Source organism: Malaclemys terrapin, chromosome 7 (assembly GCF_027887155.1).
Source record: "Malaclemys terrapin pileata isolate rMalTer1 chromosome 7, rMalTer1.hap1, whole genome shotgun sequence".
In the NCBI taxonomy this organism is placed as follows: domain Eukaryota; kingdom Metazoa; phylum Chordata; order Testudines; family Emydidae; genus Malaclemys; species Malaclemys terrapin.
In genome coordinates, this window is record NC_071511.1 from 73,573,090 (window position 1) to 73,645,178 (window position 72,089).

General features: G+C 41.4%; 1 protein-coding gene and 1 long non-coding RNA gene across 4 annotated transcripts in view; both read left to right on the forward strand.

Annotated features, from left to right (window-relative positions):
- Nucleotides 1-22,424: 22,424 nt before the first annotated feature.
- On the forward strand, nucleotides 22,425-48,235 carry GHITM (growth hormone inducible transmembrane protein). 3 transcript variants are annotated; one of them, XM_054033809.1, is made up of 9 exons: nucleotides 22,425-22,524; nucleotides 25,264-25,428; nucleotides 29,477-29,576; nucleotides 31,515-31,626; nucleotides 33,245-33,386; nucleotides 37,585-37,693; nucleotides 41,025-41,213; nucleotides 45,173-45,350; nucleotides 46,629-48,235. In XM_054033809.1, exons 2-9 carry the CDS (start codon nucleotides 25,297-25,299, stop codon nucleotides 46,714-46,716), a joined length of 1,050 nt encoding a protein of 349 aa, XP_053889784.1. In that variant the 5' UTR covers nucleotides 22,425-22,524; nucleotides 25,264-25,296; the 3' UTR covers nucleotides 46,717-48,235. The 3 variants fall into 3 exon arrangements, with proteins under 3 accessions (XP_053889784.1, XP_053889785.1, XP_053889786.1); XM_054033810.1 differs by having other exon boundaries at nucleotides 22,432-22,500; XM_054033811.1 differs by lacking the exon at nucleotides 22,425-22,524 and adding an exon at nucleotides 22,578-22,666.
- A 21,432-nt stretch (nucleotides 48,236-69,667) lies between these two features.
- LOC128840828 (uncharacterized) overlaps nucleotides 69,668-72,089 on the forward strand; it is an 8,544-nt gene continuing 6,122 nt past the window's right edge. Inside the window, exons 1-2 of the long non-coding RNA XR_008445715.1 lie at nucleotides 69,668-69,771; nucleotides 70,954-71,004. This is a non-coding gene — a long non-coding RNA (uncharacterized LOC128840828). The remainder of the gene's footprint in view (nucleotides 69,772-70,953; nucleotides 71,005-72,089) is intronic.

The window sequence follows — 72,089 nt, forward strand, 5'->3', positions numbered from 1 at the left end:
GAAAAGAAAACGTACCTGGCTCAGGCAACTGTTAAAGGCATACCCCCCACCTTTGCCTGGTACATAAAAACAACCCCCAGAGGAACCTCTACTTTGTGTATTAGGGTCAATCAAACATTGGGAACCACTCCAGTGGGAACCACCCAAAGTTGCCAATATATATTAGATTATAGAGGAAATAGAACCTTCGAGTTGATTGGTTCCCCATCCACCAAAACCTGGTTTAAAAACCTTAATTGTTGTTCTTATTCAATCCAATTGAATGGCTCGACCTTACAGCTATTTGACAACGGGTGGATTCTTAGGCCAAATTCTTCCCTTTGTCATGCTAATACCACCTTTCTATTGGATGAACCCCCAGCCTCCACCCTATGGGCCAGTCTGGTATGCAGAAATGCTTCTAATAATGGATCTAATATCTGGAAGAGCACCTGTAAGTCCAGAGGGGAAGGTGCCCTATACGCTGCCATCTATCAAAAGGGTGTGTACTGGCTTTGCGGGAAAAAGGCTTATAAGATCTTGCCCTTTGATTGGACTGGCACCTACAGCCTAGGGTTGGTCGGCTCTGGTGGGTCTATCCATAAAACCATCCCGGGACACCAAGTAAGAAACAACCGTAGCATCTCCAGCAGCAAACACTTCTGGGGCATAGCCATCTCACAATATGGGGTCAGTGAGGCCTTTAATGAACTCAAAGCCCTATCAGAGGCTTTGGAGACCTTAGGCAACACAACCGCCAGTGCCCTCCGCTCCTTAAGCGGCGAATTAAGTCAAGTCCGTAAGGTGTCCCTTCAAAACCGAATGGCTTTAGATTTTCTGTTATCCTCAAAGGGGGGGTGTGTGCACTAATTGGGGAAGAATGCTGTGCATACATCAATGATACCTCTCAAATCATAGAGCGAGATGCTTCAGCCATTGAGGAAGCAGTAAGAAAGGCTAGACAGCCAGAAACCTGGGAAGATCCCTGGTCTTGGCTTACCAACATATTTTCTTCATGGTCCCTTCGTTTAAAACAAGTATTTTTTGGGATTATTGCTATATTATTGTGTGTTGTTGCCATATATTTAGTGTGTAGATTGGGTTGTTGTCTTTGTAATTGCTTGCCTAGTTTATCGGTAAAATTTCCTAAGCCCCCTACTAGGGAGCAGGTGGCATTAATGATTGTTAACGAAATATATGATAAAAGTTGGGATGAGAAAAGAGGAAAGGAAGAGGAGGAGATTAGTGGGCTCATGAATATGGAAGTTTAGGCCAAGGTGATGCCTATTTGGCATCAAAGGGGGGATTGTTGTAAAAAGATTTCTGGCCCTAAACTTAGATTGGATCAGGTAGGCCTATATTTTGTCTTGGGCCTGAACATTAGTCAAGTTAACTGAAAGGGAGGGAGGTTTTGAAGAAAAGGGGCTTTTTGAAGGCAGGGTAAAGGAAAAGTACAAAAGAGGAACTACCTGTAGTCATAAGGCTGGTGATTCATAACTGCCCACTGTTAGTTTTTAAGGAAGCATGTAACAACAAAGGGCAAACTAAGAATAACAGGAAAGCTTGCTATGCTATGTTCCCTTTTATGGATATTGTATTCCAAATATGGCAATAATGTTGATAAGAAAGTATGTATTATTAATTGTGGTTTTATCCTATATAAGATCCCGTATTTTATCTGGTGGGCGGGTATTCGGCTGCCTTAGCGGACTCCCCCGTCCATGCATGTTTGATTGATCAATAAAGGAACCTCAGGCTGTCTGATCTAAAATCTATCATGTGGTCAATTTTCCACAACACACTACAAAAGTTTTTTTCTCTCAAGTAATTAGCCTCTTAGAATTGGTAGAACAACTCCCACCTTTTCATGTTCTCTGTATGCGTACATATATCTCCTCACTATATGCTCCGTTCTATGCATCCGATGAAGTGGGCTGTAGCCCACGAGAGCTTATGCTCAAATAAATTTGTTAGTCTCTAAGGTGCCACAAGTACTCCTGTTCTTTTTGCGGATACAGACTAACACGGCTGCTACTCTGAAACCTTTAAAATATATGGAATCATAGCATTAGATAGGCAATACCCATTGATTCCCTCCCAGTAACCTAAATTGCACTTGTAATAAAGAGCAAGTATGCCTGTCTCCATAGATTTCTTGCCTGTTCTAGTTTTGCAAAAGGAATACCCATTTGCCCACTTTGGGCAGATTTCTGTCCGCAGTTTGCTGAAGAAGCTTGTAGTTTCTGGCTTGTAGTTTCTACAGTGCTACTCTTTATTTTCATTATTAGTATAGAAACATCTCTCTCCTGAATACAAATTATTGGAGTGATTATTTTTGGGAAGTAGCTAAATTTGGAAGTGTCTTATTAAAATTACAAAATAAAACACTGCATCACTTTAATAAAGGTTTGTTATCGGTTTGGTGAACTATAAGCAGAGCAGTCCTATGAAGAAACCTCCTGTTGGGAGATTATGGCTGCTAACTTGTTTTGTTTGGATTTTATTTGGGCTTTTGTACATTACTGTTGTTGCATATTATTTATTATTATTAGTGCTGGGAGAAATATTTGCAATAAACTAGTCTCTCTGGATACAGCCATTATGCAAGTGATGGAAAATACTTGTATGTTATATTCTATACCAGTTGTGATTCCATATGACCCACTTACCCAGTCTTATCCAGACTTATGAAACCACATCCAGACTTTCAGTTCAGTGACCTGAAGGAAAGTCATGTTGTTGAACAAAATCACAATGGTAGCTGAGATTATGAGTGCATTATGACCAGGGAGGAGTATAAAAATATTGCTCAGGCATGCAGGAGTGAAATCAGGAAGGCCAAATCACACTTGGAGTTGCAGTTAGCAAGAGATGTTAAGAGTAACAAGAAGGGTTTCTTCAGGTATGTTAGCAACAAGAAGAAAATCAAGGAAAGTGTGGGCCCCTTACTGAATGAGGGAGGCAACCTAGTGACCGAGGATGTGGAAAAAGCTAATGTACTCAATGATTTTTTTGCCTCTGTCTTCATGAACAAGGTCAGCTCCCAGATTGCTGCACTGAGCAGTACAGTATGGGGAGAAGGTGGCCAGCCCTCTGTGGAGAAAGAAGTGGTTCGGGACTATTTAGAAAAACTGGACGTGCACAAGTCCATGGGGCCAGATGCGCTGCATCCGAGGGTGCTAAAGGAGTTGGCGGGTGAGATTGCAGAGCCATTAGCCATTATTTTTGAAAACTCATGGCAATCGGGGGAGGTCCCACATGACTGGAAAAAGGCTAATGTAGTGCCCATCTTTAAAAAAGGGAAGAAGGAGGATCCGGGGAACTACAGGCCAGTCAGCCTCACCTCAGTCCCTGGAAAAATCATGGAGCAGGTCCTCAAGGAATCAATTATGAAACATTTAGAGGAGAGGAAAGTGATCAGGAACAGTCAGCATGGATTCACGAAGGGGAAGTCGTGCCTGACTAACCTAATTGCCTTCTATGATGAGATAACTGGCTCTGTGGATGAGGGGAAAGCAGTGGATGTGTTATTCCTTGACTTTAGCAAAGCTTTTGATACGGTCTCCCACAGTATTCTTGCCGCCAAGTTAAAGAAGTATGGGCTGGATGAATGGACTGTAAGGTGGATAGAAAGCTGGCTAGATCGTCGGGCTCAACGGGTAGTGATCAATGGCTCCATGTCTAGTTGGCAGCCGGTTTCAAGCGGAGTGCCCCAAGGGTTGGTCCTGGGGCCGGTTTTGTTTAATATCTTTATTAATGATCTGGAGGATGGTGTGGACTGCACTCTCAGCAAGTTTGCAGATGACACTAAACTAGGAGGCGTGGTAGATACACTAGAGGGTAGGGATCGGATACAGAGGGACCTAGCCAAATTAGAGGATTGGGCCAAAAAAAACCTGATGAGGTTCAACAAGGACAAGTGCAGAGTCCTGCACTTAGGACGGAAGAATCCCATGCACTGCTACAGACTAGGACCGAATGGCTAGGTAGCAGTTCTGCAGAAAAGGGCCTAGGGGTCACAGTGGACGAGAAGCTGGATATGAGTCAACAGTGTGCTCTTGTTGCCAAGAAGGCGAACGGCATTTTGGGCTGTATAAGTAGGGGCATTGCCAGCAGATCGAGGAACGTGATCGTTCCCCTTTATTCGACATTGGTGAGGCCAGTTTTGGTCCCCACACTACAAGAAGGATGTGGAAAAATTGGAAAGAGTTCAACGGAGGGCAACAAAAATGATTAGGGGTCTGGAGCACATGACTTATGAGGAGAGGCTGAGGGAACTGGGATTGTTTAGTCTCCAGAAGAGAAGAATGGGGGGGATTTGATAGCAGCCTTCAACTACCTGAAGGGGGGTTCCAAAGAGGATGGAGCTCGGCTGTTCTCAGTGGTGGCAGATGACAGAACAAGGAGCAATGAAGTTGCAGTGGAGGAGGTCCAGGTTGGATATTAGGAAAAACTATTTCACTAGGAGGGTGGTGAAACACTGGAATGCGTTACATAGGGAGGTGGTGGAGTCTCCTTCCTTGGAGGTTTTTAAGGCCTGGCTTGACAAAGCCCTGGCTGGGATGATTTAGTTGGGAATTGGTCCTGCTTTGAGCAGGGGGTTGGACTAGATGACCTCTTGAGGTCCCTTCCAACCCTGATATTCTATGATTCTATGATTCATATTTGGAAAACTATAAAAAAGGTGGCTCTCTTAAAGCATAATGGCAGTGTCTATTCCCTGCCATTGCAGGGGCCTTTGGCACCTTGGTCCTTCCTGTTCTCTGCCTGTGGTACACAAAAGTTTAGTCTCCTGAGGGCTGTAACACTTTGGTCTAATTTTGGTTATTGGTTGAGAGAGATGTGGGAGTGGCTGGGTGGTGATTAGTGGCCTATGATATAAAGCAGGTCAGATGATCTGGTGGTCCCTGCTAGCCTTAAACGGTATGGTCCTATATTATAAATAGAATTCACTCAGCAATCACTGCTTGTTTTTTGTTGTACAATATTTTGGAATTTATGAACAGTTTTTCAGTGAGTAGGTATTGGATATTCCATTCCAATCTTCCTTATCAATAGCCAAATGTCCCATTAATGTCAGTTACTGATGGAAAGTGGGTATCCAAGCATAAATAAAGATGTCCTGGTGATATACTGTATTTTGACAGTATTTAAATTTTTCATCAGACATGTAACATTAAAAGCATGTAAAATGAACTATGAAAGTAAAACTTTCAACTACTGCAAAGCTGTTTAACATTTTAACTGAAAGAAAAAAACATACAAAAAACCCCCTAAAAAACAAGTCTGTTTGCTGGTTTTTTTTTCATAAAATATAAACTAGTCTGTGAGGGGTATCCACTGGTTCTGATGAAGATGAACGACATATATTTGTTGGAGCATAGAGGATTGAGTTTGTGACCATTTTGGGAATAGTACAGATGCAGTAGATATTAACAACTGACTGAAACATCATATTTGACACTTACACATGTGCTTAACTTTATGCACATGAGTATGAGTAACATTAAATAAATGTTTGTAGGATTGGGACCTTTGACTGTAAACTCACTGGGGCAGGAACTGAGTCTACCTGTGTGAGTACATATTGCCTAGCACACTGTGTATTACAAATAAATAATAATAATAATTACAGTAGTTTTATGCAGTGTTTATTATTTTTGCCAAGCTCCATTGTTAGAGATGTTTAGACTTTTATATATTCCACACTCCAGTTAGCCTTTGGATTTTAAACTGTTGTTTTCTTGAATATTAATCATTTCTTTGTGTAATTGTTCCCAAGAGAATTAGCTGAAAAGAATTAGGAATGTATTTGCATCTATTAATGTACTAATAAACCTCCTAAGAAGAAAACTTCACTTCATCCATGTGGAAGCCAGTCACTTTAAATCAAAGCTTAATGAATATCAAAGAGTATTTTATTTTTTCAAGACATTACGGAAGAATGGTGCCCTATATGCCGAAAGTAATTAGAAAGTACAGATAGCAATTTCAGAAAGTCCCAGGTCACTTTTTCCTTCAGCATAGAGTTCACCAGCATTTAGGGAAATGAGTATTTGCTGTATTTAAGGGAAATGAATAGCAATTTCCTGAATGTTGAGAGGTCTCATGCTGTTCCTATAGATTTTGCCTTTTCAATGGAAAAGGTTTAAACTATTTCTAGCATTTCTTTTCTTTGGACATAAATATTTAATTCATGCTATAGATTTGAAAATATGGATTAAGAAAGAGAATCTCCCTTTATACACAATTTGTTCTAACAGAAGCTTCAGTGAAAGAAATGTTCAGCACTTTGTATATTCATTTATACCCATGCAAAGTGAGACCCTCTGTTCAGCAAAGCACTTGAGCAAATGCTCCTCTTTAAGCACTTGAATACTCCCATCCCTATTCAGCAAAGCACTTAAGCACATGCTTTACATTAAACACGTGTTTGTTTACATGCTTTTCTGAATAGGGATGGGATTACTCAATATTTAAGCGCTTTGCTGAATTGGAGTATCAGTACCTACGCTTACAAACTGAGTTTCATCTTTATCTTCACCCATTTATAATGCCGATTAAACCCAAAAATGAAAGTGAATGCCACATTCCTTATTTTTCAAATCTGTTGCAAACTAAATTATAGTGTATATAAGACTTGGTGTGATCAAATTTCTTTTACAAATATATTGGGCTCTGAATCTCTTACTAGTAGTTGGTAACGTTTATCATTAATATTCAACAGTTAAAAGAACACATGTTAAGCATTCATAGTCTACACTGAGTAGAAGAAATTGCACAAAATGTTGTAAAGAAAAATGCCCGTTAATGACACAGTCACCCCTAAGATGGTCATGAAAAGTACAGACTCCATTTAAAAGGAATTACAGACTACTTGATTTCCTAAGCAAGAGTTGATTAGAGCCAACTAGGGATAGCTGCAGCTATGGCAGGGCATAAAAGAAGAAACTGAATATTATCAGGAAAGATCAAAGAGCACATAAGAGTAGGGAGAAAGCCAAGAAAGAATAAAAACAACCAAGAGAAGCTGATAGAAAGAAAGCAAGGCCTAATGATGCCAAGAGAAACAGAGAGAGAACCACAAAGAAGACAGAATAAGTGAGAGAAAGTGATTGGATTTAGTAAAGTGAGTGAAAACTGCAGAGAAGATTCTGGCAGGGCCCTGGCAGTACAGACAATATCCAAGCAAACACAAAGGGTCTTCAGTTAGGATGATAGAATATACATGGAAGTGCTCAACAGTGGGCACAAAAATCATATATGCAAAGAGTAATGAGCACAGTCTGGTGCCATGGTGTAGTTTTTGTTTTTTAAGAAAAAGAGTGACTGTTTGAAAAGTTATGTCTTGACCTTTTCAATCTCCTGCTGTTTACTGCAAATTCTAGAAAGTTGAATATGTAATGTCACCAATGAGTCTGACATAATTACTATATTATCACTAAAATGCTTATTGGAATCTATTAAATTTTGCATTCAGGAATGTCTATATATAAACGTGTCATGTAGAGTGTGTCTATAGATCAGAGAATAAGACGGGAGTCAGGACTCCTGGATCCTATTCCTGATTCACTGTGTGACCTTGCAAAAGTAACATATTTTGCCACCTATACAATTGAGGTTATAATACTAACCTACCCCACATTGTTCACATTAAGGGTGTAGTTGTGTCTCACCCACACTTCTCACTGACACCAGATTGAAAAGAAACAAATATTAATTAAAAGTTGATACTTGATGCCACCTTTTAGGGGGTCATACCATCCATTTTATTTTCAATACACCGCTAAAACTAAAACAAATTAGATACAGTGTAAGCTGAATCTGGATCTACTCTTGGATTCTCTGATGGCAGCAGTGCTGCCTTCTCTTTGGATTTGTCTAGGAAGTTGTTCTCTCTGTCACAGTCCTCACTACAGTTATCCAGGACTTTGTGACCTCCGGATTGCAGTGCTGCAATTACTCTACATGAAGCTACCTTTCAAGAACACACTAAAGCTTCAGCCAGTGCAGAAGTCAGGTACTCTTACTTAGCTATGACAAGCACGGAGCACACTGGATTTAAATCTATTCAGCATAGATTGAATTGATTTCCATTTCATTTCTGAGGGCAATTCAGCATGTTTATTTTGATCTATACAGCCTGTAGAGTTTGAATCCTTCTCTCTTAGACTTCTCCTCTCCCGGTGTACAAAAACTAGGCTATTTCTGCTAGACGGTGCCTAGAGTAGAACTGTAGGAAACTAGTAGCAGGGATTTCTCAGTGGAAGACCTACATTGCTTTTTGCTTTTTGGTCTGACAGAACTCAAGCTTGTTGACTTTCAAAGCATGGTACATGGCTCCTCTATTTACAATGACTAAGAAAACTAAATGGAGGGTTTGTTTGTTTAGAATTTTCATTTTTATTTTTGTCACTATATTAATTTCAATTGGTGGGAACATGTACAATGCACAGAGCAAGGTATTTTTCCCACTTTTTCCTTAATACACTTAATCTCCAAGTATTTACAAACACTTATTTTTGAGGATTAAAAGATCTATATGAATGCAAAGTATTGTTATTATGGAACATTGATGTTCAGTCTAAAAAATTTCATGAAGCTAATGAACATAGAAACAAGGGGAAAATACTTGACAGTCTAATAATAATTGAAAATGCATCTAGTCTAAGATTTTCAGTGGAAAGTGGCTTTTTAATTAAATGGAAATTTTTGCCAAAATTCTTTTTATTTTTAATTTTATAACAAAAAAAATCAGTTTTCAGTTGCTAAAACCCAGGTTTTTTAATATAAACAGAAACTTTTCAATTTTTTGTTCTTCACAAAAAAAAAAAAATAATTTTCCAGCCAACTCTAAAAAACAAAACAAACCTAAAAGCACTGCTCCATTCTAAGAACTGCCTGCCATGTTACTTTTATTTATAGCATGACAATATGAAATTCCCCAAAAGTGGTGATTTCATGGCATTAGCCACAGCATCCCCACCATTACAACATACACCTTCCCCCCCCCCCCCCCCCCTCACTCCTAGCCACCAACGTTACCCAGTGGAAGCTGCATTCTGTACATAAAAAAAAAAAAAGTACATGCAGGCTCAGATATGTTGAGCTCCCAATTTCAGCACAATGGCATTTAAAACTTTTAAGCTGTCAACCTAAAACCTTCTGCTTGTAACAGAAATGCCTAAAGACCCTAAACTTTAATAGCTCAGTTAAGTGTCACTATAATGACTCAACCTTCTTTTTGTAAATGTGATCTAAGATCTAGTTGACTTCTCATGAACCAAGTGCTCCTGTAAAGATCGCCTCATCCTTGTGTCAGAAATTTTGACCCACTGCATCTTAGGAGCAGCCCACCATGGTATTGTTAGTAATCAATTCCCAAGCAGCATGAAAGGCTATGTTTGAAAACCTTGTTATGTCATGCCAAAGAGAAGTGATGTTCTGCCTGTTAAATGGAAATTTTCTTGCCAGGTTATGAGCAATCACGATGACATAGACCGCAGTATTGTTTCCCAAAATCTCCACAGTATATTATTTATAATCTAGCCTAAAATAGAAACAGGATTTCTTATTAAATGGGTGCTGATAATGTAAATAGCTGCAATAGATAAGTCCCCAAGTCCTGTGCAATATGCCAACAGACATGTCTGGAATGCTAAACAGTCAGCAGAGCCACGAAGTGTTCAGATTTTTTTCTTCAGATCTAATTTGAAAAACTTCAACAGCAAGCTCACTCCAAGGAGAAATTGCACTAAGCAGAGACTCGTTTATTTTCTGGTGATGAACACAGCCATGTGAGCAACTGATAAACTTGTTTCTTTCTGCAAGAGGGTGCCAGAGCTAGAGTTATGAGCTTAAACTTCAAACTTCATAATCACCCTATTTGTTAATGCAATTATGGGCTTGTTGTAGCTCTTGCTGTTTCCACTATTGCACTGAGCTAAATTTCAAAGATTTTTTTTATTGTCTTGTTAAGGGTGCCTGGCAAGGCAGCATGCACCACTGAACAGAAACATACTTCATGCAGTATTTGCTGGAAAATAATTGCATTACGGGTGATCTGGACACATCTGGCATAGTGTCAAAAACCCTTAACAAACCATTAATCAATATGAACACACTGACTATGCAGGTGGGAAATTGGTGTAGTTTGTAACAGAGGACTTAGGGGGAAATTCATCCCTATGTGGGTGCTGGGCTCCAGCACAGGGACTGAGAGAAGTGGTTTGTACCTCCCTGTAAAAGGGTACCTGGCCCCTTAAATGAAATTGGGCCCGGTGTTCCTGTTTCAGAATAGATGTGCCCTAGTTTGGTATAATAACAAGGGTGGGGCTACCCTTGGAAGTCATCAATGAGAGACAGCCCAAAGGCAAGGGAGAGTCCAGAACACAAAAAAGGAGAGAGTTGAGCTGCTTATTTAGAGAAGAACAGAGACCTCAGAAGAGTAGCAGAGGTTGGTTGAGAGCATCAGAGAGGGGATGCCCCTGAAGGAGGAAGCAGTGAGAGTTCCCTAGTTTAGCAGTACAGCAACTGAGAGTGGTGAAAGCGGAAGGCAGGTGCAGGTTCACCTACAAACTTCCCCAGGCCAGAGAGGGCTGAAGGCTGACAGCAGCAGAGGTAGATGCCTGCTGGCTCTCTTGGTCCTGGTCTACACTACCAAGTTAGGTCAATATAAGCCACCTTGCATTGATGTAGTTGTTCATGTGTCTATGCTTAAATTTGTCTCCCACTGCTATAAACGCCCTGTTACAGCAACACAGTAACACAACTTCCCTGGGTGACGCTGAGCCATGGTTAATGTACTGAGGTCGACGTAGTGCAAGTGTCGATACTGCATTACTTATGTTGACCCTAGCAGTCCTCTAGCAGCTGTCCCACAGTCCCCAAAACTAACTGCTCTGGTTACAATTGTGAACTCCACTGCCCACGGGTCACAAACATCAGAAAGCTCCCTCCTTCCCTTTTAAAGCCCTGTGAATTTTTGAAATGCCTTTTCCTGTTTGGCCAGCACATCTAGCAGCTCTCCATTTTTGTGTGCAACTGACAGATACCTATGCTGGCTACACATTCCAGACACATTACCACTTGGAGTAGACAGGAGATATTGGATCTCCTTTGCCTGTAAGGAGATGAGGCTGTGCAGGCAAAGCTATGGACCAGCCATAGAAATGTGGACATCTTAAGCAAATTTCATGGGGGATGCAGAAGACGGTGTATGATGGGGACCAGCTTCAGTGTCGCATGAAAGCAAATGAGCTACATCAGGCACATCAGAAGGCCAAGGAAGCAAACAGTTAATCTGGTGCCAAGGCACAGACCTGCTGCTTTTACAAAGAACTGCATGCCAAAGACCCAACCACCACCCCACATACCACTGTGGATCCCTTTGAAGTGCCTGAGTCACAGGCTGTGTTCCCTCTAAGCTGCATGGTTGGGCAGCCGTCCAGGAGTGATTCAAGTGTCGCACACTTGATTAGCAGAGCCCTGCACATCTGGCAGGGTGTGTTCAAGTGTCCCTCCCCCCACTGCTTTGCAGCCACATTGCTCCTGCCCTCGGCCTTGGAGCCCCTGGCCAGCTGCTCTTGGGACCCGCCCGCTGACTGTGCAGAGTACGGAGGAGAGGTGGGCACTGATATCAGGGTATCCCTTTCTCCCTGCCCGCACCCCGGACCCCATCTCTGCAGAGCAGGGGAGGAGGAACAGGGCTCAGGAGCAGGAGAGCTGCTGCAGTCTGAGGTCTGAACGAGCCTTCCGGGCGATGAGTGAGTGTAGTAAAGAGACAGCGCATGGTCTCTCAGAGACTTCCCCAGCAGCCAGCACACACAATCTCTCTCTCTCTCTCTCTTTCTCTCTCACCTCCCAACACATGCTTGTATTATTGTTGTTGTTACTTCTTGGTACTTCCTGCAATGCACATATATTCTCTGTAATTTTATTCTTTCAAAGTGTTTTATTTTAGTTTTTTGACTAGTCTATGCATTTCATAATTTTTATTTCTCTCTTACACTTAAATTTAATTCTTTGAGTAGTGAGTTCTAAAATGCCTAACCTGTCCTGGCTGGAGTAATTATCCGTATGGTAACTTTTTAAAAATATATGTTATATCTAGGTTATTTGTTTCTACTGGTGGTGCACATCTTCACATTTCCTCGGTGCACATAACAAATTTTACTCTGAACATGGATGGAAAAAATTAGAGGGAACATTGGTCACATGCCCCTAGTGTGAACAGCGAGGACCAAGAGAATATAGAGGAAGAGGAGAAGGATGAAGGATGTGCAGTCATGGGGGTCCAGCTATGCCACGAGCCAGGACCTGTTTGAGATTCCATCACAGTCCAGTCAGTCCTGGCCGTTGAGCATGGGCGAGCCCTATGCAGCAGAAGGAACCTCAAGAAAAGGTGTAATTATATTTCCCATTACAGTGATGTACTGATGGTGCCCCCAACTTAACAGGACACAGATATTGACTTTTCATTAATTTACTTGTACTAGAAGAGGTAGCGGTACAATAAAGAGAGGTAGTGTTTTTATCTGCTTTTCATTCCCCTGCAGAGTTAGGCAAGGGAGGCCATGTGGAGCAGTTTGTTTATTTACACAGAGATGTCCCTTGAATTGTACTGAGAGATCTCGATGAAACTTTCATGGAGATATTCTGCAATCCTCTCCTGAAGGTTTCTAGCATTGACAGCCTTATTTCTTCTTCTATAGTAGCACACTTTCCCACACCAGTCAGCAGTAACTTTGGTAGGCACCATTGTACTACACAAACGCACAGCATACAAGCCTGGGCAGCTTCGGGATGCCAGCAGCAGCTGTACACTCTGTGCCGTTAATACTCTCAGGAATGAGAGCTCAGCTAAAATCATCACTGTCTTTGGAAAATGGCATTACTGTGGCTCACTGTTAACATGCTCTTTCAAAGCCTCCCTGAGCTATATAACTCTACATTGAGTTTTTCTAATAGTCCTTGTGCCTGGTGGTTCAAATTCAGTACACGGCCACTCCACCTCCACTCCGGCAGGAACTTTTCCCCTTTGCTTCACAGATATTATGTAGGACACAGAAGGCAGCTATAACCATTAGGATTTTTTTTTCACTGAGATCCACTCTTGTAAGTAAACAATGCCAGTGTCTCTTTAGTCTACCAAAAGTACATTCAACTGTTATTTTGCACCTGCTGAGCTGATAGCTGAATCTTTCACTGGTGCTGTCAAGGTGGCCAGTGACTTCATGACTTCATGAGCCAGGTGAACAAGGGGCAGGCTGGGTCCCCCAGGATCACTACTGGCATTTCAACAAGGTAATCCTCCAGAGGCAAAAGAAGGTTCTTGCTTGTAGTTTTCTGGACAGTCCTGTGTTCTTAAAGATGTGCGCATCATGCACCTTCCCTGACCAGCCAACATTGATGGTGAAGTATCACCAGTGATCCACCAATGCTCACATAACCATAGAAAAGAAATCATTTCTGTTGATTTACTCTGTGGCAGGGTGGTCTGGTGCCAAAATGGGACATGTGTGCCACCTACTGCTCCACTGTTATTCAGGATCCCCATTGCTGCAAATCCATTCACTATGTCCTACATATTGCCAAGAGTCAGAATCCTGTGTACCAGGAGACAATGAATGGCTCTGCACATGTGCATGACTATGGCCCCCACAGTGCATTGTCCAATTCCAAAATGATTTTCCACTAATCGGTAGCAATCTGGCATTGCAAGTTTTCTCAGTCCTACTGCAACTCACTTATCTACTGACAGGGCATTTCTCATTATGATGTCCCTGCAATGGAGGGCTGGGGCGAGATTGGCACACAGATCCAGGAATGTGGCTTTGCACATCCAAAAGTTCTGCAGCCACAGCTCATCATCTCAAACCTGCATTACTATGTGATCCCACCAGTCACTGCTCATTTCTTGGGCCCAGAAGCAGCACTCCACCACTTCAGCTGCTCCGTGAATGCCACCAAAAACCTTGAATTGGTTCTTGCTATGTCCCATAGCAGCCTATCCTCCAAGAAATCATCCTGTTCCCTACAGATTTGATTATCCTTCTGGATCTGCAAATACCAGAAGATTATGCGTCCTGCACTCGTAACTCTTATGAGAATAGTGCAGAGCTGTGCAGGCTCTGTGCTTCTGTCAGAGACGGCAGACAGTGAGGAGGGCCACGCAGGTTCATGGGATTTTTAAAAAATGCATGAGACTTATGGGATATAGAAGACATAATGGGATGGAAACAGTTGCACACTGAGAAGTTGACTCCTTGCTCCCAGTCACCCCTGTACAACTTGTTTCTGCCCCGCCATGCATTGTCAAAACTTCCCAAAAGACAGTGTGCTGGATGGTGATGGGCTGCATACTGGGATACCTATCCAGGGTGCACCACACTGTGCAGCAACACAACACAACAATAGCAAGGACTGAGTAAGTGCAGCACTGATGCAAGGAGCCAAGTATGCCTGTGCACAAGCAATATACTAACTCCAGTGGCTTTATGCTGACATAACTTGTGTTGACCAAATTTTGTAGTGTAGGCATGGTTGTGGCTGGACAGGTGAAGCCAGTGGGGCTGGAAAGGACTGAAGGCTGGGGAATGATGGAGGGTGATCCTGCTGATGTCTCTGAGTGAAAGCTAGAACCATACCTGAGAACAAAACAGGGCAGAGAAGCACTCCAGCTAGAGGGGCTGGGGTGAGGTGTGACTATGATGAGAGATGTTGGAGCTATACCTGAGCATTTAAAGAAAGATGCTGGAGCTATAATTGGTGAGTTGTTGGACTGTTGGGACTTGAAAGATTGAATGTACTGTTTGGACAGTGTTGGGGAATTCTGAATTAAGGTAGAGGGACTTTTATTACTAGCATCTCTGGATAAGGGAATTCCGAGGCAGGGGCCACTTGCAGAACCACCTCAGGCCATGAGAGGGTGCTCAAGAGGCAGGAGAGCCTTCCACACTCCCCTACCTTAGCCTCATGGCAGCTAGTTCAGCCTCCAATACTGGTTAGGGCATTCTGAGGCCAACCTAATTTGTGCCCTGGCAGAAATGGCCCAATGGTCTGTCATGCTACTGGGAAATAACTGGGGCATAAGATCATGCAGACTAAAACTCTCCCACCCTCAGCACAAATCCTTTCTGTACCAGGATCTTCTGTGGGAAGGTGCGTAAGGCCAACTATGCTGGCTCAGCACCTGCCAAAGTGGCCCCATACAATGGAAGAGTTGTCTGGGGACTCCTTATGGCTGAACTAAGGTCAGATTATACTGGTTCAACTAATTAAAGTAGCCATACTACATCCATGCTTTCTGTTCTGGCAATAGAAAGGAGATATATGTAGACACTGCCTACTGGATGGAATTGCATGTTTAATCTTTATTCACAAGATGGACAGTGTCTGTTGTGTACTGGATTCTTCCAACATATCCTGCATTGGCATTAAAACTGATTGAAATTTTTCTGTCAAGACTTATACTGGTGAAAATGGCTTTCTTTAATTAACATTTTCACACACAAAAATCTCATTTTGTTCAAAATTTGTATAGGTTTTTTTATGGGAAAATGAAAAATGTTGGTTTTAGGTTATGAAAAATCAAATTGTCAGGTTTGTGTCAAAGCCAAAATTTCTGTGAAATCTTTTGAAAACAAAATGTTTATTTCTTTAGAAATTTTTCATTTCTTTCAAAATATTTACAGGAAATACCATTTTTCAATCAGCTGTAATTGGCATAAATTGGTCCTGTGTAAATTGGCTCCTCAGGGATCATTTCTATTTTGGTGATTCAAATTTCAGGTCAAGGATACACCGTTAAATTGACCCTTTATAATTTAGATGCAGTCCTAAGTAGAGGGTGATGTACAGCTGTGTTATCCCCAAAGAAGTGTTGAGAAGGAATCATGACTTAGAAAAATCTGCTTTTTAATGCAGCATCTGCAGTTGGCTACTCCATCTTTCAAAGATGGACCTTGTCATCTGTGCTTTTACCACCACAAGACTGAACTACTGCAAAGCACTTTCCATGGGGTTACACCTTGAGACTGTGCACTAACTGAAGTTAGTGCGGAAATGTCTGCCTTTAAGTGAAAGGAGCAAATTACACTGGTGCCAGTAGGTTTCCAGGTGGAATTCACAGTGTTGGTTTTAATCTAAAAGCCCTAAATGGCTGGGGACCTGGTTACATATATACCATCACAGTTGTGTTTGGCTGAGTGAACTGCACACGCTTGAACTCCCTCCATTACAAAGGGAGGGGCTGCTAGCAGAACAGTTTCCATAAACACACTTCTGTTGTGGAATTTGTTCTGCACCTTGGTCCACTATAGCATGGATTCATGCACTTTCTGGCAAACAGCAAAGCCATTTTTGAAGTACAGGATTTAGGACAGAACTGGTTGATTAACTGCACTGAAAATCCCAAAGGTATTTTTCTGTCATCCGGGTGCCTTAGTAGGAAAGATGTGTTGTTTTCATAGATCATGATTATTACCTGTAGTGTAAATTTAAACTTCTCTATTGAATCCTTTTTATGTAAGAATTATAAAGTGTTTAGAGCCTGCAATAAGCACTGTAAAACTCTAAATAAATAAAATTTACAGTGAACTCGAAGTTGGTACTTTCTTCAGTGCTATAGCACTCTGGGGTTGAAGTTAACTCAACAGACTTCAAAGCTCTAAGGGGCTGATTTTTCAGTTATACCAGAGCAGTTTAAAGAGGCTTTGGAGTAAATAACAATCAGGCCCTGAATCTTATTAGACTTGCCCTCCTCTGCCTGGATTATCCTCCCAGATTGTGCGCACCATAGCAGCCTCATTCTTCTCATTAAAATCTCTCTTCAAGATTCGATGTTCTGATCAGCTATCCATCAATCTGCCACACGTGATTTTTGCCAGACTTTGCTTCTTCAAATTATCTATTTATTGTATTAACTTTCTTATTAGAAAAGGAAATAACAAGATGTGGACATACAATTGCTAATCTCCCAATCATTAATAATTCTGTCAACCTTCACATTTTATTCAGTTTACCCTCAATTCCTTGTTCTCCTATGTTTGACTTAAATCTCTCAAGGCTCTTACAGTATCTTTTATTTGTCTGTAAAATTCTATGCATACATATAGTATGCTGCTATGGAAATGATAAATAATAACTTACTTACTTATATAGTGACATAAATGGTGGTCATTGCTTGGTGTCTGTACCTCTGTCATTATTAACACACATTTTAAAAAACAAAATACCACTGACACAGAGTGATCAAATGCCTATTATTATTACTGCTCAGTGGCTGCATTTATTAGCTAATAAACCTCTCCTCGCTGTCATTCTAAAGCCTGTCTCAGCAAACACAGTATCTGACAAAATGGAGGGAAACTCACAGAGAACAAGATGGACTATTCTGCTCCTTGAAGGGAAAGTTAACTTTTTAAAGCCTTCCTCATATTTATTTTCACACAGCTAATGCCATCTGCTGGAAACAAAGAGAAACAATTTTACAGTTCATAGGACGCACTCTGGACCAAATTACCACTGCAGCAGGGTCTGTGCACACTCGAAGGAAGGCAAAGGTTCACTGAGATTCCCCCACATCCTTTCCCCTAACTTCCACACAAGGTCTTAATAGATACATTATTTTTATTACAGTAGCATGCACAATGTGCTAGGCACCCTACAATACATAAAAAAGAAATTTCTGCTCTGAAAACCTTACCCTTTAAAAAGAAAACATGGTTGGGAAAAGGATGCAACACACAAACTGAGCAGAATTGTGATAGAAACACATCTTATTAGTGTTTTGTTTATGGGGAAGGGCACAGGCTGAAATTTTGAAAGGAACCAAAAGCAATTAAGTCCCACTGACTTTCAGTTGGAACTGGGCACCTAAATTGTTTAGGCTTCTTTGAAAATCCCAGCCTAAAGGGGCAGAAGAGTGGAGACAAGAAGAATGCCAGGAAGGTTTGAGGGTGCAAAAGAAATAGGAGGAAGGGAAGGATAGATGGGGAGGGAAAGAAAGGGATTTTTGTGGTGGAATGTCATAACTGAGCTTCTAAACTGTATATAAGGGTATGTCTACACTAGAAATGTAAGTCCACCTATATTAGGTCAATTTACAAACACCACAGTATGCATGTCCATACTACCCTCCTTGGATCAATGGCATGTGACCTCACCAGGAGCACTTCCACTGACTTAAGAGGGGCAGTGTAAGGCTCTCAGCTCCCCAGCTCCACAGGTAGCTCCCTGCTGGGAGCCTGGCTGCCCCACCAGCTTCCCTGTTCCCCACTGGGTGCGGGGGAAGCTGCCTGGAGCTTCTCACCTCACCATTCCCCACTGGGAGTGGAGTCCTGCTGTTTGGGCTTCTCACCCCAGCTCCCAGCCTGGAGTGGGATCCATTCTGCCCTGGCTCCCAGCTAGGAGTGGAGACCAGAGCCCCAGCTCTCCAGAAGAGTGTGCGGGGGGGGGGGGGGAGGGGGAAGGTTGCTGGGCTTTAGCTCCCAGCTTTCTTGTCAATTTCACAACTCCTGTCATGAAATTGACAAGACAGCCAACAGTGGATGTAAGCAACAGTGTCTACACAGACACTGTGTCGCCCTAAATACACTGACATAAGCCCTATGCCTCTCATGGACAGGGCCAGCTCTAGGCACCAGCAAAACAAGCTGGTGCTTGGGGCGGCACATTTTTAGGGGCGGCATTCTGGCACCGGCCATGCCGCCCCTAAAAATGTGCCCCGGCCGCCCTAGCTCACCTCTGCTGCTGCTGCCACGGCGCACGAAACAGCTGATTCGCGCGCCGCTACTCGCCCTCCCTCCCAGGCTCTCAAACCTGGGAGGGAGGGGGAGCAGCGGCGCGCGAATCAGCTGTTTCGGGCACCGCGCCGGCTCGGCGTCTCCCCCTCCCTCCCAGGCTCTCAAACCTGGGAGGGAGGGGGAGATCCCAAGCGGCCGTTTCGCGCGCCGCTGCTCCCCCTCCCTCCCAGGCTCTCAAAGCTGGGAGGGAGGGGGAGACTCCGAGTGGCCGCGGCGTGGCGCCGCTTCTCCCTTTCCCTCCCTCCCTCCTAGGCTTGAGAGCCTGGGGGGAGGAGGCAGGGCTGGGGATTTGGGGAAGGGGCGGAGTTGAGGCGGGGCCGGCGGTGGGAAAATTAAATAACCGGGGGGGCGGCCAAAATTGTTTTTGCTTTGGGCGGCAAAAATCCTAGAGCCGGCCCTGCTCATGGAGATGGAGTTATTATGTCAGTGTAGCAGGGCACTTACATCGGCAGGAGCAAGGCTGTCGACACTTTAATTAGGTCAACATAAAATGCCTTATGTCGACCTAATTGTGTAGTGTAGACCAGCCCTAAGTGAATCTTTATTCTGATGAAGGGTAGGTTTTCTTCAGAAGGTTTTATTTGGTACTGTGCCAAATTCTCTCCTTCCTCCTATTCACCCACCTCACAAGCACATGTACCCAAGGCTAGGCTTGACACTAGCTATGCAAAAGGGGCAGGGAATGGGTCCAAAGCCTTCGGTGCTCCTGCTGGGATAGCCTGGCTCCACGTGGCCCCTAACAAAAGGCTAAGGCTCAGTGCCACTCTTTAGCTAATATTGTATTAACAACACAGCTACCCAGAGCTAACATAGCAATTAATAAACATCTCATAGGAGCACTAGTCTTTATTCTCTAAACATCAATAAACCCAAAGGTGTAACTCTCATTATTTTGTTTCTTGCTACCGAGCCACTAATCCCAGCTTTTACTGCACATTGAACAACTGAATTAATTAACATAAGAACAGCCATACAGGGTCAGACCAATGGTCCATTTAGCCCAGTATATTGTCTCTCACAGTGGCCAGTGCCAGATGCTTCAGAGCAAATGAACAGAACAGGGCAATTTTGAGTTGTCCATCCTCTGCTGTCCAGTCCCAACTTCTGGCAGTTGGAGGTTTAGGGATACCCAGAGCATAGGTTTACATCCCTGATCATCTTGGCTAATAGCCATTATCCTCCATGTACTCATCTAATTCTTTTTCAAACCTGTGATACTTTTGGCCTTCACAAATCTCATGGCACCGAGCTCCACATATTGACTGTGTGTTGTGTGAAGAAGTACTTCCTTTTGTTTGTTTTAAGCCTGCAGCCTATTAATTTCATAGGGTGACTCTCAGGTTTGTGTTATGATTTTATTTTTCTCCAGTCATTCACCTCCTGATAACACACATACACCCAGAGGTATTTTGACAGAACTGACAGCATATTTTGTGGTATGTTGTAACAAATTAGGGGTTCTGGTTGTACCACTTCTGAACTGTAGATCATTTTATGAAACTGTATCATGAAAACTGCTGTATCATGAAAAGCAGATATGCATGTGGATCCACTCTGAGTTAGCAGGGGTGTGACGTCTCTGCCAGGCTAGAGATAGCATGAGTGATCAGCCCTCAACAATGGTCTACTCAAAGTAAAATACATTGGGACAAATGTACCTACCTGGGTGAAAACATTTCCTCTTTTTGTCAGAAGGTGGGGAGGGAGTTGGAAGTAATGGAGAATTATCAAAAGGCAGAAAAAAAGCAGGTTACCCAGCAGGAGTCTATAAAGGAACTCACAGTGGGGGACAGGGGGAAAAGAACCATTTTTCACTAGATTAAGACGAGGGATACTGCTGCAGGGGCAGGGTCGGTGAAGGTGATAACAGACAATACCCCAAGACCCTCCATAGGGAGGGTTAAGCTAGTGAGGGACATTGCATTTAGGATGTTCTGTATGATCTGGACTCCCTTGGGCTTCAGCCATTAAGTAAAGAGCATACAGATATTAGACTGGGTGGGGAGGGTGTTGACTGCTTCACAATTACTGCATGCCCCTGAGAGTGTTAAACTGTAAACACCACCCCTTTGGGGGGTGGTTGTGGGAGAGTGCCGTGTTCCCATCATGGGGAGTCGGAGGAGTCAGCGCTGGGCTGAGAGAGCAGGACAGCGGGTTCTGAGGCTCGGAGGGAGGTGCCAGATTGAGGGTCTGGGTTCCGAGCATGCCGAGGGACCCTGGCGTTGGGGCAGCACGGGGCTCCAGGAGCTTGGCGCTGGCACCATGTCTGTATGGGGAGTGACACACTGGGACAGCAGGGGCTCTGCTGAAGTCAGCAGTGTCATCTTGCAGGGCCAATGAAGGGTGTCAGCACCATCCAGGGCCTGGCCACCAAACCCTTCACGACGACACCCGCCTCAGCCTGGTGCCTGGCCTACCTATGCGGTGGGGGATGCAGGCAGAGCGGCCGGGCCCTGCTGCTCTTTAGAGGGCGGCCGAGAGCTCCAGTTTTCCCCAGCAGTGGAGGGAGAGTGGCCCGCAAGTACTCAGCACACCACAGGATGAGGGATAATAGCAGGTAGGGTTACCATATGTCCGGTTTTTCCCGGACATGTCTGGCTTTTCGGCAATCAAACCCCTGTCCGGGGGAATTGCCAAAAAGCCGAACATGTCCGGGAAAATGCCGGCCAGGCACTTCCCCTCCTGCGGCTGCTCTGCTCCTCCCCTGACTCTTCGGCTCTGTTTAAGAGCCGAGCTGCCCAAGCGCTACCGGCTTCGGGCAGCCCCCGTGCCTCCGGACCCTGCGCCGCTGGAGCCCGGGAGGGGAAGTGCCTGGCCGGGGGTGCAGGGTCCAGAGGCATAGGGGCTGCCCGAAGCCCAAGCGCTACCGGCTTCACAGTTTGCCGGGCAGCCTCCAGACCCTGCGCCCCCGGCTGAGCGATTCCCCTCCCGGGCTCCAGCTGTGCTGGGGAAGCGCCGGCCGGGGGCGCAGGGTCTGGGGGCTGCCCGGCAAACCATGAAGCCGGTAGCGCTCGGGCAGCCCTTTTCGCGTGGCTGGGAGTGGGAGGGGGCGGAGTTGGGGCGGGGCATGGGAAATGGGCGGGGCCAGGGCCCCGAGGAGGGTCCTCTTTTTTTATTTGTTAAATATGGTAACCCTAATAGCAGGGCACTTGGCCCAGCACCGGCCACAGGCTTTTCAGCCAGAGTTAGGGTGACCAGACAGCAAGTGTGAAAAATCAGGACGGGGATGGGGGGGGTAATAGACACCTATACAAGAAAAAGACCCAAAAATCAGGACCGTCCCTATAAAACCGGGACATCTGGTCACCGTAGCCTGAGCAAGGACTCCTTGCCCTCATTCAAAATGGCTGTCGCTGCTGGCTGACTTTACCACATTCAAGATGGCTGCTAATAGCTAGCTATGCCCTCTTGCAAGATGGCTGCTAACGCCCCAGATCCTGTCAATGGTTCTCTCGCTCCCAGGCAAGATGTCTTCCAGAAACTTCCACGGCCGAATTAAAGATGGCTTCTTTGCCCTTATTCAATATGGGGGCAGGTACCTTCGCTGCCCAAAACTGCTGCTGAGCGCGGCGTAGCCAACGGCAGTGTCCCGTTTTAAGATCACGTGAGAAGAGCGAGCCACTCAGCTTTGTTGTGGACGTCATCACACGTAACTTGGCTCGTGACGCACAATTTGTGCTCGCACATCAGGGATACGGCATAGAGCGCAGTGGCGGTGCGTAGCCTGGGCGTTGGGAAGGTGAGGGGGGTCTCGGAGCCGGCTGTTGGTTCGCTCTCCCGCTCGACCCGCGTCCTGTGATCTTCTCCCGTCTGCTCGGGCCCCGCTATCGGAGCCGGGGAGCGCGCTGCGGGGGAGCTGTGCCTCCTGCTCCGCCGGCCGGGTACCGGAGCGCCGTGGGGGAGGGGGGAGCACGAAGGGCCCTGGGGGTTGACGGGGGAGCTGTCACTCTTGCTGTGGGGGGAGGGCCCTGGGGGAGCTGCCCCTCTTGCTGTATGTGGGGTGCAGGGTCCCGGGGAGAGGGAAATGCCTAGGGAGTTCCCATGGGATGCCGTGAACTATTTGGCCAAAGTGGGAGGGAGACTTTTCTCTAAAATAAGAGTAATTCTGGGGTAGGAATGACAGTGGGGGAGAGACCCCCATTCCCAGGTATGGAACAATAACTCACTGCCTTTTTTCTTGTGACCTTAGCACTACTGCCCCACCCCGAATATGCACTCAACCTTCTGGGGGATGTGGTTTGTGGTCCAAATAAGCAGGTTGGGGGGAGTGTGCTGAACAGAGATTTGTCTTTTCAGATTGTACATCTCATCATTTCAGAACCCTCTCCATCTAAAAACAGGCTGGCCAGTTTCTTGTTTATATTATTTTGGGTAACTGATGGTATAAATCATTTAATGCACATTAAAGACTCACATTTCTAGTTATAACTTGTATTTTTCTCTTTAATTAGAGGCTCATGAAACCAAGATTTATCCCAATATTGTGTGGTACATTTATTTTCTCAAATGACTGTCAATGGCAATCCATGTATGGCAAATGACAGTAAAAGCCTAACCCTTACATATCTTTGATAAGTTTTCACTGGCCATATATGTAATACTACTTAAGCTACTAATAAGATATAGTGATGCTCTGTGAGATTAGGTATTTATGCCCATGTGAGAGATGGATACATTGAAATACAAAGAGGTTATGACTTGCTCCGTAACAAGTTGGTGGCAGTTTGGGAACAGAATCCAGGAGTCTTGACTCAGTCTGTAGGTTTAGTTGATCCCATCGCTATTTAAGAAGTGTACTAGCAAGGCTTCTGTGTAAAGAGGCCTTCTGGATTAGAACTTGTGTCCTATATGATGTCACGCAGTGATGACCAAACTGTTTTCTTGCCTCATGTTCTTTCATAAAAGATGATCTGCAACGTTGCTAGGTTTTGTTTCATTCTGTGGATAACCTGCCCAACTTCTGCTCAAGGTTTTAATACATAAGACTTTTGAGAGCAAGTCTGTTTTGAAAATTAATTAAAAGCTGTAAATAAGCTTTAAAATTCTTTAAAATAATGTGTCTGATGAAGTGGGTATTGACCCACGAAAGCTTATGCTCCAATACATCTGTTAGTCTTAAAGGTGCCACAGGACTCTGTTGCTTTTTAAAATTCTGAAAATTTGTCATAAATTTCATCACTTATCAACCTTTCAGAGAATGTAGTAACACAAAAACCAAAAGATTCTCTACTGATTTCTGGAAAAAACCCTCTTTGTAACAGTGGCATTTCATAACTGAGCTACAAAACAAAGTGAATTTTTTTTTCTTTAGCAATTCTTTGTACATCTGGTTTACTTTCGCCTTTTGAAATTGACTCATTTAATATTTATATTATGGTAGTGCTTGAGGCCTCAATCATGATTAGGGCTCCACGGTGCTGGGCATTGTATAAACAAAGACCTGGTGTCTGTCCCAAAGATAGGTTTCAGAGTAGCACTGTCCCAAAGATCTTACTCTAAGGGCTAGTAGAAAATTTCAGTTAAATTCTAAAAAATAGCTGTGCTTGTTCTAATGTGCATAAATACAAATAAAATTGTTTTAGGAGCCTGAAAAGAGGATTAAAACTGTACTATGCATCCCTTTGTCGCTACATATAAATAAAAGCAAATTGGTGTCTATGAAAGTGTGATAGTGTATTAGTAGCTTAGTTTTATCTTTATAGAGAAAAGTCATACATATCTTTTGTATTGGAAGAAAATACTTCTAAGACTAGAAAAAGCAGTGTTTGTGAAAATAAGTTGGTAGTACTAGTAGAGCATACAGTAGGTTGACGGTTGTAAATAAAATAAAACCGAATTTGTCTTGTATAGGTTCTTTAATCTGTGACCCTGGTGGAGTATTAAGATGAAGTTAGTTAATTGTGTTTTTAAAATTATGTAAAAAGAGCTTGCTGGTGGTGGGGTTGTACTAACACATCACTTCAGTGCCCTTAAGTTAAGGTGATATTTTGATTAGTAGTCCATGTACATGATAGTCTTGGGTAGTGCATTCTATTTCCAGAATTTAGGGTGGGGTGAATGTTTAGCAGGAGGTTAGTTTATTTCTTAACACCACAAGTTCTCAACTAATGGCAGTCCAAATGCAGGTTTATGAGCACTCACAAGATTGTTCAGATAAGTTAGAGGAAGAGAAACCTTCCCTCTTCTCTGGTGAGCATGTGGTATGATTCAAAATTCTGGCATGGGAAGTCAAATCCTTGACTTTCTAAACTAAAGGGTGTGCTGTTAAACTCGCCTGTATCTGTACTGGCTCTATTTAACTCCAGAACATCTCATGTAGTGGCTCGGTTCTTTGTTTGTTTGTTTGTTTGTTTTATAGTACTTGATGATAAATAAACTTTTTTTTTTTGTTACATAACTGGCAAATCTTACTGCTTTATTTGTGCTTTTTGTGATACAATAACCAAATACTAAAGCATCTCTTCTCATGCCATTACAGGAATACTCCATTATTAAATAAAAACCAGCAACCATGCTGGCAGCAAGATTAGCGTGTTTATGGACACTGCCACGCCAGAGTCTCTGTCCTGCACTTACACAGACCTTCCCAGCTTTGAGGAATTCCAGCATAAAAGCAAATCGGTGGATCTTGCAACCTAACCGGGTAAGGTAGCTTGTTTTAATTTGATAAGAATTGTTTGTACAAAAGGTGTCAAATTAGACCATTGAGACCATTTCCATGTTTACTAAAAGACGCATTTTGGTGCAGAGGAAAATGTAAGTGAGGTAACTGAAATGGAAGGCCCAACTTAATGGGACGACAGCGCTTCAACATTTTACTGAAGCAGCAACCTGACAAAAAGGTTATTTAACAGTGGCCCAAAGATGTACAATGAATATTTTGCTCTAATTGGGACTCACTTATTAGAAATCTTGGCTCAGAAGACTAGAATGGAGTTGTATTTCTTGAATTGTCTGCACAGATTCCCATTTAAATGTCATGTGCATCTTGAGCATCCATACTCAAAACTCTTGAACAGCAGCAATCATTGGAGATGTGCTCAGACCTTGCCTGTCCTTAGGTTTCTCTCCCTCCTCTCACCCTATGCAATTCAAGGACTTATAAGAGAGCATACTCCTCCCGCCACTCAATTCCCACTGCAGATGACAAGCAAGAACTCTACAGCAGGGGTTGGCAACCTATGGCATGTGTGCCAAAGATGGCACGCGAGCAGATTTCTAATGGCACACTGCTGCTTGCTGGGGTCCTGGCCACCCGTTCCCCCCGCTCCACTGCAGGCAGCAGTGTGCCATTAAAAATCCTGCCCAGACCGCTCTTCTCCGCCCCTCCTGCCGGCATTTGCACATGCTTTGCTGACCTCTGTCACTTCCGGCGGGAGGTTGTGTTTCAGGTTAGCGTGTCTGGGAAGCGGCCCCGCTGGCGGGGGCAGGAAGAGGGACCCGGCAGCACAGGAGTTGCAGCGCCTGCGAGGCCTGTAAGTGGGGAAGGGTCTTGGGTCCCAGCTGTGCCATGCGCCTGAGCATGGCCGGCCCCGCTCCCTGGGCTCAGGCAGGCTGCCCCGGAGTTGGAGCCCCGGTGCCGGGATGAGCTCAGCTCTGTACTGGGGCAGGCCACGTCCCAGAGCCCGAACCCGAGCCCGGGGGCTGCGGCTGGCCACCTACTGAACTCTGGGAACAGCTGGGTCGCGCCTCTTTCCCCTCCCCAGGTCACTGGACCCCAGTCCCCTCCGGCATTGAGGGCAGAACCCAGGAGTCCGGAGCCCTAGTCTCCGTCTGCTCCCCATCCCCTCAAACAACTAGAGCCCAGCTGGAAACCTAGGAATCAGAGTCCTCGCTCCCAGCACTCCTCCCCTGAGCGTCAGACACCAGCCCCTTCCCAGAGCCCAGGAGTCCCAACTCCCACCCCGCTCCCCGCCCTACCCCCGCTCACACTCCCAGCCCCCTGCCCTGACCTCTGCACCCCCCACAAGCCCAGCCCTGACTCCAGCCCCCCCACATTGCCTCCTCCACCCTGAGCAACAAATGGGAGCTCCTGCACACACCCCCCCCCACACACACACACACACACATTCCCACCTGCACTCCTCGCACCAAATGGGAGCTGCCTAGGTAAGCACTCGAGACCCAAACCACCTGCCCCAACCCTGAGCCCCCTCCTTCATTCTAGCTTCTGACCACACCCTACACCCCAACCCTCAGCCTGCTCCTTTACCCCAGCCCTGTGCTCAGTGCACTCCCATCCTCAGCTCAGTGCAGAGACAGAGGAAGAAAATGGGCTAAAACCAGGGAGAAGGTAGGTACCCACTCTATGTGGGCAGGGCCGGACCCCAGACCGGCAGCGGGCTGACTTGCTCATTGAAACCATCTCTGACATCAAACCATGCTTCTCTGATAAGGTCTCGTGTCCTCCAGTAGTAAATGTATTCTCTCTCTCTTGTCTTGGGGATGAAAGTGTTCCTTGTTGTTGCTCTGTGTGCAGATCATTCACCAAACACGCATCAAGTTTGGATAAACCCCCTCAGATCTCCCATGTTAGTGGTGTGACAGGTTTGATCACAGAAACCCCCTTGGGACTGATGTGCTGAGACTACCTCTGAGCCAGTTTTCCCTTCCAGCTTGGGACTTCAGAACCCCTGCCTTGTTGTGCCAGACATGGTAGCCTGCTGCAAACACAGACCCAGGTCTGAACCACGTCCCCAAAGCTGCAAACTTAACTGAAAACAGCTTAAGAAGTGCTCCTGTCTCCAGCATCCAGTTCCCAATGGGATCCAAACCCCAAATAAATCCGTTTTACTCTGTAAAAGCTTATACAGGGTGAACTCATAAATTGTCCGCCCTCTATAACACTATTAGAGAGAGATGCACAGCCGTTCGCTCCTCCAGGTATTAATTAGATTCTGGGCTAATTAATAAGCAAAAGTGATTTTATTAACTATACAAAGTAGAATTTAAGTGGTTCCAAGTAGAATTTAAGAGGACAGAACAAAATAAGTTACCAAGCAAAATAAAACACAACAGGCAAGTCTAAGCCTAATACATTAAGAAACTGATTACAGATGAAAACTCACCCCCAGAGATGGTCCAAGAAGCTTCTTTCACAGATTGGACTCCTTCACGTCATAAGTGGTGTCTGGGAAGGCCTTGTCCTCTGACACTGATCTCTTGGGGAAGCCTGCACCAATTTCTCAGTCTCTCATTCTGCCACTACACTGGAAACTTGCAGTTGTGTTATAGCAGTGGTGGCTCAAGATATTAGAGACAAGGTGAGTGAGGTAATAGCTTTTATTGGACCAACAGAAGTTATTACCTCCCTCACCCAACTTCTCTCTCTACTACACGGGAAACACTAGTGTAGACAGGAATCAGGCATATTTACCATTGTTGCTGGAGTAGACTTAGAAACAACTCCATTTTAAAATTCTTTCACCTGTCTGTATCACCAGGGGAGTTGCTTACCCACACCCACCCCACAAAAATTGCAGAGTGGGTTTTAAAGAAAACTGGGTTGAGGAAAGTTTGTCTGATTGTTTGCTTTGTGCTTAGTGTTTTTGTCTCCCAGATTTTTATTCTGGTACTTCCATGAGCCCTAAAGTCCAAGTTATTTCAACTAAATTCTAAATATCCTCTTGTGCACTTTGGGTTTGTTTTGTAGATTGTGTACAACAGTGCATCTTCTGTACTATATCATTGTAAGTTGCGTTTTAAAAAAAAAAAAGATTGATGTTAAGTTCTGTTCTAATAGCGATCAGCATTTAAGAAGTGCTGTATATGTTGCTCTCACAACTATAGTTAAAAAGTTTCTAGGGTCAGCTTTGACTACCACTCCTTTCCTTATGTTTTCTAAATCTGTGTTGAAACACTCCTGCAGAATATTTTAATTTCCTAAGTCCTTACAGCCCATATTTAGGAACACATCTGCATGTGCAGATTAATAAAGAAAGCCAAGAGTGCAGTGGCTTCAGATTTCCAGGGGATGTTTTAACCAGTGAGAGCCAAGGATCATAGAAATCATAACATAATTTTGATTTGCTTGTATTTCAAAAGTTTGTTGGCATTCATCTTAAGTCTTTTCTCTTAGATCTTCCTTGCCATAAAATCTTAATTTATGGGCCCTAAATTCTACTCTTGCTCTTCAGAGTAGAGTTAAGGATTCAAGTTGTACAATGTGAGGAAAGTTGGAGTGTTGCTATAACTGCTTCACCCAAAACTGTGATCAGTTTGAGTTCAGTCTCCATGCCTTTCAGTCTGGCCTGTTCACAAGCACATAGGCAGCAAATATTTACCTTTATTTATGCAAAGCCAAAAAACAGTATGTTCTGGCCATTTACAGCGCCAGTGGGTGGGGTGGGAGGGTATTTGAGCTTTTTCTCGGAATAAAATCATGCTGTCTGCTCTGCCAGTATTCATATATTAAGATACAATTGATACTTTTGTAATTTCTATAATTTAGTGTAGTCAGCTGTCTACTCAGTAGTTAGAGTATTGCACAATTGGTTTAAGAGGATAATGACACCTGAGTTAGAAGGGATCAGTTGTATTTAAATAACTCCTTTTTTTACTTATACTGTTATCTTGCTATTAATTGAAACAGAGAGCTTGCCATTAATCTGTAGGTACTACTTGTAAATATGTAAATCTTTATTGTTCTAGGATCTATTTAACTGTCTTTCCTTTCTATCTGCTCATAACAGGGGTATGCCTCCAAAGCAAAAATGGGTGTGCGGCGTGGAAGAACTGGCCAAGAAATTAAAGAAGCAGCCTTTGAGCCAGCATTGGAAACTGCATTTAAAGGTGAATAACCATTCTACTCAAGTATTCAGAATGTTTGAACGCCAACTGTAAAGCTTATTTCAAAGAAATCAGTTTAAAATCCTGGATCATTATGACTTACTATAGAGTTTGACTAAGCCTTTGAAAACAAATGTCTGAAAAATGGGTTTCTTCACTTCTCTGCAACATTTGATATTGCTAATACCTCCAGTAGCCATGGAGCAATTTGAGTTGTTCATAGTCATAACTATTGTGAAGTACATGGAAATTCCTGAACTTGAAGACCTTCTCTCAGTCATTCATATGTCAAGTAGTAAGTTTCTTAAAAAGTTACATATTTTTCAGAAGCAGAGATCTATTTTTATGCGTAAGATTCATATTTCTATGGCCTTGCAGCATCCCTGAGGTATTGCCTCTATTTTATAGATGGGTAATCGAAGGCAAAATGGTTGTGACGTTCCCGAATTTGTATAGTGAGTCAGTGACAGAATTCACATCTCCTGATACTCTAGTATTAGTGTGGGATTGGGGTTTGGGGGGGTGACGGAAGGCAGGAAGATAAACTGAGCTCTAGTTCCAGGGTCTGCTCGTTAGCTAATCAGTTACTTTGAGCTTGTATAATTTCAAAATATAATTCTTTGGTACTGAATTGGCAAGGTTTTAAACAATCACCTCATGTGACTAAAGAGAACTGGGCCAAATTGAGCCCTGGTGTAAACAAGTACAGTTCAATTGAAATCACTGGAATTGGTGCCAGTTTACAGTACAATAAATTTAGTGGCAATTTATGGCTGTTAGTGACAATTGACTCTATTAGATCAGCTTGAGGATTGAAGTCCTTTTTTTAATAGAAATTAACCATTCTCTACATCCAAAGAAGTGTTATCTTCTATTCTAAGAGTGAATGTTTGTCTTGATACCATTAGTATTGTGCAGCATAGCTACTGAAAGGTCAGTCTTCCTGTGTTTGTAGTTAGTAAGAAGCGTACAATGCTTTTGAATTTAATCTGCTGGCATAATGTACACAACACAGACGCCAAATGTGCTGACTTTACATATTCAAGAAGTTCAAAGCTCTGCTTTTCTAAATATGGATTTGCCAGATAGACCGCAAAGGGGTTACTGTTGAGTAGCATATCTAGTCCAGTACACACATACCTGGGTTTGTTTTATATCAAATCTTCTTTTTCATAAAACTTCCTTGAAAGAGACTAAAATTTTTCCAATAAAAACCAACCATGCAACTGGAAATATCAACAGTTGCTACTTCTCATCTTTATTAGACAGTTATCCTTTACAGCAGTGTCAGTAACGTCCAATTTCAGGTCTTTCTGATGGATAAAAATTTATTATAATTGTTGTCAATGAGAGCAGGTTTAGAAGGCAACATCAAGAGGGGAGGGCAAAAGGGTAAGAGACCTGAAAGGCCTGATTTTTTTTTTTTTTTCCCCCTCCTGTTTTTAATGAAGAAACTTACTTAGATGATAGGCACGTATCACTAACCAATTGGTGGGTGACATTATTCTTGGTTTTTTCATTCTTTGTTTTTATTCCACTTACTGTATAGTCTTAGAAATGGCTGCCTCCTGTTGATAAACTTAAAATATGTAACATTTATTTACTGATCTATGTAGCTAGCTAACTGTAGTTTGAAGCTACATCATGTAGCAATACAAGAGAATTTGATATTCAGAGGGCATCTTTGTTCCTCTCTGAACTTAGTTTCATGGAAGAGAAACAATCAGTGTGGATGAAAAGTTCCTATAAAATAATGATAGGCTAACAGGTAAAGTTTTTATTTGGACATTAAGAATAAAGAGTTTTTTATAAATCTTGAGGTTTTTCCCTTCCTTATCAGTTGTTGTTGTTTACATAATGAAACTGAAATTAGAAAACTGTTCTACTGGATCCCATGACAAAACACTTGCAGGAATATCAATACTTTTTTCTGTTTTGCAGTGGACCGGATGGGAAGATGGATTGTTGCTGGAGGGGCTGCTGTTGGTCTTGGAGCTCTATGTTATTATGGAATGGGAATGTCAAATGAAATTGGAGCCATTGAAAAAGCTGTGTGAGCAAAATATCACGCTTATTATTTCAAATCAAGGCTAAATCACTTGAAACTCACCCTTATTTACATGCAAATTTCTCTCCCAACCAGTCTCCTTCTGTGCATGCATACTTTTTATGACTTTAAACTAAAAAGAAAAATGCTAGTTTCTTGCAGAAAGCATTGATTTTTATATATAAACCTGAAAACAAATTTTGTTAAAGCTTTGGGTTTAAATGCAATTTGGCTCACTGCTGCTATAAATATCCCACTTCCTATCTTGCAAATACTATTAACTTTGAAGTATTTTTGCCTCCTCTCAAATGGTATATATCTATATTCTTGTCTGGGGAATGTTATGAGTTAAAATGTAGGTGGATGTTCTAACTTCTGTGAAAGTGTTAGAGGAACCCTAGATAATGTGGATTTAACTGAGACCCTGTTCAGAAAGCAAAAATAGCTTCTGGAATTCACCAAGAGCTGTAAGAAATGTAAACATTGTAAGCAGGTCATAATTGTTCCCTATCTACCTGTCTCTTGTAAACACTAACTTACAAAAAGTATTTGCCCTTGGCATAACAAATTCTGTTCCATGTGGGGGTGGAGCATCCTAGCTAATGATGAAGCCTTCAAGCAATAAATCATATGTTAAAGTTTATGAATGTGTGGGCTTAAAAGAAGAAAATCTTGCTCAGTTTTGTGATAAACTTACTAGGTTCATAGCGGAAAGAGATAGGGAAGAAGTGATATTCAAAGCTCCACGCATTCGTGCTTCAAGTGACATCTCACTTTAGCATCCTATTGTGCCAATCTTCTAATACAATTGACAACCTTCTCTGTTAACATTCAAATAACTGTCATTCATTTACCACCCTTTAAGATGAATGGGGAAAAGTTTGCACTTCTGAGATGTTTTCGGGTTGTCTGCGGACTTCTGCGGAAAATAGTAACTTTGTAAAATGGAACGTGGCAGAAAACATGCATAATCTTTATTAAATGTCACTAACTGGTGGGAATTCTGTCTTCGTAGAATCTGTTCTTTAAACATAGTAATACAAAAGCTTTTCTTATCTAAGGTTATTTCTAGGTTTTTCCTTATCTCAAAACATAGCATGTATGTCATAATACATTGCTCTGGTGACTTAGCAACTTGTGACCATTTCATTAAATTACTTACAATTGTTAGTACATATACTATGGGTTTTTCCTTTTAGACTGTTTTAAAACCTATAATATACTTATTCACACCACTCTCTTGCCTTTTAAATAGTGATAGAGTAAGATACTTGGAGTATGGAGACATGAGTGAAAGGAACGCACACAGGAAATGTTTACAATAGACCAGTTTCACTAGCATTATTTATAGTAGAATGTCATCCCATACTTAACTAGCATAGTTCCATGGCAACAACATAACTTTGTGCATGGTGGAAAAGAAGTTAACAAATTAAGACCTAAAACATGATATATTTCATGACAAATGTCTCTAAACTGAATGTTGTATGCCACTGTAAGATGGATCTCATTAGTCTTAAATATTTATAACAGTTTGATTGTATCAGAACTAAGAATAAGTGGTGAGATCAATTAAAACATGAAAAAATAGCAACATAACTGTTCATAATTTCATCTCTTTCAGTATTTGGCCTCAGTATGTGAAAGACCGAATCCATTCTACCTACATGTACTTTGCAGGAAGTGTTGGTTTGACAGCATTGTCTGCTGTAGCAGTCAGCAGATCTCCTGCACTCATGAGCCTCATGATGAGGGGTTCTTGGCTGGTAAGGTTATATGGGCTTTCTCTTTAATCACCAGAAAGATTAGTGTTAAGAAAACCATGTTTTGAAGTAGAGCTTGGAATCTTAGAAGGTGAAACTTTATGGGGTGTGTCTAGTTGTCTTAAAACGGCCCCAACAGTACAGGGTTACGTAATTCTTTGACAAGTTTCAGAGTAACAGCCGTGTTAGTCTGTATCCGCAAAAAGAAGAACAGGAGTACTTGTGGCACCTTAGAGACTAACAAATTTATTAGAGCATAAGCTTTCGTGGACTACAGCCCACTTCTTCGGATGCATATAGAATGGAACATATAATGAGGAGATATATATACACTCTGTATGTGTGTATATATATCTCCTCATTATATGTTCCATTCTATATGCATCCGAAGAAGTGGGCTGTAGTCCACGAAAGCTTATGCTCTAATAAATTTGTTAGTCTCTAAGGTGCCACAAGTACTCCTGTAATTCTTTGAATAAGGCGCATCTACAAACTTCTGGTCATTGGTGTGTGTGTTTGTGGGGGGGAAAGACAAGAAACTTCCCCCTACATGAACTAGTGCAGGGGTTGTCAATAGGCAGACCACAAGCCAAATCCGGACCTGCCATTTGAACAGACACTGATATCTTTTTTTATGTACTTGTTGTTGTTGGGTTTTTTAATTATTTAATTATTATTTTCTCTGGAGTCTGGATCTTGATTATACCTCGTCCAAGAAATTTGGACCTTGACCAAAGAAAAATTGACTACCCCTGCTCTAGTGTGTTTATAAAAAAAAAAAAAAAAAAAAAAAAAAAAGACTGACAGGAGCTTGCTACCTGAAAGCAATTAGAGCTCAGTGGTCTCACTGTTCAATCTTCTCTTAAGTGTGTCTCAGTAGGTAAGCTAAATACTAGTGGTATCTGGAAAAATTCTGAAGAAACATTTTTGTTATATAATGATTAATCAAAATTGAAATGTTTCATGGAAATGGTTTGGCATCAGTTAACTTCCAACAGAACACTGGCAGGCTGAAGGGGAGCTTGGGAACTCTAGCTGAGCCAGGAGCCTTGAAATTTGGGAGCTGGCACTTCCAAGCTCCATGTTTTTCTTCAACCCACCAGAGACCTTGGAAATCCTGGTAGCTGTGAAATTGACATGATGATCAGTTTGGTTGTTGCTCACCACTGAATTTCACTGGTGAAACTCGCCAGACTCTTGGTAAGCTGACAAGTATCTGGGGAGCGTATTTTGTTTTGGCAATGCCATGTCTAAATGTTTCCAAAACAATATAGTGGGATTTCAGTTCTGCGAAAACTTTTGAATTTTTCCTTTTGGTCCTGACTGAAGATAAAAATTTTGTGAACGCTCAAATTTTCACAGAACTGAAATTCAGTTTTCTAGGCAGCTCTACTGAAGACCCCAATAAAACTGAAATCTGACTTTAATATGCTGCAATCTCTCACAAACTTAACAGGAATATTTGAAACAAGCTTGTAGAGGTAAATCCTATGTTTAAACTAACCGGTATGATTTACTTAGGTATTCATAATTTTACAAGTGGCTCCCCTTTTAGGTAACTGGATTTATGGATAACCTCAGACTTAAACTGAACAAGATCAATTTCTCATGGTTAGATGATTTAACAGCATAAAATAGTAAAAGCTGAAAATAGACTCTGTTTTAAACACTCTTTAATAGCTATTTTAAAGTAACTTAAGTGTTTAATGCTAACAAATCGAGTAGTGGTAAAGTGTCATAACTAAACCTTCAGTTCTTTCTTTATCTTAGCTAAAACATTCATAGCTTAGTTATAGTTAAACTGTGGCTAATTTATAATACATAACTTGGCAATAAGAATGGTGATAAGATTAAACTAATTTTACTCCACAAAGTGCTGAATGTGGTTTTATTTTAAACATTTTGTTTCAGAAATATCGCTACGGGCACATTATGTACAGTAGAGGGAGCTATTGCTAATTATCTAATCCTAGTAAAAGATGGCTTTATGGAGAACATCAAAGAATCCTATCTAAACATACATATTTAAACTTAAACATAATTTCTTTTTCTGTTTAAATTTAGGTATATTTGCATGTCAAGAGCCTAATGTGTGCTAGATAATATTACTTGTTAAAATAGTCTATTGTGGTCATGTAAAAGTTTCTTCAGCTGGTCATATTGAACAGTTAAGCATAGTTTAAAGTTGGTGAAATCGTAAAGCTGTGGCTTCTGGTATGAAACTGACCTATTGCATCAGACTTGACTTATCTGATCAGACTGATGTCCTCAAAGGCTGCGTAAACCTGCCAGTGGCCAATAGCTAACTGTTCAAAGGCAGGTCATATGACTTGCTGCTGCCAAAACAATGCCTAGCTTGCCTGCGCATAAATTGATCAGCGACATGCACAACTATGAATATGGTATTTGGCTTACTGAGGCCAGGCTTGTTAATTTATCCATTTGCATCTACATATGCTCTGTGGTTGTCCAGCCATCTCCTTTGGAAATCTTGTGTATGCATGTCTCCTGCTTGTTCCTCCCTGTGAACATACACACTAGCATTTGTAGGTATAGGACTATCTGAAAATTTAGTATTAAAATGACATCTGTACCAGATTCTGCAAATCTGTTTATCAGTTGTGCATAATATAGTGACAACATTTAGGTCCAAATTTTCAAATGTTCATGCTGGTGTAAATTCTGCTCTTGGGAGAATTCCACACCACTGCACAATGCAGAATTTCACAGAATTCCCTGTTTACTCCGCAGAATTTCTGGCTGCCTCTAGGGGTCGCTGGACTCTGCAAAGCCCAGCTCACAGTGAGCGTGCCTAGCCTAGTGGGGCTGGAGGCTGCATGCTTTTTGATTCTCATTCTCCTGGGGATGGGAGAGGGTGTGGGAGATCCAGCCAACTCTGGCAAATGGTGAGGAAGGGGTGGGCTGCACCAGCAGGACAGTAAAGAAATTAGGGTAGTAATGGCTTTGGAGTGCTGGTGCCTGGGCCAGGGGGTGCCCCATGACTGGGCTCTGGAGGGAGGAGGATGCTGGTGGCTGGGCTCTGGGGGGCCCCCACAGCTCTCTCCAGCACTCTCCTGCCCCCAGTGGAACTGGGTTTTAGTAGGGGTGTCTTTAACACTCCTGGGGGAATCTTTTTTTGCTCTTGTCTCTATTGCTGACATGTTGACAGGTATTTTGAAACAAATTACCAAAATAATTGAAACTGGAGTGATTATATTGTGTTGTTTTGACAAAATATGCGGAATTTTAAAATGTGCAGAATTTTTAATTTTTTGGTGCAGAATTCCCCCAGAGTAAAATTCTAATGAATGTGTGCATTCATGAGGCGGGGAGAGCAGGAGACATACATTAAAAAGGGTGGCTGGGTATCCGCAGAGTGCATGTGCTGAAAAGGGTAAATGTAGATAATTGGACAAAGTAGAAGGCATAGCTACAGATAGCCATGTTTCGTCTATTTATAGAATTGCACCAAGGTCCATTTAGGCATGTCATAGAGATGTGGTTTTGGCAAGAGCAAACCAGAAGTAGCAGCTAATGGTCTCAGTCAACCATCTATTAGCTGTTAGGCCACACACTCCTGTTCAAGCAGGAAGCAGCTAGACTGAGCAAGAGGAGAGACACATGGTTTGGAAACAAATGGGAGCAGGAACAGATGGTATTTGGATGGGGCTTGGGGAGAAAGCATGTACAAGGAACAAGCAGCAATGCTTAAATATTTTAAGTAAATGAAAGGTCTTAAGTGGGGATACAGTGAACCATCAGGGGACACCTTTGGAATCATCCAGTTAGTTGCTTCCTCTATGTGTGTGTTTTGTTGTTTTTTTGTTACCTGGCATGTCTTGTACTGGACAGCTTTAGACACATAGCACCAATTGGTATACCTCTTGGCTTGGACAGTCCTAAGATTTCCTGGGTAAAAAATGCATTGACTTCATTGGGGTCTTACTAGAGTAAGGACTGCTGGATTTGGGCTACTGTGTGAAGTTTAGCTGGGTACTTCTGAGATAATTGTGCTTTTACTCAACTATGTGTGCAGCTTTCTGCTCTTGAATCTTTGAGAGATAATTGTGCATAGGAGTACTATTGACATTTAGGCTAGTAAAAGAAATTAATATAAACTAAGATTTCAGAGGCAGAGTAGAGAAGTTTGTACATCTCAGTGTGCTCTTGAATTCTTATATGGTAATTCTTTATATTACAGGCAATAGGTGCAAGTTTTGCAGCTATGATTGGTGCTGGGATGCTGGTTAGGTCAATATCCTATGAAGGTAATCCTGGTGCTAAACACCTTGCCTGGATGCTTCATGCAGGTAGGTGCATTTAATTTTCTGTGTGACAGTATCTCAGCTACTTAACGTGAAATATTATGTCTGTGGTTTTGCTGAAGATAAGCCTACTTCTGAAGGAAAACAAGTTCTTAGTCTCCCAAAACTTTAATGAAATATCTATTGCTTTTTGGATGCTGTAACTTCCTTTTAGCTCCTTTCATTCCTGTTCACAGCACCTTCTGTGTGGCTGTTAATGAAATATTCTTTAAAGTATCTTTCTTACGTTGGCTGGGGCTTATGGGTGAGTTCTGGAGATGTCTTTTGCCCCAACTACATTGTGCAGCATTCAGCTACTTAGACATCCTTGTTCTCTTAAATATAAAAGGATTAATAACAGATCCTCTGTTGGTGTGGCTATTGGTATTGGTATTTGCCGTGCATTTTCTCTCTTGCTAATATTCATTAAAGGGTACTGGGGATATCTGGATTCTGCAAGCATGCCTTTCCACTTGAGGAAACCTTACCCTCTATTCATTGTACTCAGCTGCCACAGAACAGCCAAGGCCCTCTGATTCAATCTAACCATTTCTCAAACCTGTTCACCTTAATAGAAGCAGAACCTGCCCCCCCATGCTGGTTAAGTAAAAATTGAGGGCCTGGTGACAGCCCTGACTATATGAATGCACCAGACTTCATGATAGGATTCAGAAGGTACCTGAGCAGTTGAAAGTTAATAATTCAGATTGACCTTAGCAGAGATCCTCCAAAGGTCAAAGTTTGGGGTGATTTCCTCTTCCTATCCTGTGCTTGACCAGTGAAATTACTGAGCTTCAGTTTGTTAGCTCACTAGGAACATGGAAATTACTGGTCGGTTAGTGGTATGTTGCAGGTTATGTTGGAAGTCTTCATGACTAGTCAAAAGGCTGTTTTCAGCAGAGCATCTGCTGAAAGATTGTGATTATTTGCATTCATTATTAATAGAAAAAATGGTACAGTAATGTTTCCATGTTATTAAAAATTAACAATTACTTTAGACACATCATTGGTAATTGAGAAAGCAAAGCCGTTCCTTTGCAGAAGGGATTTCCTTAAAAAAAAGTTGAAAGACGTTTCATAAAAAGGAATTTTATGAGCTCTCTTAAAAACATATTTTTTAAAATTTTAAAAGAATGACTCCAAAAGAAGTGTTCTGCTCCCTGTTGGTTATTTCTTTGGGGGCCCTTTGAAAATACCCTTCAAAAGAGCAAATGTGCTCAGGCTTACCCCTTCTTCCACTTGTGCACATTGTTTCTCTATTTCTTACTGCCTTTGATTTCATTGTCAGAGTTGTTAATACAGGTAAAGCGTATTCCTGAAGACCCTGGGGAAGGCTTTATTCCTTCCACAAAACAATGAAACTGACCGTACAAAAAGTACACTGAAATGAACAAACTAAAGAATAGAAATAGTTTCTGCTCGACTCTTTTATAGTGATCTTATGAGTTATAATGGTAAGAACACTTAGGTGGAAATGTGGTTAGTCAAATCTGTGTCCCTTTAAAGAACTGTAATTTTTTTTCTTCTGTGAAAATGCATGTTCAAATCAAACCTGCAATATATGCCACATTAGTACATGAAATTACTTGCCTCTTCTAGCTGTCTTTTCAGTTTACCTGCTGAATGATTGCTTTATAGTTAGCATGGCTTTATAAGTATCATACTGGTACTAACTGCCTCCTCAGCAGTCCTATATAATCAAATTGTATGAGTCAACGTGCAGCAGATTATTTCTGCAGTTCTGATGTGGGCAAGTAAGGTGTCACTTAAATTATATTTTTTTGTGCAAATGAATGTACCATTAGTTTTGATCTATAATAGTTTAAAATTATAGTAACATGCAAATGATTGAAGTAAGCCAGTCACTCACCGTGTTGTCACAATATCATCAGTGAACCATCGGCTTTTCATGGATCAGTGGGAAGGGATAGAGCAACACCAGTTATGTCCACTCCGATATGAGCTACCAGCTAGTTGCTATTTACCTTGTGTGCAATATTCATTCACTTTTGAATATAATACAACTCATTTGTTAATAAGGTCTGTCCTCTGAAGACCACCTTCTCTTAGGCAACAGAAGTGTCTCAGTAAAGGAATTGTACTGTTCACAGTATGTTATCAGGAAGAGCATTCATCCCCTTTCTCCTGATTTTTGTAACTTCTGAAAGGTTAGTATTGTATGACATATTAAATGTCCACACACTCAATTCACTATCAGGGTGGACATTGAAAACCCAGTGTTCTGAAACACTTTCAGTGTAAGAAGATATGGTTGACAAACTTCACTCATATCAAGCAGATTTTTAACTTTGAGTACAAATCTGATAAAGAATCACACATGTCTCACTGAAAAAGTTTTAACTGGTTCAAGTGACACTACTTACTTTCAAAGCTGTTTCCATTAGAAACCTTAATGCTCAGTTTGCAGTTGTCTGTGGATTTCAGAAATGTTAATGTGGGGGTTTTGCATATGCATAACTACTGTGTTTACTAGCTTGTATAGGACCTAGTATGGTGCTTAAGATTATAAAACTTGACATACACCGCTACCTTGATACAATGCGACCCGATATAACACAAATTCAGATATAACACGGTAAAGCAGTGCTCCGGGGGGGCAAGGCTGCGCACTCCGGTGGATCAAAGCAAGTTCAATATAACACGGTTTCATCTGTAACGCAGTAAGATTTTTTTTGGCCCCCAAGGACAGCGTTATATCGAGGTAGAAATGTACCAAGTCAAGTTGCTGTAGAGGTGGGCCAAATCTTTATAATACACAGTGCTGTATTTGGGAAGAGGGATTCCTTTCTGATGCATTTGTTACTCGTTTTTTTACCGTGAACATGTGACTTGATTGCATAGCTGTTCCTAATGTCAAGAATTCTTTCCTTTTTTCAAAATACAGCTGCAACTCCAGCTTCATGTGAAAATGCATTCCATAGGCTGACTGTACTGTCTGAAGCATTTATTGGTTCAAGATATACTTGTTGCTGACTTTGAACAGGCCTTGTAATTGTCATCAGCCAGCATAAAGACTGCTCATTTTTCTGAACTGTCCTTCATAATTAAATGAACGGTAGCACATTTCATCTAAGTTTTGTGGCATTGTACTGAATATTTTCTGACAAATTCTGCATTGGCTTTTCTTCTTTGCGCAAACCCATTGAACTCAATAAGATTGAATAGAGTGTAAATCAATACAGAGTCTGGCCTATTGACTCAGTTATGTGGCTGAAAAATACCCTCTTGGGATAGGTCATTTATCTTCAGCCATTCAATATATACAGCATTGAACATAACTAAATTTCCAAACTTGCTTGTCTTTTTCTTCACTTAGGTGTTATGGGTGCAGTGGTGGCTCCCTTCACCTTGTTGGGTGGTCCTCTGCTAATCAGAGCTGCCTGGTACACAGCAGGAATTGTAGGAGGTCTCTCAACTGTGGCCATGTGTGCACCAAGTGAAAAGTTTCTGAACATGGGAGGACCACTGGGAGTAGGCCTTGGCCTTGTTCTTGCTTCATCAATTGGTAAACAAAATACTGTTTTGATGTTTGACTTCTAAGTGTCTAAAACCGAGTTCACCTAATTATACATTATCTTTAATACAGTGAGACTGGCCCTGACTGAGAAAGGTACACCCAAAAGTACCTGGTTAGATAGTATTTGCAGGAGCTGTTATCTTCATAGATTCTAAAGCCAAGAGGGACCATAGTGATTATCTAGCCTGACCTGGATAATAGCAGAGGCCATAGAACTTCCCCAAAATAATTTCTAGAGCATATCTTTTAGGAAAAACTTCCAATCTTGATTTAATAATTCAGTGGTGGAGAATCCACCATGATCCTTGGTAAATTGTTCCAATGGTTAACTCTCACTGTCTTTGAATTTATACCTAATTTCCAGTCTGGATTTATCTAGCTTCAGCTTCCAGCCATTGGATTGTGTTATACTTTCTTCTGCTAGACTGAAGAGCCCATTGTTAAGTACACCTCTACCCCGATATAATGCGGTCCAATATAACGCGAATTCGGATATAACGCGGTAAAGCAGCGCTCCAGGGGATGGGGCTGCTTTACTTCATTATATCCGAATTTGTGTTACCGCAAGCGGTTCCTCTCCGTCCGCCCATTACTTGCTGCGGCCCTCCCCGGGGCCCCCCGCCTCAGCTCACCTCCGCTCCACCTCCTCCCACGAGCGCACTGCAGCTCCGCTTCTCCTCCCTCCCAGGCTTGCTGCACCATTCAGCTGTTTGGATCAGCAAGCCTGGGAGGGAGGAGAAGCGGAGCTGTGGTGCGCTCATGGGAGGAGGCGGAATGGAGGTTAGCTGGGGCGGGGAGGCCCCGGGGAGGGCCGCAGCAAGTAACGGGGCGCGCAGAGGAACCGCTTCTCGCTCCAGCTCATCTCTGCCGCCTCCGCTCCTCTTCTCCCCTCCCACCCCCCTTTCCAGGCTTGCCAGGCCAAACAGTTGATTGGCGCAGCAAGCCCAGAAGGGAGGGAGGGAGAAGCGGAGCGGCAGCGGCGCGCTCAGGGAGGAGGCAGAGCAGAGGTGAGCTGGGGCGGGGAGCGGTTTCTCTCCCTACCCTGATATAACGCAGTCTCACCTATGACATGGTGAGATTTTTTTTTTTTTTTTTTTTTTTTGACTCCTGAGGACTGCGTTTTATCAGGGTAGAGGTGTATTTGTTCCCTATGTAGGTACATGTAATCAAGTCACCCCTGAACCTTCTCTTAGACAGCAAGTTTTTTTTAGTCTGGCACCTCAGCAAATTGTCAGCATGTCCCTATTTTAAAATAATGTTTTTGCTGGTTTAAAACCACACTAAAAATACTCTCAGTGAAGAGTACTGATGGACATGGACTTCATGCATGTTTTTTTTTTTTTTTTTTTTTTTTTAAAGTCTAGGCTAAAAATCCATCTGGTTAAAGTTTCAGTAAACTGTAACACAGCAAAAAACTGCAATGGTGTCTTTTGGTAATAAATATTAAAATTGCCAGGTTAAATGTGACTCAGATTTGCTACTGAATATTTTTTCTGTATATTCTCTTTTTGAAACATACATGTTAGAATTGCTCTGTGAAATGGTCTGACATAGAAGTTTCATATGAAAATAACACCAATTAGGTGGGTTTTGTTTCGCTCTCTAGGTAAAAAGATACTTTAAAGAAACTTGTAAGAGGCTTACAAGTTCTGTTTAAATTTAACTTAAGGCTAGACATTTAAGAATTCAAAAGTCACAAAATGTTGAAGGAGGGTTGCATGCGTGCCCCATTGTACTTATGCATTATGGTACAGTCTAATGTAAAAAATATTTTAGATCATACAATATTACGGCTGTCGATTAATTGCAGTTAACTCACACAGTTAACTAAAAAAAATTAATCGCACTGAATAGAATACAAATTGAAATTTATTAAATATTTTTGGATGTTTTTCTAAATCAGGGATCAGCAACCTTTGGCACGCGGCTCGCTAGGGTAAGCTCCCTGGCGTTCCGGGCCGGTTTGTTTACCTTCCACATCTGCAGGTTCGGTTGATCGAGGCTCCCACTGGCTGCGGTTTGCCGTTCCAGGCCAATGGGGGTGGCGGGAAGTGGTGGCCAGCACATCCCTTGGCCCACGCCGCTTCCCGCAGTCCCCATTGGCCTGGGACGGCGAACCGCAGCCGGTAGGAGCCGCGATCAGCCGAACCTGCGGACACGGCAGGTAAACAAACTTACCCTGGCGAGCCGCGTGCCAAAGGTTGCCAATCCCTGTTCTACATTTTCAAATATATTGATTTCTATTACAACACAGAATACAAAGTGTACAGTGCTCACTTTATATTTTTATTACAAATATTTGCACTGTAAAAATGATAAAAGAAATAGTATTTTTCAATTCACCTCATACAAGTATTGTAGTGCAATCTCTTTATCCTGAAAGTGTAACTTACAGATGTAGATTTTTATCATTGCATAACTGCACTCAGAAACAAAACAATGTAAAACTTTAGAGCCTACAGGTCCACTTGGTCCCACTTCTTGTTCGGCCAATCGCTAAAACAAACAAGTTTGTTTACATTTATGGGAGATACTGCTGCCTGCTTCTTATTTACAATGTTACCTGCAAGTGAGAACAGGCACTTTTGTAGCTGGTATTGCAAGGTATTTACGTGCCAGTATGCTACACATTTATATGCCCCTTTATGCTTTGGCCACCATTCCGGAGGACATGCTTCCATGCTGATGATGCGCGTTTAAAAAAAAAATGCATTAATTACATTTGTGACTGAACTCCTTGGGGGAGAATTGTATTTCTCCTGTTCCGGTTTACCTGTATTATGCCATATATTTCATGTTATAGCAGTCTCGGATGATGACCCGCACATGTTCATTTTAAGAACATTTTCACAGCAGATTTGACAAAACACAAAGATACCATTGTGAGATTTCTAAATATAGTTACAGCACTCAACCCAAGGTTTAAGAATCTGAAGTGCCATCCAAAAATCTGAGAGGAATGAGGTGTGGCATATGCTTTCAGGAAGTCTTAAAAGAGCAGCACTCCGATGTGGAAACTAGAACCTGAACCACCAAAAAAGAAAATGAACCTTCTCCTCAAGGCATCTGACTCAGATGATGAAAATGAATATACATAGGTCCACTTTGCTTTGGATCGTTATTGAGCAGAACCTGTCGCTAGTATGGCTGATGTCCTCTGGAATGGTGGTTGAAGCATGAAGGGACACATGAATCTTTAGCACATCTGGCCCGTAAATATCTTGTAACACTAGCTACAACAGTGCTATGTAAACCCCTATTCTCACTTTCAGGTGACATTGTAAACAAGAAGCGGACAGCATTATCTCCTGCAAATTGTAACCAAACTTGTTTATCTAAGCAATTGGTTGAACAAAAAGGAGGACTGAGTGGACTTGTAGGCTCTAAAGTTTTACATTGTTTTATTTTTAAATGCACTTATATTTTTGTATATAAGTTTACATTTGTAAGTTCAACTTTCATGATAGAGATTGCACTACAGTTTTTTATTAGGTGAATTGGAAAATACTGTTTGGTTTTTTACAGTGCAATATTTATTCAAAAATAAAGCACTGTACACTTTGTATTCTGTGTTGTAATTGAAATCAATATATTAGAAAATGTAGAAAATATCCAAAAATATTTAAATAAATGGTATTGTGTTATTGTTTAACGGCATGATTAATCGCACACTTAATTTTTTTAATCATGCGACAGTCCTATACAGTACTCTTCTGCAATTTTGAATAAATGTCACATCTCTTACTATGGTGTACATGTATGCTAGAATCCATGAAAATAGCTGGCATATAAGAAGTACCATGAATGACCTGAGCACTCTTGCAGGATGGTTCTTCCATGCTCCTACATTATAAATCATGCTAGTCCTCAAATAATTAAGACTGTAACAATGCATATACACAAAGAAGGGGCTTGCTTTTAACACCTTTTTTGCACACTTATTCCAGGATCTATGTTCCTGCCTCCTACCTCTGCATTTGGAGCAGGCCTCTATTCTGTAGCAGTTTATGGTGGATTGATCCTTTTCGGCATGTTCCTGCTGTACGATACACAAAAAGTTATCAAACGTGCAGAGACACACCCAGAGTCCATATATGGAGTAGCAAAGTATGACCCCATCAACTCGTAAGTATTATCCTGGTGTCAACACTGATCTGATTTTAAGACTGTTTTAACTGATGTCCCTTCAAGCAATGCAGTAGTGTAAAAAGAAAATTTACCTGCTGTCCTGCAGATATTGGAGAGAAATTCACTTTGGGATATTAAACCTCACTTTACACTAAAATGCACTAGATTATAGCCACATCATTTTCCAAATACAATATGAAAATAGTTAATGGGGATAAAACTATTACTGAAAAATACATATTTTTAAAACTACAGAAGCATGACTAAGTACTACATGTGATGCCAAAAAAGAGGTCTTTTTTTTTTTTTTTTCCTTTTTATGTACATCTCTCAGCCAATGTAAGTTGTGTTTTTTTTGTTTTGTTTTTTTTTACTAACAGTTTTTCTGTGTGGATGGGGGAAATTCTTTGTACTTGCTTTCTGAAAGACTTTCAGCTCACATTCTTAATCTGTTCAAACAAAGCAATTTTAGTTGTGTTGTAAGCTGTAAAATATCTTAGTCTATATAATATGTAACCTTTGTAATTGTAAATTAGTAAAACTTTTATGTCCACTGTAGCTAATAGTAATATAATGATTAATTGTCTTCAATAAGAGCCAAATCTGATAATAGGCTAACCTTCTCACTTTGTAAAGGTCTCTCTTCTCTCAGTTATATTTTTGAGTTGGAAAGGCATATTTCTGTTACCCTTTTGAACTAAGCTCAGTATTTACTTTTATGTAAATAACTGACTCTAAAAGAAAAGGAATTTGGGGGATAAGCTGTTGGGAGGAAGAAAAAAGGAATCTACCCAACGTTGTTCAAAACTTTGTTCCAAATCCTGGTCCCACTGAACTTTAGTGGTAGCTTAGTTGTTTTGGGCCAAATCCTAGTTCCAATACGTTTTTTAACTACAAGTGTAATGTCCCATGACAAGTTACTGTGCATTTTTACCCATCTATAGCTTATTGCTTAACACATGTGGTTGTCATTCTAGTTTCCAGAATGTGATTTAAACAAACGTAAATAAGAGCTATATGTCATAACTGAAGTCTTAGTGGCAAATTAGTAAATTTCTGCTTGTAATGATTACACAGTTCACTTCAGAAAAACAAGATTCACATACACAATGTAGTATCTTAAAAAACAAGTTGAGTGAGACACTCAGGTCCTCAACCTCATTTTTAAAATTTCCTAATGTGTTGAATTGACATTGAGTAATTAAATGTTGCTTATAACATTGCTTATAGTAAATTAAACTAACTGGCTTTCTGTGTGTTGTTTTTTTTTTTAAGGTGTCTGGGCATTTACTTGGATACACTGAACATCTTTATCCGGGTGGCCACCATGCTTGCCACTGGTGGGAGTAGTAGGAAAAAGTGAATTAAGATTTTTCTTTGCAACCATCTGATAGTTCACCGAACTCTGTCAGCTTAGTGCATATGCCTAGTAAATATGAGTCTGGTGTACAAGCAGCTTTCATGTATAAGTCAGAAGTTTGAAGCACTTCAGCATTATTAAGGTGTTTCAGTACAACATGAATCTCATGGATAAGTTTCCCAGTTCTTATGTGAACAGGTCAAATTTGGATTACAGTGCAAACACTTGTACATAATTTGTGATATCTTAATGGGAAAGAAATATATTATAGTAAATTGTATTCTAAACTTAAGTAAACAAAACTAGATCAGTCTGCTTCTCTGAAAGGTTTGACAACATATTATTCTGTGACTATCACTTTTTGCATCTACTGTAATTGCATAGTAAAAAGAAACTGATCTCCAAAATGAGGGATCAAGTGTACAGAAAGGGGCACTAGATAACTCAAGAGACCGATATTGGAATATGGAACCTTGTTGTGATTAAACTGAAAGTGGTATTGTCTGAGAGCTGTTGCTGCTATTTGATGGCCTTTGGGTGACCTACCTGAAAGGAATTAGAGCCCTATCTACTAGAACTTAACTTAATCTATCACAATTCGTGCCCTTGTAACATCTCAACTGAAATTTTAGAAAGGATTAAGGTGAGCACAGAGAAATACAAAGGCCTTGAAAAGGCAATGCGACCCTTATGGAATGGTGGGCAGTGGTAAAGAAGCTTGTGCTCTTACTACATCTATTTGTCCTGTGGGTAAATAGAACTTCAGCACCTTTCCTGAATATACTTGAAAAATTAGCGTTTAATGTGGCTGTAATGTTTCCAACATCCTTCATGTTCATTAGCTATATCTATGTCTTTGCACTGAGAAGTTAAACTTTGGGAACATCAAACTATTGAAGTGTTGGTTCCAGAACCAAAAAATACGTAGGCTATAATGTGTGTTTTTGGCCAATAAAACCACTATACTGAAATCAACTAAGTTATTTTTGGTGATGGCCTCCTGAGGTCTGAGCTCAGTGACCAGTCCCACTCTAAAATTTGCTTAATGATGGTGCTGGAACAAAGGGAAGTGAACTCTATTCTGCTTTTTTCACCTGTCCCCCAGGCCCCAAAACTAAATGCTGTATACTTTCAAGTGCTTTTGCCTGTAATCCTTTGACTCCTCTTCCCAAATTGCTGCCATACAACTGGTATTTTCTTTACCATATTTAACAAAAATGCCCCACTAACATTAATGGTGAATTTCTACAACTATATTTCATTGTTTGTTCTAGTACCATACTTGGTTTGCCAAATACAAGTATTATAAGCTGGGATAACAGGTAAACCTCTGAAAATATTGGGCACAAGCTATTGTTGGCAATCCTTAAAATTAAATGAGGCCTATGTAACTGCTGCTGTACTCAATCTAGTTACCAGTCCTGGCAAAGATCAAATCAGCAATTGAGAAACTTATTTTATCCTTTAATGTGCTATGCTTGTATACTGATTTCTGAAACAATAAAGTCCAAGACCAACAGTTCATTGGTCTCTTATTTATCCTTTCAAATAATGTTTATACTGTAGTACATTACTTCGTAAGGGCACTGTAACTTCATCTTCCTCCTTCCCCACAGTTCTTCCTCTTATAAGAGAATTAAATGAACAGTGCATACTCCTTGTGTGGAGTGTCTGCATAATTGTTTGCAGTGGAGTCTACAATGCTATTTTTTCCATCAGTTAGATGCATTTTCTTCTCAAATAACACTATAGACAAGGACAAAACTCTGTAGAATAAATGCTAGTATCTTTAACTCATGGTGTAAAGAAGTTTTTTCTTACCCTGTGGAACTACAGGGCATAACTTGTGGTGTCACAAAATTTGAGAAGTGCTAAGCAACCTTTAACTAGACAGGACTACCAGCTTCACCTGTAATAAGGAACAATGCCCAACTGTCTCTGGTACTCCAGATGACTGTGTTTGGGGGGAGAGCAGTGGCTTGTCAGGAAGAATTTTGTCACATTCCTTTTTGCCTCAGTAGATTGCATTGCAAAATCTTTTACAGTAGGTACCACTCTTAGAGCACATCTACACTTATCTCCGGAGCAATCGATCCAGCAGGGGTCGATTTTATCGTGTCTAGTGAAGACGCGATAAATCAACCACCGAGCGCCCCCCTGTCAACTCTGGTACTCCTGTTATACCAATAGAATAAAAACCAGCAGGATCTTATTGAGAGGGATAAGGCAAAGATGCCACATTTCTCTTTTGCTTTATTATATTTACAATAAAAGTAAACAACGTTGTTTGACTACTTCTTCCTATCACTTATTCCTTACACACATACATTCACACAATCATTTATTCAAGTTTTGTATAGGTATTATAGTTACCAGCCTAGAAGTTGTTCATGCCAAGTTACTGGCCAGATATCTTGGCCATGAGGATGGAGCTGAGTCCATGTCAGGTGCACCTGATGCTCCTGGAGGTTGGCAGCAGAACCAGAGACTCAAAGTCCTCAGTCTTTAGAGTTCATTCTTTATGGGAATAGTTTCATCCTGCTGTTGCTGACTCAATCAGCAGATGGCACATTCCTGGTGGCTCCACACTGTCCACAGTTTGTTTCTCATCCTTCCAGGTGATGGGGTGGATTCCAGTTTATCCTCCAGGGATTGTCTGGTGGTTCACTTGACCCATTCTTTGGCCGATGGATACTCCCTTTCTAGGCTGGCTCCTCCCTAACCGTTTATGGACATCAAGCATTCATCAACATACATTTCATAGCTTAACCATGTTTTAATTTACTGTCTCCACCACTTTTGGGGTGTGTGCTAATTCATTTGAGACTCCCGACCCTTTAATTGCAGAGGGTGTAAGTCTGTTCCTAGGAGCTGTTGCTGTTACAATGAAATGAAAGTCACTTAAGGCTTATAGTGTTTGTTTACATTGTATCAATTACTTCAAGAGCAAAGTCAATTAACTTATTTGTAAGTTTTACATAGTAATACAGTATCTTTCACAGGACAGATACAATCACTGGTTTCTACAGACAGTAGCTTACAAGTTTTAACAGAATACCCAAGAGATTTTTGTACTTGGTGAAACTGTTGGATTTTAAAGTGTGGGGGGAAAATTATGGGGGGGGGGCACTGTCACTTGGGGGAATCACTGTTAGTACCTTCTTTAGTAACCCTACATAATCCCCCTTTTGACCCTACGATATTTATATAATCGTTAGTCACTTTCTTTTTAACCTGTTTAAGAGAAGGTACTGTGAGGCAACATGCGTTTGTGATTCCAATTTAGAGTACATTTTTTTATCTGAAAACACATGCCACACATACCAATTATACAAATACAATTTAATATCAAGACTACTATCAAGGGGTGTAGCATTACTGATAGGATGCCAGTGGTGGTCGGGGACCATCCAGAGAATATATCATACCAGTGGTAGATTGTAATTTGTTTCCCTGCAGTGGCAATTCGTAACATGTCCCCATTGGCATATATAATATGAATAGTCCGATTTTCTACTTGGTCATTTGTCTGTTCCAAAAATTTGGTCACTTCTTTGCTTTTAATTAGGCTATCAGTAAGATCTTGCCATCTAACCTCGAGCCAGTTAGTGTTAGCTGGGACCTTTTTGGCCGCGGTAAATAGTAAGTGTGATTTCTAGTAAAAACAGTACTGACATTGCATTTACATTCATCTACTGGGGGGGTTGCTAACACTCCCATCCTCCCAAAATACTTCCTCCCACGAGTGAATACATACACATTGTTTATTGTACAATACTTTGGTGTCATTATCCAATTCATCCCACATATGTGATCCCTATGAAACATCTTTACTACAAGGCTCTGGGGCAACAGGTAAGGTGAGGCATACCCACTTTTGAGGAGTCCATTGGGTACAACCTCTAGTGTCCAATAGTTTTCCTCCCTCCCCAGCCCACTGACTCGAGGTCCGAGGCAGCCAGAATTGGCTAACCTTCCATACCTTTGCCTCCAGAGACTGTTGATGTGCTATTTTTACAATTATTTCCCCAGTTAACAAGTCTGGTTTCACAGTGCTGGAAACATACTGCATCCAGTCATATTGGTAAGTATCAGAGAACGTTTCCTTTGTTTTAACAAATGCATTAAAACCTTAATATTACCCGAAATAACCCAAAACATTTTGTGTTCCAAAGTAGATAGGGCAAGCATCTGCATTTCAGTGCATCCCATATGAATGGGTCACACTTTATGTAATTGTTTTAAGGCAGAACCAACATAACAGTTAGGATTACTAATAGAACAATGATGGAATGAAAAATTATATTTAGAACTGCTGACCAGGTGGGCTGCTCCTACAACACTCTGCCCCTTTATCTATGATTATTACAGTAGTTGTTATTGTAGGGCACAGGTGATCTGTTGCAAACAAACCAAACAATTATAAGCAGGTGAATATAACTAAAACCATTACAATTGACTAAACACCAGAAATAACCTAAACACAAATGCAAACAATTATAGTTATAATAAATGGGAATACAAGAAAACCATCACCATTACAATAATTGGGTACATTGACAAAATGAGGCCTTAAACTAACATTTAGTTACTAAAATGTTGCAGAATCCCCTATTCCTAACAGTTGTTTTTAAGAGGTCTCTGGGGACCTAAAAGATGGGGCCCTGCAATTATGGGCCAAGGTCTTACAGGTTATGGGAGCCCAAGAACTACCCTTTAGGGCTTGGGGAAGTAGAACCAGAGTGCATAGAGGAAAGTGTGGAATTAACAATACAAGCAAATGTAACTAACAATACAAATGTATTAATAACAAAAATTAACAAAATGACTATTAGAGAAACTAACAAAAAAAATAAACCTGATGCACTGGAGACCAAAGTCTTTTGGACACAAGTGGTGATTGATAAGTTGGATGGACATGGGGGAAGTAGAGAGAAGAAAAGACATTTGCCCTGTCCAGTGTAGTATCCCTTCTTGAATTATGTGCATTATCCAAGCTAGCTCATAAATTTGTTATCAATAGTTCCTTCGTTTTTGGCCTTACCAATGAGGAGTAGTGAGACATTGGAACATAAGTAGTACTCAACACAATCTTCTGCAGAAAGGCCATTTTTCTTTGTCCAATTATTTCCAGTAAATGTTTGATGCAACCCAAATTTTTAATAGGAAACTATCTTAGCTGCTTTTTGCTATAGCTCATGGATGTTTCAGAAAGTATGTAACTCATATAACTAGCAACAATACCAAAGCAGATACAGTTGAAGAAAAACTAGATTGTTTTGTGTAAAATGCTGAGTAATGGAATAATTTAACTTTTACCACTCATCAAAAAATAAAAATTGAAATCTGCCAAGCCTACCCTACATATTGGTTATTCAAGCTCTCAGATGACCCAAAGAGCTCTTGCAGCTACATAAATGTATTTTCATTTCTGATACCAAGTTATGCAATGTTTAACTGTAAAAAGTCCCAATGCTTAAATCTTGACCCCATGTATCTATCTCATCTACCTACATTCTCATAGCCACTGTTCACGCTTCTATCTGAGCACCTGAGGGATTATTCAAACCTGACTCAGGTAAGCACTCATTGAAAGTTTTATCTGAGTAAGGATGTAAAAATGTGTCCCTTTGTGATTTACTAAGGGGGAGGAGGAATCCCTTGGCTGAACAGACTAACACTGTTATAAATACAATAAGGAGTCCGGTGGCACCTTAAAGGCTAACAGATTTATTTGGGCATAAGCTTTTGTGAGTAAAAAAAACCTCACTTCTTCAGATGCATGGCCATGAAAGCTTACGCCCAAATAAATCTGCTAGCCTTTAAGGACTCCTTGTTTTTTGTGGATACAGACTAACATGGCTACCCCCTGATCTTGACACCGTGCAAGGCATTGTTATAAATACTGATTGGTGGCAGAACTTTGATCTGTCTTCTGCTGGGCAAACATAGAGCCCCAATCCTGCAAAGATTCAAGATGGGGAGTAATGTTACTCACCAGAGTAGTCCCAATGATTTAGTGGGAGGTGCTGTCTTCAGCAATAACTTTGTAAAAGTAATAGTCTTAGTATGAGATCATAAGGATTTTTGGTTTTCATGAAGTTAGAACATGTGAGGTTCAAGAGTGTTGTGTAGGGTTTCAGTTTGCAGTTTTGACCAGTAGGTGGAGAGAGTGAAGTAAATAGGAAAAAGTGGTATGCATATTCATTAAGGGGGCAGGGCTTTTGCTCTCTATATGCTATATGCCATAGTCTGCAGCAGGGGGAGAAAGTGGAGAAAATGTTTCTGACAAGTAGCTGTGTATGAAGGCAAAATTATTAGTGAGTAAATTACTGTTGGAGATCAGACTCTCAATAGTGCTGAGAAAAACTTATAAGGGTAAGACACAGGGAGCTGTCTTCCTTCCACATAAAAATCCACTGGCACCAGCAGTTCAGGGGATTGAAGAAGCTTTGGAACTCTATCATAAAGCCAACCTGAAACAAGATGGAAGACGAGGGGATGCAGGAAAAATAAATTCTGAGCAAGCCTTGCAGCTGGGAGAAAAGCAATAGTGGAAGCAATACATGAGGTTTCCTATCTCCAAAATCCTCCCAGATCCAGAGAGAAACACCAAAACTCACAATCCAAAAACTAAACTTAAATAATTTCTATAAGAAAGTGAAGCAAAACTGTGTCAATGCAGGTGTTTTTGGGGAAGAGTATGCATGTGCATAGAGACAAGGAACATGTTTTTTAAAAGCACCGAATTGATTTAGGAGGTAAAATCCTATTGAAACATGGGCTCCTATGTCACTTAGGTTCTTTGAAAGTTTTATACATTATGGCCAGCTGGGGGACAGTTTGGTCAAAAGAGCAGTAGAGATTTGCTTCTGGATTGAGCTGGGGTCTTCATCATTTTCCAGGGCCTGTTCCAGACCTACAAGGATTAAGTGAAAAGATGGAAGCATCCCAGAGTTCTCCCCTGACTAGTGTGTGAGACTAGTATTGCCAAACCCACGTGTTCAGAAATGAGTGAGACCCATCCTCCCAAATCATGTGATTGTTAAACAAGAACCCAAAATGTATTCTTCTTTATCTTCTGCTCTTTTAACTTTTAGGTGATGCTCAGGTCACATTTTTAAGTTCTCGCTAACCATGATGACTGGAAACTTACTTTGTTTTTGAAAGACAGCTGAGATTGTTATGTATCCACATGACCTCAGGAGCTGGGGCTTTAAGAAATACACCAAATGCTGCAAGACTTGTGATAACATTGTGAAAGTTGGGAAAGTACACTGGGATGTACCTGTACTTCACCTGGGAGCACTCTCCCAAACAGGCTGGGAGGGCTGAGGCTGCTAGTTGTGCCAAGGAGATGAAACAGTTGGACTACGTGATCTTGTTAAAATTGGAAATAAAGAAAACCTTAACTAGTGGTTTGGGGAGAGGCTGAAGAAATTGCACTACAAATGTATTATTGATGCAGTCCTAGTGTAATTCTGTGGAATTGGTAAAGTTACATCAGGGATTAATTGGCTCATTGTTTTCATGAAGAAGGCTGTATTTTGAGGAAATTGCAGAGGATATAGTTTCATTTTGAGGAATGGATGTAATGAAAGTGTTGAACGTTGTAACAGGTAGAGTTTTGGAATCAGGGCTGCAGTGTAAGAAAATGCAAGAACAGCACTTTCTCATAACCATTTATGGCAAGTTAAGAATTACTTGGACTACTCCCCCGGAGTACTCGATTGCTCAAAGTTTCCCTCTGCCTTTCTTTGAGTTTCTTCAAAGCATTGTTTTTATAGCTTTGTAGAATTGCCTTCTCTGGAGCTCAAACATGTTATAGAGTTGATTGCCTATGTATTACCTTGTAGTTCCTCTCTTCTTTGTGTTCTGTTTGCACTCTCTCCAGCCAGATCCCTCTTAGTTTTGTTTATATATCAAAACTATCCCTCCCCTTTTGCCAGTTGCTTTGCACTCTAGTAGGGTTTTGTCAAAAAAAAATTCACTAATTTTTAACCACTCCTTCAATCTCTGAAGGGGGGAAATGATAGTATTGTTTCACTGCTTTTCTTAAACAAGCAATTTCAATTTTCCCTTTATTTATAACTAGACAGATTATTTGTATTACAATAGTAGCTAGAGATTCCAACTGAGATCAGGGCTATTATAATACCTGGCTTCTAAAGAACAGTGGTAAACAAAAGTCTTGTGCCTATATCATTCAATCCCAGTCCAAAAATGTTCATGAAAGATATAGTATTTAAAAGATGAGAGATGTTATGCCTTATAATAATGCTAACAAGGGTTTAAAAGAAGCACAAGCAAAGCTTGCTGGTTTCATTCATTGGCACCCCATGCTTAAAGCAAAACCTATTATTCTGGTTAGTAAAAATTAATATATAATTCTTGAGATACAATCTGCTTGGGACTCTCATAAAAAATAAATACAATAATTGACCCTTCTGTAGTAGCCGGGATGATCAGAAGTATCTTGGTAACCATCTGGTTATGCAGGCACTTATAGCCATGTTCCTACTATGGTTAGTTTTTATGTAAAGTGAAGAAAATGCATGCAGCCTAAATGTGAACATTTTTCCTGTCCTCTCTGATTAACCATGGTTACAAAGACACCAGTCATCCTTTACTCTCCATCACTGCCTGAAAAATCTAGTATTGTTCCTTGCCTTTTTCCTCAGTAAGTTGGTAAGAGAATGCAAAAGCTTCTTGGGTTGAATTTAAGAAGATGTGTCTAAGAATTATGCTGTCAAGCCTAGTGGTCAGAGAGAGATTACCAGGAGGGCAAGAGCAGGGTAGGCTCTTGGCTGGAGCTGTGGTGGAGCAGAACAGGAGCAGAGTTTGGCAAGAGAGACAAGCTCAGGGAGGCAGAGTCCATGGGCATTTGAACAACCAACGAGGAGCTGCTGCTGAGCTTAAGAACTGGCCTTCTGGCTTCCTCAGACAGTTGGGCAGGGTGCTCCATCAAGCAGCCTAGCTGACTTGGTAGGGTGTCAGGAGTACTGAGCAGCACATCTGCAGGGCCTTACTTCTCACATAAACTAAATGGTTTTATAACACATCTCTTCTTGTAGAACAATTCAACTGGCCACTGCTTGCTGTTTATCTGAAGTGAAATTACCTGTTCCACAGGTATTACATCTTGTAATTTGAGAATGACACATGCCCAGGGTTCTGCCAATTTAGCAGGGATTAGGTTTTCCCTTTGCCTAAATTCATAAGCTGCTGCACTCCTAAAGCTAGCTCACTGAAGAGAAAGCACAGTGCAGCTGTCACCCTTCAGGGCTTTGAGGAAGACTGACTAATCTTCATGTAAATCAGTTCTTAAAAACTCAGATCAATTTGAAAAGTGATGGACTAATAGCAATGGTTTGAGGCAGGGTTGGAGTGGGAAGCTTCTCACCACCCACGCCTGGCAGTATACCTCAATCCTGCTAGTGCAACACACCTGCTGATCCTGTGTAGACGCATGAAAGGGCCAGTGATCCCATATTGCTTGGCAGTTTTGGTAACGTGCTGTAATGCACAATTTTTTGCATATGATCGGATATCTAGAATTTGAAGCAAGACCCTCAGAGGTGAGAGGCTAATGCTGTCACAGCTCCTATTTTTGTATGAATTTCAGCTCGTTTTCTTTCCCCATAAAAAGAGGTAATCTGAGGAGTATTCTTGTCCTCCATTTATTACCATTTTATTTTTTGTATTGAAGTAGCACCTAGGAGCCCCAATTGTGGAGCAGGACCCCATTGTGCTAGACACAGCACTAACACAACAGACAGTCCTTGTCCTGAGTGGGGAAAGAGAAAAGTGTTAAAGATAGTCATAAGTAGTCTAGAGTTTAAAGCCAGAAAGGACCCATCAGATCATCTAATCTGACCTCTTGTATGTCACAGGTCACAAACACCACCCAGCTCCCACACGCTAAACCTAATAACCAGAATTGGACCAAAGCAATACAGCTCACAGAAGACTAAACTTTTGTGTGTCACAAACAAAGGATAGGAGGGACCAAGCTGCACCAATGCCTGAGGCCCCTGCAAGGGCAGGGAACTGATTTATTTTTACCCAGGTAATCCTTCCAAGTGACTAATGCCCCAGACTGCAGAGCTATGCTAAAAAACAAGCTGGCCCTGCCAATCTGACCTTCTCTCCAGACCCCACATGTGGCGCTCACTTAAACCCACCAGTCAAGCACCTGAGAGAGAATTCTGATTACCACCTCAGAGCGTTGGCTCACTCCACCCAATGTCCCATCGCTGACACAACTTTTGCAGGTCAGTTGGCTTTGTTTGTGAGCAAGATTTTTAATTTAGGTGGAAATTTGGGGGGAAATTATATTTTATTTTGGGAAATTCCACTGAGGCATGTATTGGGGGCACAGGTGTGGAACATAGCCATGCCTAAATCAATCCTTCCAATCAGAATAATAAATAAGGGAATTTTTTTCTTTATTTCAGGGCCATTCCCCTTATTCCCTGTAGCTGAAATTTTACTTATCCGTACATCTGTTTCATGAAATTCTCACATGCTCTTACAAGTTCTTCAAAAAAACATAGTTGAGCAATACTGCTTTAACAAGCACCTTTATTTGTACTTTTATTATTTGAAACATTTGTTTTGTAAGGATAAAGCTTTTTATTTTAGAAAAGCAGGGCTGGACCACTCACTGGGATTGATAATGAAATACAGACCCTTTACTTCTGGGTCACCACTTCACCTCTAGATCAGGTCAGTCAGTAGTGGCCAAAAGTTGATCTCATTTGATGTCTGTTTCAGTTGCCTTTGTGGAACAAGAGTGGTGATCTCAGTCTAGTTCTCCGTGAACAGGCATCCACAGCAAAAAATCTATCACCTTAATCAGAATGAATTGGCACTCTTGTTAGTAGTCTCACCAGAGGGGACAACGAATGAATGGCCTGTGGATCGTGAACAGGGATTTCTCCTGGTCTCACAACCAGTATTGAAACACGTTGGCAAGACAACGTGAAAGGTATGTTCTTCTGTTTCCAGATCCATTATGTAGCATTTATCTATGTGTTGTTACATATGATGTCCACAAGCTCAAGTTTTTTCAGTAGTAGATTCCTTTTAGATGTCAAACTGTCAATGGCTAAGACAATCATGGCTAGCAAAACTCAGGGGGGAGGGATAGCTCAGTGGTTTGAGCATTGGCCTGCTAAACCTAGGGTTGTGAGTTCAATCCTTGAGGGGGCCACTTGGGGCTCTGGGGCAAAATCAGTACTTGGTCCTGCTAGTGAAGGCAGGGGGCTGGACTTGATGACCTTTCAAGGTCCTTTCCAGTTCTAGGAGATGGGATATCTCCATTAATTATTATTATTATAACTTTCAAGAAGCAAACACTGTCATGGCACTCTTTTGAAACATGCTCAAGCATTTAAAATTAATATTCATTCATTTTAACTGGTGACTTGATCATTGCAAAGGAATGGCCTCATGTTGCTAAATTACTCCTTTAAAGAAAAATGGCTTTTCAGTTTGAGTTTAGCTCTTCTGTGCATTATAACAAATGGAAAATACCTCACTGGGGCAAAAGAATTGTTTGGTACATTAATACAGTTGTTTGTGGCAACAAGCTTGTGTTTGTTAACAAAAGTATGGTGATCAGTGCTATAACTAGAACTAAAAACAACAGATAAGGTAGCAGCTCCAGTCCCAGCAACCCTAACTATCACCCTTCCATATTAATGCTCTCGATCAGAGGAACTAAACTGAGAGGTGAGATGATTAGCCAATATGTTTTTCTTTTTCTCAAAGAACATGTTCACATCTCTGTATCACTTTTTTCAGATCCAAAAGATAGATATGTAGATGTAATTAGGTAACATATCATTCACTGTTCTTTGAGGTAAGTAGTTAACTACTTTCCCATCACAAGAACTTGGGCTTGTCTACACTGGCACTTTGCAGCGCTGCAACTTTCTCACTCAGGGGTGTGAAAAAACACCCTTCCCCCCGAGTGCAGTAAGTTTCAGCGCTGTAAAGTGCCAGTGTAGACAGTGCACTGGTAGCTATTCCCCTCATGCAGGTGGGTTTTTTTTAGAGCTCTTTAACGTTGCTAGTGAAGACATGCCCAAGGGCAGATGTATTATGCCCAAGGGCAGATGTATTGTGTAATACTACATGAAGACAATGATGACAACTGACATTTGTAGAAGGCACCTCAGTGTTATGAAAAACTGATTAATAGATCTTTTGTGTAACAAAAGATATCATTAACTAGCTGTTGGGAATGTTGGAGGGTTTGGTCATAGGATATAGAGCCTTTCATTGTCAGGTCATCAGTGCAAATCCAACTCCAAGGTAGTAACAAATGAAAGTTGTGATCATCTGATAGCTCTCTTGTGACTCATAGGAAATGAACTTGTGGTTCAAATGACAGGTTTCCACAGCAACAAAACACAATTGCTGCTAATAAATACCCGTCTTGACAATTTTTGCAGAAATAAAGCTAAGGATTCACTGCATAGAGAAATTACATTAGTCTTTCAGTGTAAGAGGTCACCCTTCCTGTGCTGTGGAAGAGCTGTGCTGATTCCATAGATAAAGATATCATTCCCATATTTGACTCTTTGTGTAAGCATTACATTGACTAACACTGGAAATAAATTGAGGATATTGCACCATCCTCTGATGAAAAGGTCTAGAATAAGAAACTGATTTAATTACAGCATAAATATATGACAAGACTCTAATGATCCTTGGCACGTACACTATAATGTGAAATTCCCTTAGCTGGAAAGGTGGGGAATTTATGAGAAATTCAGGATTACGTGTAATTAAAAATCACATCTATAGCACTATAAACTTACATGAAGTTTTACAAACAGTTGGGTATGTTTCCTGTCCGGAGGATATAAAATAAGGTAAACAAAGGCAAGGCACAGCCCAATAGTGTGAGAAAGGGAGGAGTTGGGAAATTAGAGGTGGTGAGTAGGTGCATTCTTGGAACACAGGACTTTCAAGAAGGGAGTGAACTGGAATAGGGAGAGAGCCATTGGCAGATGATAATAGGGAGAATGCCCTGTTAGTAAGGAGGCAGAGAGCGGAGAGTGATGGAAAGAGATGAAGGGAATAGTAAAGCAAAGAGATTGGGGGGAACAGGAGGAAGTCAGAGCAAAAGATATAGGGAAGCAAAATTATGTAAAGCCTTGTACATGAGGATGAGGGACTTAAACTTGATGCACAAATAGTTAGGATGGTTAGATGGGGCTTCAAGAGGGGGTGACCTAGACAGATATTGGAAAGATATTTTAAACAGTGCCCTTTAGAATACACTGGAGTGGGAGAAATGAGGTCAGAGATTTATACTATTCCAGGCAACAAGTAGCCAAGATCTGGGCAAGGGTTTACCAGTAGAATAATGAGGAAAGGGCAGAATGGGTGGTATCAAAGGGCAAAAAGCAACACAACACATTGAGAAACTGGGCATGGCGAGAGGAAAATAGAGGATGTGTGCCCAGCAGATGGGAAAAATGCTGAAATTTTCAATTCAGGAAAGAATTGCTGGAGGAAAGAATCTCTCTCTCTCTCTCTCTCCCTCTCTCTCCAAAACTTAACTTGATGGCAGGATTCTCCAGGGTCTCCTCTCTTCCTGAACCACTGCATACGTCATGAATTTCTGGTCATGGTGCATCATGGGGGACATAGTCTGTCTGGGGAATCCAGGACATAGAGAAGAATGAGGGAATAGGGCACCCAAACTACAACTGCCATAAATAGGGCTACGATTTAGTCACTGGTATTTTAGTAAAAGTCATGGACAGGTGTTGGGCAATAAACAAAAAGTCATGGCCCCTGACCTGTCTATGACTTGTACTATAAATACCCCTGACTAAATCTCGGCCAGGGGCGCTGCCACTGCTGCTCCGGGGATGGAGGGGGGAGCACTGCCGCTGCTGCTCGGTGGGGTTGGGGGGCCACCGCTGCTGCTCGGTGGTGGCAGGGGGCGGCCCGGGGCACTGCTGCTGCTACTCGGTGGGGGAGGCCTGGGGCACTGCTGCTGCTGCTCGGTGGGGGCAGGGGGGCAGCCCCAGCTGCTCAGGAGGCCATGGGGTCATCCGAATCGGCCACTGCAGAAGTCCCAAAGGTCCCAGAATGTCACAGAATCTGTGACTTCCATGACCTCTGTGAAAGACTTGCAGCCTTACCCATAAGGCAATGCAGAAGCATTTCAGAAATTACATTTTTCAGCCAAAATCTGAAAAAATGTAAACTTTTCAGTTTTTGGCTGTTGGGGTTTTTTCAATGAAAAGTCAGGATTTCTTCAGGAAGCAGACGTTTTTCATGAAAAATTTCATTGAGTTGAAAACCCAATTTTCAGTCAATAAACTGTTTCAACAGAAATGTTTTGACCATCCTTAGGCAGGATATGGAAGAGAAGAGAGGAAGCAGGACAAATGCTGGTGGTAGAGAAACAGATACAGGAATAATCTCTATAGGGGTGTCAGAGGAAACTGTGGAAGTACATGAGGGTGCAAAGATGAAAGGGTAAAAAGAGAGGAGGAGAGGACCACAAATAGAATTCTGGAGAACACGAACAGGTAGGGGACAACTAAGGCTTAGGAGATGCTGCAGGAGCAGCCAGCTAAGCAAAGCAAAAGCAAGAGAGCAGAATTATACACAGAAACCAAGAGAAAGATGAGGAAAGGGAGATCAATCAACTATGTCAAAGCTACAGACAGATCATGAGAAATAAAGGTTCAAGAAGTGAGCTTTTGATTCCTCATGGAAGAGGTCATTGGTGTCCATCGTAAGAGCAGTTTTATTGGAGTGGAGAGGGCAGAATCCAGATTGTTGATTCTGAATGAATTGGAGAAGAGGAAGTACAGAAACTGATATTAACGCCATGCTCTAGCACTGTGGAGTCAAAGGGGAGGAGACAGATAACTTGATCTCCCTTGCTTCACAACCATTGTGTGTTTGCTTTGGTTTCTCCCCACCCCAAGATGAGGAATACAGGAATAGGTTTGAAGGCAGAGGAAAAATGGTCAGAAGGGAGCGAACAATTAAAAATCCGCACTCAGGGTGGAAACATAGGCGTGCGCAGCACATTTCATTAGGGGGTGCACTCAGGGATTTTTTTTTTTTAAAGGCGAACATCATAAAGGTTGAGGTGTGGGAGGGGGTGCTGTGTGCAGGAAGGGGCTCAGGGCAAGGGATTGGAGCAGAGGAGGGGTGTATGAGGGGGCTCAGGGAAGGGGTTTGGGGTGCAGGAGAGGTGCGGGGTGTGGCAGGGGGCTCAGGGCAGGGGGTTGGGGTGAGAGGTGCAGGCAGGGGGCTCATGACAGGGAGTTGGGGTGCCATGCCACCAGGTACCTCCCCTGAAGCTCCCATTGGCCGCGATTCCCCATTCCCAGCCAATGGGAGCTTTGGGAGGCGATGCCTGGAGCAACCCCCCGGCCCTAGAGACATGGTGCCCTGATGGCCGCTTCTGAAAGCGGCGCAGGGCCTGCGGCACCACGGGGGGCAAATCCCACGGGCCGGATCCAAAGCCCTGAGGGGCCGGATCCGGATCTGGCCAATGGGCATTAGGGTGTGCCCGGGCATACCCAGCACACCACCTATGGGTGGAAAGCAGGCAGCATAAGGCAGCTACCATTCCCCCAATTCCCTGTGGGCATGCAGAGATGGGGAATGGGTGGGAGGAGCCTTGATTCTACTCCTTCCTCCAGTGCCTCAGCCAGCACTTGTTTCCTGCCTTGCTCAGCACCGATTATGGTTATAATCTAGTTCTTTTATGTTTAAGTAAACTCACTTGTTTAAATGTATCTCTAACCCTCACCCATCATCTTACTGCCCCATGATAGATTGTCTCTTATAAATATCCTACAAAAAGTGTTTCTTCCTTTTAGGAATATAAATTGGGAGCTGCCTGCAGTGTGTTAAAAGGAGTCACAGTTCTAGCACTACTTCTTATAGTTTAATGATTTAATTAAACACACAGGTCTGGGAGTGTTCAAGTTTGCTGTTGGAACTAATTTACTGGTAATCATCAAGTACTAAAACCTCTTATTCATTGAATGGCAGTCTTCCCTAACTGTCTTTGTTTGCTCTGTATACAGGAAATGGCTAGTAAATTGGGTTAAAGCTCCAAAAGATCCTTTGAAGATTACATTTATAGGGTTTTTGTGGTGTAAATGCCTTTTATGAGTTTTTCTCCTGCACCTTTACATTTTAAAGGTATCTGGGCCAGAGTGGCAGAGTTGATGCAGCACGTCACAAAAAGGGAGGTGCTGTGCTCTCATTGTGACATTATTTTTGTTCTTTCTTGTTTTACTGTTTTTCTTATGTTAAGCAATTCAGACTGGAAATATATGGTCACTGTGTAACAAAAAATCTAAGAGGAATATGGCTATGGCTACACTTGCAGATGTAGAGTGCTGGGAGTTAAACCCTCAGAGACAACAGCAGGGAAAGCGCTGCCTTGTGTTTACACTGTCAGCTGCAAGCGCAGTGATGTGGCCACATTAGCAGCTCTTGCAATGCCACAGAGAGCAGTGCATTTTGGTAGTTATCCCAGTGTGCAAGTGGCTGCAATGTGCTTTTCAAATGGGGGGGGGGGGTGGAGTGTGACAGGGAGTGTGTTGTGTGTATGTGGGGGGAGAGACAGTGTGTTTTGGGGGGCAGAGAGTGTGTCAGCATGCTGTCTTGTAAATTCAGACAGTGGCAGGGGGAAACCCCGACATCAGCCCGCACCCCCACCTCCTGCCTCTCTCATGCACACACGCCTGCCTCCGCAGCAGCAGCATTCCACAGTAATGGTTTGCATTGTGTCCTGGAGCAGATAAGCATGCCAGCTGTCAGAAACGGAGCTTTGAAAGGGGCTATCCGCATGCCTGCAGCTGAGTTCAAAACAATGACCAGAGTGGCCATTTGACTTCAAGGGATTATGGGACGTTTCCAGAGGCCAATCACAGTGCAGTAATGCAACACATCATCCACAATGACACCCAGGCGTTTCAGCCAGGGCACAGCAAGCTCTGTGCTTCTCATTGAGGTGTGTCGGAGAAAAACAGAGTTCTCACTCTCTTTTTTGGGTGCAGCAAATCAGATACTTTATTCTTAAGCGATTGCATAGAGGGAGAGAGTGCACTAGGATGCAGGTTTCCCCCTCCTAGGGTTACAGCTAGCCTGACTCTTGCTCACAGAAGAGACTGTATGCATTGAAATCCCCTTCAAATTCCTGTCAGTTCTTGCTCTACTTCCACAGGTCGATTACCAGGAGCGCTCCAGCTGCAGAGTCCAGACACTCTAAGTGCCCTGCCAGGGTGGACACCTCAGGAGTTAGGGTGCCCAGGGCTGATTTAATGCGCTCTAACTTGCAAGTGTAGCCAAGCCTTAAAGCTTAGTCTCTCTTACACTGGTGTAAATCAGGAGTAGCCCTATTTAGGTCAATGCAATGATACCACATTAAGTTGGTTTGAGAGTAGATTCAACCAATCCAATTAAGTTCAGCTATGACTTAATTTGCATAGCTGTCTGTGCCGTGAGCCTTGTTTTCATTCTCAAATTTCTAATTCCTACCAACAGAAATAAGGTGAATTTTCTGTTGTCTACCTGTTCTATTACTAACTAGAGCAGTGGTTCTCAAACTTTTGTATTGGTGTCCCCTTTCACATAGCAAACCTCTGAGTGCAACCCCCCTAATAAATATATAAAAAAGTATTTTTAATTTAACACCATTTATAAATGCTGGAGGCAGAGCAGGGTTTGAGGTGGGGGCTGACAGCTCGCAACCCCCCATGTAATAACCTCAAACCCCCAGCTTGAGGACCCCTGAACTAGAGAAACAAATCTTGCAAGTTATGTTATCTGAAACTAAAATAAGTAGTTTTATGTCATGCCAACCACAGTCAAATTCAGAAAATAGTTTCAGTTAAAAAAGATGAGTGAAAAAAGTCAGTGTTCCATTTCAACATTTTTTAAATGACACAATTGACTTTTCATTTTAAAACAATGTTTCATTTTGAAATTTATCTATGTTGTGTTTTTTTTAAAGAGTAAAAAGCATTCAAATGAAAAATTTTTTTTTTAAAAATCAGGTTTTGTTCAACCTAAAATTAATTTGTTTTTGTTTTAGTGCAGAAAAGCCAAAAAATGTCCATTTCAGGTTGAATTTCCATTTTTTAAAATGTTTTTGGTTCAGCCATTGGAGCAAAAAAATCAGTGATTCACTCGGCTCCAATTGAGTGCTCTGTAATTTCCAAAGCATTTCTTATCCACTTATTACATTCCATTTATTTCTTCATGCAAAATCTTTGCTTACTGTGCCATTATTATGTGTTCAAAGCTCTGTGGGTCTGATCTAAAACCCATTGAAGTCAAGTGCTCTATGCTTATATTATTCTTACACTGAAAAACCACATGTTCATCATCTGTAAATAAAACCTCTTGTACTAAGGTACCCATTATGTGTCCCAAGACCAAATGTGGGCTGCAGACCACCTTCTGACCACTGATTCCCTGGCAATGCAGATTGCTAGCCAGCTGCAGGGTTTTATTTCTGTGTACATAAGCCACAAACAGGTTTTATTCCCCTTGCTAAGAAGACACATTTCAAGTGAATATTGTGATGCCCTTTTATTTTTGATTAAAAACAATAATGTAAATGTACATAAAGTAACAACAGGATAATGATATTGATCTCTTATATAGATCTTCCCATGAAGTGGTATTTCACAACACAGATGGGAAGTGGGGGGTGCACACAGAAAAGTTAATGGAGAGTTTAGCAAGTTGTGGGGTGTGATGTTCATTCATTCTCTAACCTCTGTGACTTCTGGAGCCGGGGGAGCAGGTTGAACAGTGCCACAGAGATGCATTTCTCACTCCAAAAGCAGAGGGGGAGAGCCTCTCTTCCACACTGAAGAGGAACAGACCCTAAATAAGAATAATCTGTAGTAAACTGCGAGGCCATCAGGAAGTGTTGTGCTTTCCTTCGCTGTCTTTAGCCTCTCCCCAAGCCAGTTCTTTCATACAAGTTTTTCTATCTACTTTTTGATACCTTGTGGCTTTGATGCTTTGTCTGTCTTGAATTTTTCTTTAGTACCTATCAATGTAATAGCTAAATTCTCTCTAAATTGAATTGTTTCTAGCTAATTCTCTTGCCAGTCTTTTCCTTGTACTCTTCGGGATACTTCTGCTTCCCTTTGATTTAAAAAGTTGCTCCTCTTCTGAGACCTCCTGGCCAGGAGTATATTTTCTATTTCCTTGTCTATCATAGGCATCCTGAAAGTACCCATTACTGCTAATATTACTCCCTCCTCCATGTTGTTTTTTACTGCTTGGAAATTCCAAATCTCCCAGTGTTTTGCAAAATCCACATTTATTCATGAGCTTGGCCTGTAATTTTCACAGGAGAGAGAAAAGGTGAGATAAGAGTTTGAATTAGATGAAAAATGGCCTATATTTCCTACTTCATTAAATATCTGCTTCAGGAAATCATCTCAACTTGATTTGAATAGAATGCAACAGAGAAATATGCCTCTCTTCCCAGTACTTAATTCTGTCCCCATTTAAGTAAGTATCAAAATTTTGGCTGACCTCAGAAGAAATAGGATCAGATGCCCAGTGATTTCCCAGATCTTAATGATTTTTATATCTTTGGTATTTTTTTTCCTGGAGAAAAATGCCAAGTCTATTTGCTCTCTTTTGTCACTACAAAGTTTTGGCATATCCAGTTTGTTGAGAGATCTTTATATGTGCTCTCCAGAAGCTGCAGATTCTGACAAACATGCTCCATTGCAACTACAGCAGAATTGCCTATTGCTTTCCTCTGGTTTTGTTTTAATTTGACCCGCAGGGAGCTAATTGCAGGAGATGCATGCTGAGCTTGATTTTAACGTAGTTGGGATGTCAAATGTCCCTGTTTTCTCTCCATGATCATAATGTCTTTGTTGAAGGTGAAATAACACATATTTTGCCTCATTATCAATATTACAAAGCTCAGTTTGAACATCAGAAGGAATTAAAATGTTTTGAAAATTTGCATATTGAATCTGAAGGTCCTTCATTTTCTTTGTTGTTTTATTTTCCTTCTTGACTCTTTAATTCTGAGAGGATTTAGCAATAAGAAAGGATTCCCATAATATTGATGGCAATGTCACTTACCCAATGTCGTTTTCTAGAAAATCTAAAACTTCAGCCTTTTTACTTTGGTTCAGAAAAACATTCTGATTCAGGAAAGCAGTTAACCATGCTGTTATTAAGCAAGTGCTTTCCTGAACTGGGTCCTGAATGACTGTACTGCATAAAGGTTGAATGAACACACTCTTGAAATACTTTGCTGACCATAAGTGCTGCTGAACAAACAAACGCGTGCACGCACACAAATCAGTTTGAAACTGAATTTCTTTGTTTTTTCTTGCTGAGATGACAAGCCAAAATAATTTTGTTCAGGTCAAACAAAATGTTTTGAATGTCAATTCAAATCCAAGTTTTCATTTTGAAAATGTTGTTTTGAATCAGCATTTTATCTAGAAAATGCTGATTCAAAACAAAATATTGAAATGGATCATTTTGACATTTTTGAAACAAACCATGTGAACATTTCTGAAATTTTTGTTTTCATTTTTTTCCACTGAAACTATTTGCTTGAATTCAACTCACGTTCACTAATAGATTCAGTGGTCCCCCCCAATGCATTTTTTGGTGAATTTACTATTTGCCAGAAAAAATTCACCCAACTATAATCATAAATAATGCAGCCACCCCAAACTCGTGCTGATAAGACCTTCAGCATTAAACCATATAGGTGTTTCTTTTTATGGATTCTAAGCGTGAAAGACAATTAGAAAATAGTCTCCCCATCAGTTGTTATAAGGTCACCCTGGTATCTGCCTGCCTTCCAAGAGACATCAAACAAAAATATCATTTTTAATCTCTGCTAGCCAGAGCAAGTTTAAAGTTATTGCTGGGATTTTTCAAAATGTATTATTTTTATTAATTGAAGTCAATAGAACTACATTATACCCGGCAGATAAAGCATAAAGATGCTGATGTGATTGAAAGGGTTATTTGGGGAAAGTTAAATTGAAGAGATTCAGCTCTTAAACTATTTGATTTAATGCAGTGCTCTAAAATATGAGCTAACTTCTGCTCTCAGATTAGCTTTAATCTAGAACAACTCACTGAAGTCAATGGAGTTATTCCATTTTTCTGTTGGTATAGCTGAAACCAACTGTGAAGACATTTCCAATCAAGAGTACCTCCCACAGTACCACCTGATGCTTTAAATGTAATAGCTTTGCTTTTATCATTTATAATGCAGTTTAAAGAAAACAAAAACATCTATTTGACTAATGGGGTTAGTTTGCTGGTTTTTGGTTCGGGTCTGTCCTTTGAAAGGAAATGAGTTCCTAGAGAAGAGAGACAGAACTGAGAATTGAGAACTATGAAGTAAAAGATGAGCTGCAAAAAGCCATGGACTTTCTTGTTCCACCATGATCCAATGATCTAAGTAGTATAGGGATAAACCTATGATTGTTGAAATCAATAGCAAGACTCCCAATGAGAGTGGTGCAGGATCAAAGTTTATATGTGTACCCTTGTGCTATCGGTGGACAAGCTGAGAATATAACACTGTTAAGCAGCAATAAACCTCTGCTGTCCAGTTCTTCTTTCTCAACATCATTAACTGAACTGTAGAAAGACTTGCATCATGAAAGGCTTTAGCAGAGATGCAAACTGAAGAGTTTGCAGCAGGCTGAACCAGTAGAATTTTGGCTGTCTAATTTGCACCATTGATGAGGCATGAATATTTGTAAAGCACTTTGAAAATAACATTGCTATGTGTAGTAAGTGCTGTTATTTTTTTTTTTTTATTTTTGTTGGTGGTGATGGCAGCTCTGGCAAATCTCAGTATCAAGCAATGTCAATCAGATTTTCTAGATATATCAAGATACACTAATCAATGTGCTTCCATATTCATTCGACTAGCAAGCTCTAAAATGTATATAAGTAGGTAGTCAGATTTGAAACTGTAACACTTGAACACTGGAGATAGGCAAAATCCAGAATCTGGATTCTGAACCCTTTGAATTTCAACATGTGTGTATGGGAACAGATGTCAGAGTCCCTGGATTAGAAATGTCCACTCTAGTTTCATTTGCAAGCAGATCCAAGTCCTGAAGGAATCTATGATTCTAATGCAGCTGAAACCTCATAAGAAGAGCTGGTCTCATGAAATTTCTACCATTTGAAGGACAAAATTTTCAAGGATAATGTTTGAGATGTTGTCACCATCAGACCCGAATCCCCACCTGATCTCAAGCTGAATACAGCTCCACAGCTTATCCCTTCTTAAAACTAGAAAAGACATTCTCAGTACATGCCTTCTGGACCTTGATACTATATTGAGTTTGATGGACATCTTTATCTCAGCTGTATTTGCAGATACATAATGATGCAGATATGATAACTATCAAGAAGTTAATAATAAACTCAAAGATACACTGCTTGATCAGAAGTCTTCGTATTTTGTTGAGTTGACAGCACTATAGACCAAAATTTTTATGTAGACACCCGGGTGATTTTTTTTTTAAGTTCTTCCAGTACCAATCACCTCTCGATACCTCTCATCCATAGCTCACCCAGACAATTCTCGAAGCATCCATCAGAGCTTACACAATGTTGTTCAACAAAGCTGGTACAGTCCCAACAAAAGAGGGGTCGAAACCCTGAATGCGAACACCCCTGAATGCTCTGTGTTCAAAATCTAGAATCCCAGTGTTGTACATTGGGCCAATCTCTAATACAAATGGGACTTCTTGGCAGCCAGTCATTTCTTAGCTTGGGAAGGGCTGATTCTTTCTGTTGCCTGAAGGGAAATACAAAGGCCAAATCTCCACCCATTATGAACACAGCATTCTTCCTTTAGTATACCTTATAAAAGCACCAGTTTATATCTGAAAGCAGACTAAAACATTGCTTCAGTCTCACTTCAAAGAAACTGCCTGACTAGTGGAAGAATGAAGCTCTTCACGCTCTTTGGCTTGCTGTCTGTCTTGATCCTGTGCCTCAGTGTTTTCTCTACAGAAGGTACAGTAACCTCCTACTAGCCATATCCGTGATGCTCTTATTTTTTCCTAGTCTTTTATTTTTCAACTTAAAGTACATATTTGCTATTTTTAGGCTGATTTCACAATCTTTAAAACTACCAACACCTGGTACTCTGAGATGAGCAATTAACTTTGCAAAGGAGTTAGTCCTGAAGAATTTGGTCTTGTACCAGAGCTTTCCATTTGTTTTATACTGTTACCTCTGCACTGCAGAGCCATCTGTCTTGCTCTCTGTTGCACAGTGTTTATTATGCTAGTTTAAATCTTTCATCAGCTAAGTAACCTATTGTTGTGTTTCCCAGAGAACATCTATTTGGCAATACTTTCATGTGAACGCTATTATATTTTCTGATTAGTTCACACTGTGGTGTGCACAAGAGGGGGCAAGCAGGAACATGCCATCCCCAATAATCAGTGTGGTCACAGAACTCCTCTGGCCCAAGACCACTTTATTGCAAGAGCAACTGTTATAACTGGCACTGGTCCTAGACCAACGATGGGAGAATTTCTGAAAACATTGGGTGTACATGTGGCATCTCCTGCTGATCCTTCACCTATCTCAGACTCTCCTCTCACCCTTCACTCCGCAGACTCACTTCCTGTCCTACAAGTTCATCTACTTTGCACCTTGTGACTGTTTCTCTGTAATGGATTTAAATGAAGCATACTGTATTAAAAACAAATCTTATTGTACAAGAGCTTGGTATGCACTGTTCAGATCTAATGATCAAGGAAAAACCAAGGTTTAAATGGCTAGGTCTCTTCAAAGCAATTCTCCCTACTCCCCAATGTGCACTGAAAAATCTATCATTTCTTTGCCTAAAGCAGTTTGTCATGCATTGACTGTATTGACTGCCAGCATCTGACATTTCAAAGAGAGAGAGAAAATCTTTGTGATGTACTTAGCCAATTGTATCAACTAGCAATGATGGATGAGCAGCAAACTCCATTCCTGTTTCCTGCTGGTGATCAAGTTCTACACTGAAGCATCGCTTCTGATGACCCTTTTACTATGTGTTCTGCTTCGCAGTAAAGCTCCAGTTATCTTTGCGCAAAGATTTTCTATAAATGAAATAAAATCAGTATCTATAGATTATATTCAGATATACACATGTTTATATACCCCATATCCTTTTGGTAACATGTTGTTTTTCACCTTTAGGTCGGGTCAGTCGAAAACCCTGCTGCAGACGAATTCCAAAAATTCGCACAGGTAATAATAATATATCTGAGTTTTTAGGTAGATTAATTACTTGGTATTTATAAATTAATCATAATACCTAGCACCATAGTACTTTTTATCTGTAAATCTGACAGCACTTTCACAAAGGTAAGTAAGCAATATTACCCTTGCTGTACAAATAGGGAAAATGGGGCGCAGAGAGGTTAAGTGACTTGCCAGTATAATGCAATAAATCAGAGGCTGAGTGTGAATAAAAGCCATGTCTTCTGATTTTCAGTCCTGTGCCATATCCAGTGGATAACACTGCCTCCACTTGAAGATGTTAATTGCTAGATAAGTTTTAAGTGTTAGTATTTGTTCAATAGAAAGAGGAACAACAGAAAACTCTAGTATTACTAGTATGAGATGTGTGTGCTCTTCTCAATATAATCAGCTATCCTCAAACCTTGAGTGTTCTATAGGAATTTGGATCCATCACAATATCACCATGTGTAGTTCACCTTTCTTTCTTCCGTGCATGGTCCTTTATTAAGCTTTTGCCTTTTCTCCCCATCTCCCACCTAACTCCTGTCATAATATGTTGAGCTTTGGCATGAGTTTTAAAAGAGTGGGTGTGTAAGGGAAATAAAAATATATAGACATGAGAGGTAAACATACCTGTTTCCACAGCACAAGAGTGAGTAGAAGTTGAAACCACTTTAGGCCACAGAATAAAACAATCAGAGAAGGCTAATTCACTCCTATTTTAATGTGTAATGACCATCTATCGATACATGCTATGCAAAAAGTGTTGCTATTGTTTTGAAGGCAGGTGTAACATTTTTTCTGATATCAGTGTTTCTTATAAATAAGAAAAAGAGCACCCACAATGGCAAATAGGTCATTCTGTGGTTTGCATGGTCCTTCTCTTGTCCTTTGTCTGCTCAGGTCCCACTTAAATGTCCACTGAATTCTCAATGCATATTTTATTATAGATTAAATAAAGCACATCTCTGTAAATCAAATACATTTTTTATTTTGTTTCTGTTAGGCTTGCAGCTCTTCCTGCACCCTTCAGCTTACAAATATCCAACTCAGCCTTAGCAGAGAAGTTTAAGAATTGAGTGGGCAGGAGT

Coding starts and splice junctions, on each gene's coding strand:
- GHITM (XM_054033809.1), top strand. CDS start 25,297: ATGCTGGCAGCAAGATTAGCGTGTTTATGGACACTGCCACGCCAGAGT. Junction 29,577..31,514: donor ATTGGAAACTGCATTTAAAG/GTGAATAACCAT, acceptor TCTGTTTTGCAG/TGGACCGGATGGGAAGATGG. Junction 33,387..37,584: donor TGATGAGGGGTTCTTGGCTG/GTAAGGTTATAT, acceptor TTTATATTACAG/GCAATAGGTGCAAGTTTTGC.